Source organism: Lathyrus oleraceus, chromosome 5, assembly GCF_024323335.1.
Source record: "Lathyrus oleraceus cultivar Zhongwan6 chromosome 5, CAAS_Psat_ZW6_1.0, whole genome shotgun sequence".
Lineage (NCBI taxonomy): Eukaryota > Viridiplantae > Streptophyta > Magnoliopsida > Fabales > Fabaceae > Lathyrus > Lathyrus oleraceus.
Genome location: NC_066583.1, coordinates 30,462,594 through 30,534,682, shown reverse-complemented (window position 1 = coordinate 30,534,682; position 72,089 = coordinate 30,462,594). Strand labels below are relative to the sequence as shown.

Here is a 72,089-nt window from a genome sequence, read left to right as displayed (position 1 = left end):
ACTTCTAAAAGGATCACTTTGGATGCAATATTATCATAGTTTCAAAATAATTGGTGATTTATTATATTATGGTGTGTCCTAATTTCAATCTCCAAACAATTACAAAGGGCATTTTTTAATTTCTAAAGAGTTTTGGAGTACTACATAAGGCGTAGTGAACAACCCCCTAAATTGTTTGTATTTAATTTGATGAAACCAACCTTTGTTTTTTTTACTTTCACCCCTTAAATCTCTAAAAAAAATTGTTTTGATAAAAATAAAATTTAAATTCTATAATTTGTGAAAAAACACAATGAGCATAAACACTTCGCTAAATTAGATGAAATTCAACAATATGTTTCATGTCAAACACCAATAATAAGTGTGAATAATTTAAAAAATCAATAAGATCATAAATATGACAAACAACCTACTTTTTCATTGACTCAAACATGAATGTTGTAATTTCATCAAATGTCTTGGGACGATTCAAGCTTGAATAGAAAGTGAGGACGAATCTGACCAATGTAGCATCTAACTTAATTAGTCCCTTGGTACTATAATATTTATATAGTAATTATTAAAATATGCTTTTTTTATTTCATATCAAATGTAACACAATACATAGAGGATATTTATAGAATATGAATTACACTAGGAAGTAGGGGTATTATTCTCCCTATAAATGCTAGTCCTAAATAAGGTGAGAATAGAATAGTACAACTAATTGCTATTAATTACAATTTATATCAAGTCATAATGAGTTGTACAGTTGTTCGAATTTATGCTAATATTCAACATTCCCCCTCAAGCTGACATGAATATGTCGTTCATAGCAAGCTTACACGCCATATTATCAAACAGTCTCTTTGGAAGACTCTTTGTGAGAACATCTGCTACTTGACTTTTGGTGGGTATGGAGGACATACAAATCTTACCGCTGTCAATTTTTTCTTTGATAAAATGCTTGTCCACTTCAACATGTTTTGTCCTGTCATGTAGGACGAGATTATGGGCAATAGAAATAGCAACATTATTATCGCAGTAAACTTTAATTGGAGTTGGGCCAAAAATCTTCAATTCTTCCATGAATTTTTTGATCCATAATACTTCACAAAAACCATCACAGATCGGAATTCAGCTTCTGCACTGCTCCTGGCTACAACATTTTGTTTTTTTCTCCTCCATGTAACTAGGTTTCCACCTACAAAAGTACAATGTCCTGAGGTAGACCTTCTATCATTTATATTATCTGTCAAATCAGCATCTGTATAAGCTTCAATTTGTATATTCCCTATATTTCTGAATATCAACCCCATTCCTGGAGTACCTTTCAAGTATCTTAATATTCTGAAAATAGCTTCAAAGTGGGTTGCCCCTGGTGCATGCATAAATGGGCTTATTACACTCACTGCAAAGGTTATATCTGGCCTTGTATGTGACAAGTAAATTAGTCTTCCAGTCAATCGTTGATAGCATTCTCTATCTATTATTTCATCTTTAGCAACTGACTTTAGTTTCATATTGGGATCCATTGGTGTTTTTACTGCTTTACACCCTGTCATCCATGTTTCTGCGAGTAAATCAAGTATATACTTGTGATGGTTGAGAAAAATTCCTTCTTTAGATCTTGCGAACTCCATCCCAAGAAAGTATTTCAACTTTCCAAGATCCTTGATATCGAACTCAGCCTCAAGTCTTCTCTTTAGATCACTAATTGCTTTAACACCATCTCCTGTAATAATAATGTCATCAACATACACTAGTGTTTAAAGAACATAGTGTGATCTGCTTGACTTTGGGTGAAGCCATTTCTCTTAATAACACTTCCAAATCTCTCAAACCAGACCCTTGGCGATTATTTCAATCCATATAAGGACTTTCTCAATTTGCAGACTTTGTTTCTTGCAAGATTTGTTTCAAACCCAGGAGGTAAACTCATATATACTTCTTCATGTAATTCACCATATAAGAAGGCATTTTTAACATTATATTGATATAGTGTCCAGTTGAAATTTACTGCAAGAGAGAGAAGAATTCTGATGGAATTGATCTTAGCAACCAAGGCAAAAGTCTCTTGGTAATCAATACCATAAGTTTTAGTAAATCCTTTTGCTACTAATATCGCTTTGTATCTTTCCACACTTCCATCAGCCTTGCATTTCACTATAAAGACCCACTTACACCCTACTGCCTTTTTATCTTGTGGTAGATCAATAATACTCCAAGTATTATTTTTGTTTAGAGCATCCATCTCTTCTTTCACCGCTAATTTCTGATTCGGATCACTTAATGCTTCCTGAATAGTTCTGGGCACACAAAAATTAGAAATCCTAGACACGTATGCCTTGTGGGTGTGTGATAGTTTTTCATATGACAAGTAATTAGACATAGGATGTTTAGTGCACATACGAGAACCTTTCCTCTCAGCAATTGGGACATTGAGGTCAGGAATTTTTTTATCACAGAAATTGGAAGATTAATATCAGGAAAAGACAAATCAGGTAAATCATTGAATGAGTAAGAAGGATTACCAGATGAAGAACTAGAAGATAGATTATTTGTAGGACCTTCACTTGGTAAATCAGATTGGATTTCTACTGGAGAGACAATAGGTCTTGCACCACCTTTGTGGAATTTTTTTCGAACATACACTTTAAGTTCAGGATTATCATCCTTAATTAGTGTTTCTCCCCTTGTTTCAGATACTATATTACCTGGAAATTCAAGGTTAGGCTTTCTAGGTTCTATTATCTTAGCACTTGGGTGATTTGTAGTCACAATATCATCTAGAGCAGGCAAAGTTTCCCAAAAATTATCTTCTTTATTATTACATTGACTATCCCCCTGAAGAGAATTTTTAAAAAAAGGTTGGTTTTCAACAAAGTGAACATCCATGCTCTCAAAAAATTTCTTTATAACTGGGTTAAAACATTTGTATCCCTTTTTATTGGAAGCATAGCCAATAAAAACACATTTTTCGGCTTTAGGATCCAACTTAGAACGAAAAACATTGGGGATGTAAACATAACAGAGACAACCAAAAACTTTAAGGGGAAGATCCGTAATAATACGAGATGTAGGAAAATTATTTTGTAACACTTGTATTTCCCCAAAGATACTTAGGTACATTCATAGAAAATTGTTGATGATGTGACTAGCAGTTAATAAAGCATTTCCCCAAAGATACTTAGGTACATTCATAGAAAACATAATAGCTCTAGTAACTTCAAGGAGATGTCTATTTTTTATTTCAGCAATACCATTTTGTTGTGGAGTATCGCGACAATTGGATTGATGAATTATCCCTTTAGTTACTAGGAATGTACTTAAATATTTGTTGAAATATTCAGTGTCATTGTCAGACCTTAGAATTTCAATCTTGGTTTGAAATTGATTGTTAATCATGTTAAAAAAGTATTGAAATCTTTGTTCAACTTCTAATTTTTTCTCCATGAGATAAACCCAACACAGCCGTGTATGATCATTAATAAATGTCACAAACCATTTTTTTTCTAGACATAGGTTTAATTTTTGAAGGACCCCAAACATCACTATGAATTAAATAAAAAGGTTTAGAAGCAGAATAGGCTTTTGAATTAAAAGACACACAATGATCTTTAGCTAAGTGACAAGCTTCACAATGAAATTGTGAGGAATTAATTTCTTTGGAAAATGCAGGAAATAAATGCTTAAGATACGAAAACCTAGGGTGGCTTAATCGTTTATGTCATAACATAACTTGATTTGAAACAAGAGATTATGTTGTACTATTTGAACCGAAAAATGATGTATTACCAAACTAAATTCCATCAAGGTAGTACAGTCCATTCATCTCTCTAGCAGTTCTAATCGTCTTCCCCAAGTTTTGGTCATGAAAAACACAAGTAGAAGGACAAAAAAGAACAAAACAATTAGTATCCTTAGACAATTTATGAACAGATTGAAGATTACAAGCGAATTTAGGAACATGTAAAACAATTGCAAAGTGATTTGCTCTGAAATTTTTATGTTGCCTTTGCCTGCAATACTTGAATAACTACCATCAGCTATCCTAAATTTTTCAAAACCTGAACTAGGAAAATAGGAACTGAATAGATGAGAGCAATTAGTCATGTGTTCAAATGCCCGTGAATCTATTATCCAAGGGTTAGAGTGGTTGTGGGCAGATAGTGCCCAAGAATCCTTACATGTTTGTACCACAGTTCCAGTAGGAATATTAAGGGATGAATTGAACTTTAGAAACTTAAGAAGGTTATCCATTTTCTCCTTCGTACATGGAGACTATTGTACCCCAAAATCCCCCCCCCCCCCCCCACACCTTTTCGCTTCTCATCTGACTTATGATTTAAGACTCATTCATGTGCATCATCCATTCATGATTAACACTTTCTAATAGGCATCGTAGATTCAGGGTTTGTGGCTAATGAAAATAAGGGTTTTGGCGTGAAGATTATGGTATTGGTCATCATGGGGGTGACACCCCAATTGCTTGATCCTTCGGGACCTCAACTCCTAAGGCCCACACCTTGACATTCATTTGTACATCCCAACCCTAACTTTTGACTTTGCTCTTATGGGATTTTGTTTGCTTGACCTCCTGTGCATGGACTTGACCTCTAAACCTTAATTTATGGGCCCATAGTTCGAGATGTTGCTTGTGGAGCTCTATGCTTGCTTTGAAAACCTGTTGGTTGACTTTTGGATTGGGTAGTCACCCAAACCCTAGCCATTAATCTTGGAAAGTCGTAATCATGTGGTTTGTGTTGAGGGAGTGGAAACCCTAGATAATGGTTAGGGCACTATCATCCATGGTGTGTGTATTTCATTCATCTGATCCATTATGGATGATTCGTTTGCTTGATTAAGCTTCGTGGTCCTAATTGCTGGATTAAAAACTCATTCAGGGCATTGTGACCCACATCGAATTTCAATTACCCACTCAAAAATACACATTTTCACCTAAGTTACTTCTTGTCAACTATTGGCTTTTCGGTCAGTTAGTGGACCAAAGTCAACCATCTAACCAAAGTCATTTTTCAAGTCATAAACCATACATTCATTTTCAAAATTCATTCACCAATCAATTCTATACACCAATTTCCAACATTTACAATTTCGATTCCAAACTTTCATTACAAATTACCATTCCAAGCTACATACAAATTCCATACATAATACATTGAATCAATTCTTTTCAATACATTTCATTCATAAATTCCCAATTCCAATTACATTCATTCCAACTATAAAACCAAGCACAAGTCATTACTATTTCCAAATGACAAAAATCAGTACACAATTCAAAACCCCACGATCCAAAAACTACAAATCTTCTTAGGTTTCCTTTTGACATTTACATTTTGCATACTATGGATTCTGAACAGTTTTTTTTATCAAATCAGCTATTGATATGGCTGCAAAAGGAATCAAAACATATCCAATATTTAACCATGCTAGCTGGCACGATACCTTTCTAGCACTTCAAATTTCAGCCTTTTGACTTGTGCAGTGAGAGTATGGTCCTCTTAAAGGTATTGTTCCCCATCTTGAGTTCCTTTGTAATCAGAATTCAAGCATGAAACAAAGAGAAATGGTTCAATAGAACTTAGGCTGACTTCATCTATTCAAGTCCTTGGGCAGTTTTCTGGCTTTCTCTGGCCTCTTGTATTAGTTGTTGATGCAACCAATTAGGTGGGAACTTGAGGCATCTCATAGGGGGAGCTTGTGTAGCAAGGAAGTTAATGGACACATCAATGTACTTTTGGCTTGGTTTTGTGTCTACATCTGTTATGTCTTTCAGATTCATCGCCACTAGAAAAATCCCAATGGTTAAAATTCATGACACCAAAGCCATTCCGCAACATACACAAACCAGCTGCAACATAAGCAACACCAACGACGGTGTTCAACACAGCAAAAGGCATCACAAAACTGAAGTGGAAATGCAACACGAAATACAATGAGACGATAACTACAATCCAAAAGCTACACCAAAGCCGCGATAAAACGATAACGCACCTGCAACAATAATCCATCAACACCAACAACGAACCTTGCCATCCTGTTTCGATTCTGCAGCCCATGGTACATCACAACTCAACTGTAACAAACTCTCCTTGAGTCACAACTATCCTTTTCCCTTTGAAGTCTATTGCACAGATCTTTGAAGACATCAAATGCATCTGATTTTTCTGTGATGAAGCTTATCCATGTGTATCTAGAATGGTCATCAACAACTACATAGGCATATCTCTTTCCACCCAGACTTTCAACTTGCATAGGTCCCATTAAGTCCATGTGCAAAAGTTCCAGAGTTTTGGATGTTGTAGGATGTCCCAGCTTAGGATGTGACATCTTGGTTTGCTTGCCAACCTGGCATTCTCCATAGACTCTTCCTTCATCAATAAGCAGCTTTGGGATTCCTCTAACTGCTTCGTTTGATATGATCTTTTTCATTCCCCTTAAATGAAGATGAACAAGACGTCTATGCCACAGCTTCACCTCCTGTTCTTCCTTGGCTGAGGAGCAAATTGAGGAGTAGTTTGAGACTTTAGGTTCCCATAGATAGCAGTTATCTTTGGATCTGGATCCTCTCATAACTTCCTGATTATCTCCATTCGTCAAAACACATAATTCCTTAGTGAACTGAACATAGAAACCTTGATCACACAGCTGGCTTATGCTGATGAGATTAGCAGTTAGTCCTTTTACTAACAGCACATTATTCAGTTCTGGAACTCCAGAACTGTCCAGCTTACCAACACCTTTGATTTTTCCTTTAGCACCATCACCAAAGGTCACATAACTGGTAGTGTGAGGTTGTATATCCACCAATAAATTCTCCATATCAGTCATATGTCTTGAGCAGCCACTATCAAAGTACCAGTCTTCTCTGGTAGACGCCCTTAGAGCTGTGTGAGCTAACCTAGCAACCCATTGTCGTTTCTTGATGGGGGCATTATGCTTAGATGCCTTATGCTTAGGTCTGACATTAGGGGTTTGGTTAGGATAACCATGCAACCTGTAGCAGAAGGCTTTTATATGACCAAATCTACCACAATAGTGACATCTCCATCTCTGAAATATCTTCTTCTGATGGTTACTCATCTTGGTTCCCTGATGTTGAGACATTGGTTGTGACTTCTGCTTGAGTTTCTGAACTTCAGCCTTTGAGCGTTTGAGTTCAGCTGAGGATTTCTTAACAAAGCCTAAACCAGACATGGTTCCTGACTTTTGTCCCACCTTTAGAGTCTCTTCCAACGTGTCAGTTCCTTTATTCAGCATTCTGATGGATTTTGTCATTTGATCTAGCTTGGAGGTCAGCAAGGTTATCTCACCATTTAGACCATTTATGACTGTCAGATGCTTCTTTTTCTCATCCTCCAGCTCCTTGATGAGTTTCTTCTGCTTTTCTCCTTATATACACACTTCTGCACTTTTGACACATAGCTCTTTATATGAAGCAGCAAGTTCATCAAAAGCCAGTTCATCTCCACTTGAGTCATCATCAGAGGCACAGACACTTGTTAGTGCAGTGACATGTTTAGCAGATTCTCCTTCTGATTCACTCTCAGAGTCTCCTTCAGACCAGGTGACAAATAGTCCCTTCTTTTGCATCTTGAGGTAAGTAGGACATTCAACTCTAACGTGTCCAAACCTTCACATCCATGACACTGGATTCCCTTGCCTTGGTTGAACTTTTCTTTAGATGTTGATCTTTTCCTGATGTCAGACGAAATGTTCTTGACATTTGGTCTGCCTTTTTGATCAATCTTCTTTATGAACTTGTTGAACTGTCTCCCAAGCATGGCTATGGCTTCTGATATGCTTTCATCACCTCCAGTACTTCCTTCTTCTGAATCTTCTTCAGTATTAGATACAAAAGCTATGCTTTTGTTCTTCTTTTCAACATTCTCACACAAGCCCATTTCAAAAGTTTGGAGAGAACCAATAAGCTCATCAACCTTCATATTGCAGATATCTTGAGCCTCTTCTATAGCGGTGACCTTCATGGCAAATCTCTTTGGCAATGACCTGAGAATCTTTCTTACAAGTTTTTCTTCAGCCATTTTCTCTCCTAAGCCACCAGAGGTGTTGGCAATTTCAAGAATATTCATGTGAAAGTCATGAATCGTCTCATCCTCTTTCATCCTCAGATTTTCAAACTTGGTGGTCAGCATCTGAAGTTTAGACATCCTCACCTTGGAGGTACCTTCATGAGTTGTTTTGAGAGTATCCCAAACTTCTTTAGCCAGTTCACAGTGATGCACCAGTCTGAAAATGTTCTTATTTATTCCATTGAACAGTGCATTCAAGGCCTTAGAGTTTCCAAGGGCTAGTGCCTCTTGCTCCTTGTCCCACTCTTCTTCAGGAATTTGCAAAATGATTCCATCTTTACCTGTCTTCGTTGGATGTTCCCATCCTTTGTTGATAGCTCTCCAGACCTTGCTATCTAGAGACCTCAAGAAGGCTATCATACGAGGTTTCCAGTCATCATAGTTAGAACCATCCAGAATGGGTGGTCTATTTGAGTATCCTACATCCTTGTCCATGGTACTAGAAAGTAACGTCCCTAGATCTCACCCAGAAATTAACAGGCAGGGTGCCTGCTCTGATGCCAATTGAAATTCTAGTTAACAGACTATCGATGTCACATAGGATGTTATGACATCCGATTCTGCGTAGACAGGAATGTAAACAGCAGGTAAATGTAAGTGCAGTAAATAACACAAGGAATTGTTTACCCAGTTCGGTGTCACACACACCTACGTCTGGGGGCTACCAAGCCAGGGAGGAAATCCACTATTAGCAGTTTAATTCAGGCCTTAAACCACTTGTTTAATCCTATCACTTAATACCTACCCAATGTAATTTCAATCTTAAACTAAGACCAGAGTTCCTACTCACTCCCCCTCAATCACCACAGTGATTACAACCTTTAATTAGTTTAAAGTTAATGACGAAGTAATACTTCAAACAACTCTTGATTGTGCTTAACAGCTTTAATCAAGATACACAACACTTACGCTTAAAAGCTTAGAGTGACACAACACTTACAACTCAATGAACACCCTAGTCCAATGCAATCATCTAGGTGATAATTGCTTGGCTCACAAATACAACCTAATACAAAACACACTAAAAATACAGCTATGAAATACAATGATGTATTTAAAGCTTCACACTTCGAAATCCCTAAGTTCTGAAATCAGGATTACCATCCTTTTATATTGCAGCACTTGGGCCTTGTACTTGTATTTCCTAAAAATAAGGTTAAGCAAGTTAACCTAATTTCCACATATTAGGGTGCTAACAAATAGGCTATTTGTTATGTTCATTAATTGTAGCTCAGTTGTTAGTTTCCTGGATTTTAGCTCAGCTGTTGGATTCCTGAAAAATAGCCTGAGAAAAATACTGAAACAGAAAAACTAACTAGCCTACACTTTAGCATATGCTGTCAGGAATGAATGTCATAACATTCAGTTTGACGTCCAGAACATAGACCATATGCTAGGTCTGTTATTCTCCTGAAAACAGATTGTACTAAATGTTGAACTGTAAATGACCAACCAGTCTATACTTCAGTATCAGCTGTCAGAGATAAATGTCATAATATCCAGTTTGACATTTAGACAATGGGCCATATGTCAGGTTTGTTATTCTCCTGAAAAACAGACTGAAATAAATACTGAACTGTAGTAGAAAACCAACCTGCCTATTATTCAGTATATGCTGTAAATGATGAATGTCATAACATTCAGTTTGACATTCAGACAGTAGGCTATGTGCCAGGTCTGCTACTCTCCTGAAAAAACAGACTGAACTCAATACTGAGCTATAACAGAAAAACCAACTATTCTATAGTTCAGTATCTGCTGTCATGGATGAATGTCATAACATCCAATTTGACATTCAGTAAATCTTGTATTAGCTAATCCTGCAGCATGCTACTCAAGCATGTCATGACATCAGTCAAGACATCAGAGTACAGTAAGTGTTTTAACATAAAATGCAGCCAATCAAACATCTACATGGTGTGCCTGTTATATTTTTCAGCGACTGTTTCGGTTGCATTTTGACCCGCCTGAGCTTTTTAACCGGTGAAAATTTATTTCGGAATTAAAAGAAACGTTGTATTTTTTCAATAAGTATATTTTGTGCTGATCATTTTAGTACATCCGATTTAATTTTTCAAGCAAATTTTTGCCTGACTTTTATTCATTGTTAGTCATTTTAATTTTATTCTTTCGCCAAAATATTCGGTTTGAATAAATAGGAATTTCCACGTTTTCATTTCACTTTTATCATACTTATTCAGGAAGTTGTGATTTTTTTATTTGAATTGATTGATTTAATCGATTTTAATAAGTGAACCATTTTTCTTATCCAAACTCCATCCATATCCATAAAAGCAATAATCCACTTTTTAACCAAAACCCATTTGGTCCATTCGCAAAACAATTATCCATGACCAAAATCCAAATTTTAAGATCCATATTAATATCCAAATTAACCATTCAATCATCCATTTTAATAAAAATCCAATTTTAACCCATATCCATCTTTTTAATCCATTTAGTAAATTCATAATCAATTATCCGAATATCTCAAAACCACCACCATTTTTATCAAATTTAATAAGGTACATTTGCATTTACAATAAGGAATGAAGAGAAAAAATGAAAAGAACAAAAGCTACATAGGCTAGTACACCAAGCCAATAGTGAAAGCAAATAAACTAAGTTGATGCCAAACTAAGTTACAATCGCCGCCATCTATCCCCTCACCCACTCATAATTCTCACGTTTTCCTCTCCCTACACACTACCCTCTCCAGACGTCTCTCTCTCACGATTCCCACACACTCACTTGACAGCTCACTATGCTACCTCTCACACTTCCCACTCCTTCTTTTCTCTCTCACCTCACGTTTCCCTCACTCTACACACCACCTACCACCATTAAATGACACAACCCACTCACATATGCCTCCTCTCTCCACCATCTCTCTGCGGAAAAAAGAAAACAAAAAAAAAGAAATTAAAAAGATTACTGTTTCCTTTTCTTCATTTCCCGTCTCCACCGCACCTTCCGCTCTTCACCTTGTAAAACCCTCCCAATTTCATCTCCAACCTTTGACCTTCCAACATGCAGATCCACAAATCACTGCCGTCGCACAACCGTCATCCGTCATTCCCCCCTTTACCAACAATCGCTGACAACCTTCCCACAACAAAAGCTCCATCGCTGACGGCTATTACCCAAAACCAACTCCAAACAAATTTTCCTTTCACGCACAAAATCGTTCATCGCGTTCTTCTTCTCCATAAAATCTCAACCACTTTTCTTTCTGTCGCCGACTTAACGCCGTGAATCCATCACCGACAACCGTAACAAAGCTCAACAATCGACATCAACATCTCAACCCAGTTAGAATCCAAACAAAACAAATCAGAAGAAAAAAGGGAGAAGTAATCTAAAACGGAGCCACCACCTAGTCGCTACACACAAACCAGGGGGTTTTGATCTCCACGACGACCTTTCCGTCATTCTTATTTTCGTCGTGGTTCTTTTTTCAAGTCACCCAATCACCGCCGCCGGCCTCCGCATCATGTTGCACCTTTGCTTAAAACTGCGACTTGTGTTCTTCCGATCGGGACCCTTCATCCTTTACGTCGTACTCCATTGATATATAAGGTTGATGTTTGAATTCTCTATCTGAAGTTGATTTAATTTGAAAATTTTGGTTTGGAATAAGTGTTTTGTTTTGAGAGAGAGAGAGAGAGAGAGAGAGAACAATTCATGAGGCGAGGAAGTGATGGTGAGGAAATCATTTCGCTGAAGATAATCTGTTTTCTTTCTTCTTTCTTCTTTTTCACTGTGTGGCTTGGATTCCATTTTAATTATTTTTTCTATACATTGGTCTTGTTTTATGATTGGAAAAAGTTAACACATGTTGTTTATTGTTTTTATGGAAGAATATGTATCAAGTGACAGGGAGACGTCTCCTCCCCAATATGTTTATGTATGTGTGACTCACTTAATTAAATTCTAGCTAGTGCATTTTAACATAAATTAGGATTAGAATTGGTTTAGGCATGGTCCTTCTATTATTATTACACATGTCCTATTTCCCGTATTTGCACCCTCTTGTGTTAGTTTAATTTGATTATTTAATTCGGTATTCCTTTAATCAACTAAAATATAATTTAGATAGTTGATTAAACTTTAAATAGTTATTATCTTTCATATATAGTTGATTTTTTTAGATTATTCATTTGTAGATCATAGCTTGACTTTGTTATTGACTTCTGAACAGTGTAGATTATGATGATTATGCCATTAACCTTTCAATACATCAATTTTGTATTTTCACCGCGTTTCGATCTTCACATACGACATTCTAATTTCATTGTCGCATTGTACAAACCGGTTTATGAACATATGGTGGCCGATTCAATTCGATTATTTCATATTTTTTATATTATCATTTATTTCTCTTTTTAAAAAAATCAATTAATTAAAGTTTTGATCAAATTGGATGACTTTGTTAAGTAATTTTAATTAACTTAATTATTTGATTGTACTAATTTTTTTAAATCAAGTAATTTTGATAATTAATTGTAATTACCTTAGTTAGACGATTTAATTAAATTTTAGTCAAATGACTTTGTTAATTAATTTTAATTAACTTAATTATTTGATTGTACTATTTTTTTTTAAATCAAGTAATTTTGATAATTAATTGTAATTACCTTAGTTAGACGATTTAATTAAATTTTAGTCAAATAACTTTGTTAATAAAAAATGGACCAATGTATCCCATCATCAATTCAATAATTCTTTCAAACCAATTCAATTTCATCGTTAATCCAAACCAATTTCAAAAATTCTTGATTTAACATCAATCCCACTTTCAAAATAAACCCTTTGTAAGTCGATTGCTTTCTAGCATCGCCATCAACCTCATATGGCTTACTCTTGGGACTTTTTACAATGAGACCTATTCGATTTTAATTAATCGATTAGATGAACTACTCACTAAATAAATTCAATTCATTCACAAAATACAAATTTGAAACCTCGATCCAACATCGAGTATTCTTTTTTTAAAATTAAATTGAAATACTTAATCACAATTAAATACTATTTCATTTAGGAATAAAAAAGGAGATGGTTTTGAGTTTTCAACTCCTCTCCTCGATTATTTGAACACGAATTCTTTTACTCGGTTAGTCGAATAATCGTCATTTCTAATCCACTCAAGCACAAATAAATCAAATCCTTTTATAATAAGAAACGAAAAGGGAGATGATTTTGAGTCTTCAATTTTTTCTCCTCGACTATTTGAATACAAGTTCTCTTACTTGGTTAGTCAAATAATTGTTGTTCCTCTACAAACCTCCAAACCCCGATAAAATCAAATTATTTTCACAGTAAGCTAAATGAAAAGGGAGTTGACTTTGAGTTTTCAACTTCTCTCCTCAATTGGTTGAATACGAGTTCTCTTACTCGGTCAGTCTAACAATTGTCATTTTTCCACAAACATACAACTTAATCAAATCATTTTCTTAACAAACTATATGAAAAAGGAGATGGTTTTGAGCTTTCAACTCCTTTTCTCAAATGTTTGGATATGAGTTGTTTTACTCAGTCATCCAAGTACTTGTCGTTCATTCTAAAATACGTCGACCATGTACAACCTTATTTTCATAAATACTCAGATGAAACAGAAAGTAGTCTAGAGTCTTCTATTCCCTTTCCCGATTATTAGGATACGAGTTGTCTTACTCGATTATCCGAGTATTCGTCATCCATTCAAAACACCTTAATTATTATCAAATCCTTTCTATAATTAAGGATGAAAAAGAAAGTGGTCTAGAGTCTCCTATTCCCTTTCCCGACTGTTAGGATACGAGTTGTCTTACTCAACTATCCGAGTAATCGTCATCCAACTGAAAACATCTCAACCAATCAAACACATCCAACATATTAATCCAACTTGTCACCCCCGTGTGACCAAAACTATTTTCAGAAAGAACACCATTGAGTCCTTTCTAATGCGCACAACAAACTAGTGCTTAAGCCTCCACCGAGAGTAGACAAGCCAACGTTTAGCCTTTCGGATGCGATCTAAACAGTTGTTCATTAAAAACACCAACCAACTGTAGTTCCCCGAACTACGAATGCTCTGATTTCCTTATTATACCACAAGGATACGTAGGCAGAAGATTGTTGTATCTTCGCGAGCACACTAATAAAAAACCTCCCCTTTCCCTTTCTGAGGTTCTCATCCATTTCTATTTTCAATATATTTATAACCCAAAGATAACAAACAAATATAAATTAACACTCAAATTCGCAAATTAGAACTAAAAGGTTCCCGTTGAGTACAACGGACGTGATGGGTGCTAATACCTTCCCCTTGCGTGATCAACTCCCGAACCCGAATATGGTTGCGACGACCATTATTCCATTTCCTAAAGGTTTTATCGATATTTTCCTATCCCTTTATTGGGATAAATAAAGTTCGGTGGCGACTCTGTTCGAACTAATTTTTTCCGCGACCATCGCGAGGGATCGCATTTTTTTGAAGTGCGACATTCTTTTCCTAACGGAAAGAGAAGAAACAAAAAGTTGTGGCATTTGGAGGAGGGGTTTCACCTTCGTCACTCGGGATTCAACGGGAATGTTTGAAGAAGATTCTCTTCACTCTTCATCATCGACAAGGCGACAATTTAAAGAACTCAATAATCATCTTCACTTTTCATCACAGCGACGTAAAGCACGAACTTGGTGCATCCTCAACCTTCAATCTATTCCATTCTTTCAATCATTCAATCACTCTTCTTTTGCCTCAATCACCTTGTTTTCAGCCCTAGTGGGTTGAACTACGAAATCTTTGACTTCCTTATTACACTATAAGGATATGTAGGCAGGAGAACCTAGTTTCTTCGCAAGCTACCCTATTTATCAATCAATCATTCTCCATTCATTTAATCAATACCATATTTTTGAGATCAACCATACTTCTCCTTGGACTCCGTGTACATCCTTTTAGGATGATTTAGCGACATTCCGCCTCATCAATCGAGAGTTGTTTGGATCGTACCCAAACATTTAATTCATTCTCTTCTGGATAGGATGTCAGTTTTCTCTTCGATTCATAGTCTATCTCTTTCTCGGATCCAAGATATCATTCTTCTTTGATCTCGAACTATTTGTTCCCTATCCAGTGATATATTGTTCCTTGTACACAACAATACTTTCTCTTAGGCCCCGCTTATACCCTCTTAGGACGATATAGTGTTAGTCCATCTTGTGAACCAAGAGTTGTTTGGACCGTACCCAGACAGTTAACTCATCTTGTTTTTGGCTAAGACGCATGTTTACTCTTTGATTCCAAGTTCCATCCATTTGTGGGTTCCCTTGATACCATTTTGTTGGTGCAAGTCATACTTTTCATCAGTGTATATCTCTCTCTATTCTCGTGGTTCCACGAACTACGATTGCTCTGATTTTCTCATTGCACAATGAGAATACGTAGGCATGAGGATGCGAATCCTTGGCGAGCATACTTATAATTATTCCTCCTTCCGCCTTAGGGCACCATTCATGTCTTTCACGGCCCATTACCTACCTTCGACCATAAATTGTTCACCCAGTGACATATTAATTCTTTGACATCGAAACACACTTCTTTTGGAATTCCATATATACCCTTTTAGGACGCCTAGCGAATAGTCTGCATTTCTACCTAGAGTTGTTTGGCTCTTACCCTGGCATTTAATTCCTTCTTTTTAGGATAAGACATCATTTTCCTCTATGGTGCAAATCCCATTTCTCCTGTGGATTCCAATATACTTCCACCATTCGGTTTCAAATTACACTTCTTCAGTCACTTGTCACCAAACATTCAATTTTGTGACTTTGGTCACTTCATTCCGTTCATCTCCATGATATATTCATAATCTACCTTTGTTCACTCCATGTGATATACCAGTTACCTTTGAGCCAAATACACTACCTCGTTGTGCTCCTTCTTGCGCCACTTTGTGAATCGAGAGCTGTTTGGACCGTCCCTAAACACTTAGTTCTTCACCTTACTCTTGGGTTCATCTTTCCCCCCTTTGCTGGAGTTCAAATAACATAATTCTTTAGTTTAGACGATACTTTGTTTATAATTCTTTTCATCTCCCACCACTAGTTCTTCAAACTACGGAGCTCTGAATTCCTCATTGCATTATGAGGATACGTAGGCATGAGGGCCCTAATCTTCACTGAGCACTCTATCTATTCTTTTTCCTTTTCCCACATCCTTTTGTGAGTAATCTTTAGATATCACACCCATTCAAGTGAGAATAATCAAAACAGTTCCCATGGAGTACCATGGATGCTTAGGGTGCTAATACATCCCCCTTGCATAACTGACTTCCTTACCCAACATATCTCTTTCCCTCGGGTTTTATCGATGTTTTCCTTTTCCTTCGGGAATAAATAAAGTTCGATGGCAACTCTGTTGTATGTTCGAGCGTGCGATATGTTCGAGTATATTTCCGCTAGCTTCACAAACGAAATAGCCTCATTGGTCGTGGGCATAGGACAATTACCAAACTTACCAGCCTTGCCATGGTTTAGTCGTCCATGTAGTTTGTAGCAAGTTTCCCGAGTGTGGTAATTGTGATCATAATAGTCGCAAAATAAATGAGTCTTCTCTCCACCTCGTTGATTAGGAAGTGGTTTACAATTGACATGGGGAATTGCCAAGGCAGATCCTTCAACTGGTGGAGTGTCAACTGTTGTATTTTTATCAAGCATCACTTACCGAAGACTCTATCCCCGACGCTCTTCTGAAAAAACTTCACCAATTGGAGGGATAGGATTTCTGCCTAGAATACGGCCACAAACCTCATCAAAATCAACATTTAGACCTGCAAGGAACTTGAAAACACGACTAACATCCACCATCTTCTTGTAATGCATGTTGTCGGTAGGTGATTTCCACTTATACTCATTGAAAAGGTCCAAATCCTGCCAAATACGTTTGAGACAATTGAAGTATTTGGTGACTAAATCTTCACCTTGACGAATTTCTCCCAGTTTGAGAGTTAATTCGTAGATTTGGGATTGATTTTCTAAATCAGAGTACATTCGGGAGACACCTTCCCAAAGTTATTTTGCAGTACCATAATAGAGATAATTTGCACCTATCTCTTTATCCATGGAGTTGACTAACCATGTCATGACCATGGAGTTTTTAGCACCCATCCCATGTATCATAGTTTGCACCTCCATTGTTTGGTCGTTTTTTGTCTCCATTGATGTAATCAATCTTTCCTCTCTCCCTGAGATACATGTGAATAAATTATGACCATAAAAGATAATTAGAACTGTTCAGTCGAATTGTTGTGATCTGAACAGGGTGGTTTGCATGGCACGTCCAGACTAATTGAGGTGTTTCAGGTCCGGGTGAGGAATGTTTGGGTGAATATGGGGACACAGTTTCAAACATGGCGTCAGATATTATGTGGGATGGAAAAAAAGGACAAACAGAGCAGAAGCAAAAAAAAACCTAAAGAATTCTTTTTGCGATTGATACCATATTGAAATATGCTTTTTTATTTCACATGAACTGTAACACAATAAATAAGGGTATTTATGGAATATGAATTACACTAGGAAGTAGGGATAATTATTCTCCCTATAAATGCTAGTCTTAAATAAGGTAAGAATAGAATAATACAACTAATTACTATTAATTACAATTTATATCCAGTCATAATGAGTTGTACATGGCAGAATCTGTTTGAATTTGTGCTAATATTCAACATTAATAATATGGCTTTCACGTCACCATTATTTTGAAGTTGCATGTTAGAGAACTTAACATGTCCATCATCATTGACTATTGACAAACAACAATACTCAATATTCACCATCATTCTTATGTCGTGGTGGTTGAGACAATGATTCATTTAATTAAGTTGGTCGTTCATATCAGATAGCGTAACATCAACATTGATCCTAAACAAATGGGAATGAGTCCCCTTGTTGTAGTAAACTACATCTAGGTTGAGTTCATTACAACTAAGTATATGTAAGAAGAGTTTATTATTTTTATGTAAATTGCAAATGAACCATTTCAAATTTTACAAGTTCATGTGCATCTAGCCCATTAAAAGTGTCAATCCAATCTAAACCACACAATAGAATCCAATAACTTGACAACTTTTAGATTATAGAATCTTAAACATGCAAAAAAAATTAGTTTGAGTTCATATTATTGAATATGAATCCAAATGACACATTTCATAATGATTTTGAATTCTATAATTTAAAATTGTCTTTGACAAGATTATAGTTCATGTTCTTTATAATAACACCTTTAAATTACACCAACATAAACAATAACAGAAAATGTCGTTAAAGTAGTAATTTAGCTAAAAGTATCCAAAATAACATATAATTTAACATATTAAGCTTAACAAGTAACAATCTATAGCCAAATTATCATAAAAAGAATATACACTACTTGGAAAGTGAACTACTGACCCTCATCATCATCATTATTTTCATCTTCATTTGCAAGGTAGTATTGGCTTCCTTTAAAATTTCATAAACAATGGTCTGGAAACCATTGTCTTTATATATAGTTTCACCAGATATTAACGAATGACTAAGTCTCAAATATGAAATTTTGTTCCTCAGAGGACAAATGTCAAACTTGATGCTTTGACAACAGGTTCAACAAGTTACACCAAAACCACTTATGCTAACAAGTAATAGATGATGGATAAGAAAACCAAGAAAGAACATAATTAAATTGTTTACCCAGTTTGGTGAAACTACACCTATTTTCGAGGGTCGAGTCCACAACCCAAGAAAAGAAATTCATTATTAGTAGTTTAGTACATTTAGACTTACAATAAACAACAAAACATATGTTGTTTAATGCATCATCCTAACACTATCCAATGACTTTCTATTTAGAGTCTCCCCCTAAATATGAGAACCTACTCACTTTCTTCTCTGCCACAATCATAGTGACAGGGGCAAACAACTACTAAACCCTGGTGATCAACTTTAATCTTTACAAGATAACGACTGTTGAATATTACAACTCAACTAGACAAACCTTATATTCCAAGTTACTTAAATATATAGATGTACATAAACAATGTTGATTACAACTCAACTAGACAAACCATATATGCCAAGTACTGAAACATAGAGGTGTACATAAATATCCTACACTAATCCTATTAGGGCATTGGCGTGGATACACATCACAAAACCTAACACTTTAAGATCTTCAATGGGGGTGTTTGTTTTACAATGTAAGTTTGAACTCCTTATATAGCAATGTAACTCTGGGTTTTTCTCCTTAGATATTATCTTTGAATTCGTCAAGAATTAATGCGGAATCTGTTGGATATTTATTTGCTCCTTCAATATCTCCAACAATATATGATTTCTTTTAATTCAAATTCAAATTTAAAATCTTCATTTAAATCTGAATTAAACTTCATTCAACTGTCAAATAAATCATCTAATCATATTGTTGAATCAATAACAATAAAATCTTTAACAAATCTTCTGTAGAACACACTCCAAAATGAAGCAATTTGACACTTGTTGCACAAGGCTCAAATGTCATACCAACATGCTAGAGCATCGCACACATCATGTGTTCCTTCTGCAACTTCATACATCTTTAGCAAGGTAGACCAATCTTGAATATTTGGACAATTTCCAAATTGTTGTTTTGCTAAAATGTAGTCAATTCCAAGGGCCAATCGAATAGGAACAACAAAATATGCACACATACAAGGACCAAACCACACGCAGTCCCACCTTCCTCTAATCATGTCCCTTCTGCCTCCTGCAAGGGCTTCATTCTTAGTTGGTATGGGTGGTTTTCCTTTCCATGTGGGAATCATGTATGGATGTGATCTAAAAATATCACCTCATGTATCCCTGTAGAGTTTCCCAACCATGCAGGATTTGGGCACCTCTCATTTGGGGTGAAGTGGTCATAAATGGAATAGAGATAATGGGATGTTTGGGAATATCCTTCATGTACCCGAATTGGTGGAGAACTCGTTCAAGTAGGTATCAGGCCTTACGTCATATGCATTTGATCCAACTTGAATATAACCAAGTGTCATTCAGTGGATATTAATACTAATATAAATAATTATATTAATATGTTACCGGAATAAGTATCATATATATCCTACTAGTTGTTTCATCTCGATCTCCTTTGTAGAATTCATCTCTTATACAAGTAAATAAATGCAAAATAAATTTCCAGGCATATTCATTAACCATATCTAGATTTATGAAATACTCAAGTATACAGAGTCAAAATATGTGGTGTTCTCTGTGAAAATGGACGAGTCGAGCAGAAACAAGAGATACGCTTTGATGGAAAAAAAGCTATGCATGTGTCGCTCTACCTTGACGCCCTTCTCGTGAATTTGAAGAATTTGAATCGTTAATGACCTATTGGTCTTTTCAACTTTTTAAGGGCCTCAGTTCGAGCAACTCAACCAACATATTCAATCATTAATCTTTAGTAACAATTACATGGCCAAGGAGACGTGGGTGAGAAGAGAGTGAAGAAAAGACACGTCATGAAGTGTCATTATCATCTCCCTAATTATAAGGTGCTTGTTTTGTCGTGTCACCTCTCTGAAAAAATGATGTTGACAGATCGTGACCAACTATGTTGAAATCTCTAGAAAATATGTCATCTAGTCTATTTTCTTGAATGACATCGATAAAATATTCTTCATTTGAAGTCTACATAGTGATAATCTTCTTGTCACTATTTATAAATTTCATTAGCCCATCATGATAAAGAAAACAAAATAACTAAAAATTAAAAGCAATATAAAACAAGAATATAAAATAAATTGTAACATATGTAGCATACTCCTTCTTTTAAGATATTCGTGGCCATATGTTTTCCATAAAATCCCAAGGTATATATGTCTTACTAACCTCCTAGATGTACATTGGCCATCAGAAAACTCCAACCATTTAACTTGACACCCCTCCAATTAATAATGACATCCCCCCTCTTGTTTGGAGTGAAATAATCTTGGTATCCTTGTAAATTTTTTTGACAATTTTGAAATTTCTAGTTTCGTATCGGAAATTTTGTGAATTTACATGTTTTTACCGCTGTTGTAAGACATGGACTAGAAATTTCAAATTTCAGGAAAGCATCTTCCAGAAATTTCAAATTTTCTGAAAGAGTTATACCGAAAATCATGATTTTTGCGTAAAATGTTAAAAATCCCAAAAAATTTGAATTTCCGGTAATACCGAAAATTACAAACTATGCCAAATTTCCGATATACTCCCAGAATTCTCAAAAACATGAAATTTCAATTTTTTTGGTGCAACGGCCTACATAAATGATTCGATTAAAAAGTCATCACATATAATAGAGACATATTTATCACAAAAGTTGTTCTACGTACGAGATTGCAACACTACTTAGGATAATTTCCCAACTTCATCTTCTCAATGTCTAATATGTCCTACATATGATGGTTTTGATGCTTTTGCATCTTCATTACAATTCTGTCTCCAACGGTCAGTGACGGGTGGCAATGGATTATCAGGTTTGAGTTTTACCTGAACCCAATGATTGTCATTGACAAAACCAACAACAATGATTTTATGGCTGCTCGTATACATAGGTGGAGCCAATGTAAGAGGGAGAAAGGTAATATTAAGTCTCTTTGACAGAGAGACAAATACGACATTATACCTACTAATAATAGGGTAACCCATATCAGGAATCGTCATCCATTTTTCTCAACCTTGCACACTCAAGTGTTCTACTTTTAAGGCATTTCTAACTTTAGAGACTGTGTCATAGAACAAATTGAAAAACAATTTAGGGTGTTGATGAACTTGAGTATCTAACTACATCCGAACCAACGACCATGACTCTTTTCCCCATCCAAATAAAGTTGCAATAGCCCGAAAACCACAATTTCCATCGTCACACACATCAACAATGTCATCAATGTATGGATGCAAGACACCAGAAAATTGAGACAAGTAAAGATGCCTCGAAGATGCAGTGGCCGGTTGACTTTGAACTGACAGACTTGAAGGTTGACTTTGACCTAGCATACTTGAAGGTTAACTTTCTATTGGTTTCGTGCATGATCTCTTTGTAGTTTGACTCCCCTACCAGCCATCACCATACTTCCATTATAAAGGATCATAATGCGCATCACTCTTTTCACCTTTTCTACTCTTCTTAACTCCCTTATTTGCTTTGTACTTCATCGGCGGTAGACACATCGAAGTTATGGATGGATGTGTTAGTTTTCTAACCTTTTTCTTCAACACCTTATGGCCCAAATATCCAAAGAATTGAAATATGTCTTCAACTCTTCACACTCTACTTCTAAATCCAGCTTTGTACAAGTATCTTTATGATTGACATCATGCTCTTTAATGTGTAATTTCTTCCAAAAAACATGAATTGGATCTAAAGGAACAAATTTGTCTTGTATTTGGAAACCGACAAGTTGACACGCACAAGGTAACCCATGTGTTATTCTAATTAAGCAACCACAAGCGTCTTTGCTTGTACCAACAAATTTTACCCTTTCTAGTTCCTTCCCTATATGTTGTATACACTACCTTGAAACAAAACCGTGCAAGTTGGTATAGAATGAAGTGTTATACCGATGCTTAATGTTGGCAATATTTTTTTGGAATGAGATCCTGATTGAACCAAGCTGCAACTTCAACATGGTGTTCACAGTATCCCAACTTCGGCACAAATCTCCCCGACTTGTAATCAACATATTTTTTAGTCTCCAATGAGCAGACTCCACCCTGTTCGTTGTTGTGTTACCTAAATGAGTGACTATGTTAGTCCAAGCCGCAACAAACCTTTCTTTATAAGGTGTCAACCATGTTTCAATTATCTTTTCTACCTCCTTGACCATTTGTAGTATCGAACAATCACAATTATAATACCATGTTGTTGTCAATATTTATGCTCATACTATACTTCAGATTGGGACTCAAATATTTGTCATTTACATCACATAAAAAGTATACTATCAATATCATATAAGGGCAAAAAAATATTTAATTTAAATTTATTACATAACAAAACATACTTTGTCTGTGGTGAAGAACTGCGTACAATCACTACATAAATCTGTAGATGACTCTGCCGGCTCTAGACCAAACAATTAAAGTATTTATTGAAATTTCTGCTCTGTTATTAGAATTTTCAAATATACTCAAAATTTCTGGTATACCGAAAATTTGGAAATTTCTAGTACTTCTTGTTTGTTCACGGAAACTTTAAGAATTTTCGGTATTATATATACCGGATTTTTTTTGAATTTTCTGGTATTTTTTACCGAAATTTTCAAATATCTTGTATGAATACGTGAATTCTAAAAAATACGAAAAAATGAGTATCGAAAATTTCAAATTAACTATAAAATTTTTTGTTTCAGTAAGTTTAAAAAAGTAAAAATTATGAAAGAAAAATAAAATTTAAAATATAAATATTAGAAAGGATGTTTTGGAAATATTGAAAATTGAAGAGTGTCATAAAACTCCACATCATCCTCCAACACAAAGGCTCTTGAAGTTAAAGTTATGGCCCAATGGTTCCATCTATTTCCTTTTGTGTCTTACGTGCACACTCCTGCTTGGCAAATGCAATAGCTAAGTCTCTTTTCCCTAGAACGGGTTCTTAACATATACTAGTAGTTTGTATCCATTATTACGCTCACAAAAGTTAATTAATTAGTCAATTTGACAACTTAGAAGAAGAAAAAAAAATAAGAATCCATTGCTAACATATACTTTATATCCATTACTAAACACACAAAAGTTAACTAATCCGTCTCTTTTCCTGAAGTGTATTGTATAGTTTAAACTATATCAACAACTTAGAAGAAGAAAAAATATATATACATATACATCTAATCGAATAATCAGGTACATGTGTACTAATTTGTTTTAAAATAAATATATATGTGATAGAAAAGATTTGGTTCAAATGAAAAGATGGAAAAAAAAATCGGATTTGAAGATTTAAAGGTCAAAATATTTGGCTAAGAGAAAGAATAAAATTCATACATAAAGGGAGATTTTTTATTCAAGAATCCATAACTTTAAAAAACTAAAAGTATAATGGAAAAAATATCTTTGATTGTTTGTGTCATATTTTGTAGGTTTAAATTGTTACATTGCATTTAAGAAATTCATTAGCAATTTTAACTAATTTTTTACTCTAATGATTATTATAAATAAGCAATCTAAAACTGACACTACCAATTTATATTACTTTAATTATATTTATTTTTAATTGAATTTTAATTAAATTTTAAATATTAATTCTATAAAAAAAATGATAACTTTACATGTTATTGTAAAGAAACAAAGTCCATTCTTCTATGAAAAATAATATTTTAATGATAAGTAGTAATATGTTATTCCTATTTGGGTAATATTCCTTAATTTCAAACAATTTAAAGTTTCAAGTAAGCAAACTCCAATAATAAATTAAAACAAGCAATATATCTTATACTCTTATAAGATAAGCAATCACAAAGCAATCATGCTTTGGAAATGTCCTAAATCGAAGAGTTTTTTTATAGAATAAAAATATATTCCAAAATAAATGATTTATTTCAATTTTTAATATATATTTTTTAATTTTACTATCTAAAATGATTTCTAAAATATGTTTCATGGCTAGAAAAAAGAAATATATGTCATTGAAAATGTCATATTGGCTTTTGCTCTAACGAGTGTGGTTGAATTTTGGGATGAGATTGAGTGATTTGTGGTACCAAAGACACGGTAACTTTGTGTCTATCTCTCTCCTAAACAGTTTCTCTCTCATTTTCTCTGTATATTCTTTTCAATTTTCTCTTTCATAAAATGGTAATGTTACCCAAAATCATGAATGCAAAGTCACTTAATTCATACATATGCAAAAGACACAGTACATCATCAAGGTAATAGTCAACTCACTACCGATCGAAAGATAAAATGACTAACGTATCCTCGTGCCATAGATGATAGACCATAGTCAATATAATGACTTAAAATCGTAATTTGATTTTATTACTCGTTAATAGCAACCCAATTGTTAAAACGGACAATACTATACTGTTTAAAGTGTCAAATTTAACCACATTGCTTGGTCTATAATCTTCCATTTCAACCAGCCTGACTCTCTTCCCTTTACATTCTCTACATGTCTCAACAAAAGTCCTTCAATCTCCATAAATCCACTTGAGGGATGGTCATAAATCATATCTAGAAACAGATTGAAAATGGGATAGTATGCAGAGTCATGTAAGAACAATGTTTCCATCCAAACCCAGCCCCCATAAACTCTGTAGCAGCTTGTGATTGGCTTAAATGACCTTTCCACATCCTACTAACAAGTCATTCAGAGTAACATCTTTTAATTAAAAAAAATAATCAGAACAGAACTAAATAATTAACTTTAGTTTTCCAAGATCCTAAAACACAATTATCCCAACAGAAACAAAGCATAACAGTCATCATGAATGAAAACAAACTGTAGAGATTTCCATTTTGTAAATGACTATAGGAGGTCTTCCATGTAGAAAATGAAAATTTCATCTTTTCAAAGGGAAATGCTAATGGAACTTCTTCAGAATGGAAATACAAGCAAATAAACAGATCTTATTTGCAACAGGTAGGGTGAGAAAAGACAATCTTATCAAAAATCATCGTCATCCTCCTCTGCAATATGCTTGGCCAGTTCTTGCTCTTGCTGTTGTCTCTCTCTTCTCTTTTCAGCACTTTCTTTTTCTTTGTGTGTGTTTGGTGGAAAACGAAGTGCTCTAACAGCTTCATTGTGCATGTTAAGACAGAAGGCAATCCGAGAATTAAAAGCCTGCTGAGGCTCATTTGTGGAGTAAATATCTCCAGTTTCCTTGGATACCATCCACCCACTTGAATGATCCAATGTAGCATCAATTGCACCATCACGAATAGCCTTTGATACAATGCTCTCAGCATCAGCAACAGGATTTGGCGAGTCCAACCTCAATTTTTTAGCAACATCAGCTAGTGAGATGCGAGAATATGAGATGCTGATGTTACGCAAACCTGTCCTGATGACATTATGCCGCAGGCGAACAATCAAATTGTGGGTTCCGTCTGCACTGAAGGTGGTTGCAAACTTATCTGCAATGTTCTTAAACAGCTCCAAGTCTCCAATACGGACAGCCTGGAATTCGACAACATAAGCTAAACTAACACAGTATTATAGCATATGAAACAAGGAAAATGCTAATGAGTGCCCTTAGGACATCGTTTAAGGAAAATTTTGTGTTGGAAATGGTGTATTTAACTTTTTAGAAGATACAAATTGTTGTTTCTAATATAAAATTTCTATTTTTGGCTTCCTTAACTAGTGCCTGTTTAGGGTTTAGGGCATTTGTTAGCATAACCCATATGACAAATATGGATATCAAATTTGAGAATTAACAAACAACTGACAATGCATAAAAAAAGAAGTAAATAATTTTCAAGAAAGCACCATAGGTTGAAAAAAGACCCAACAACCGCATAAAATATTCTTTTGGCACGGTTGATAACTAACTCAGGGTCTAAATTGTGCAAGAGGGCCTTGAGAAAACATTAAAACCCATAGTTATAGATTCAACTGGTATTAAGAGAAAGAATAGTAGACTATCCCTCTTAATACCTTCTCAGACTATCCCTCTTAATTCCTTCTCAGACTATGCCTCTTAATATGTAACCTGTTATCAGGAAATTACAGGGTAATATCTAGAAAACATTGTTAATGTTTAGAGCTGTGGTATTACTAAGAGAGATGTTGTGTAACAAAAAAATGACTAGTCAAGGTTAAGATGTACAGCAAAATGAGTCAATTTACTAGTGAAATCCCCAAAAAAGGAGGAAATTAAATTGTCAAACTACTCCATATTCCAAGCAATGGCCCAATTCCATATTCCAAGCAATGGAGTAATTTTCCGAATTAGAAAAATAAAACAGCAATGGCCCAATTCCAAGCCAAAAAAGAAAGTAGATGAAAGAAGACCTAATCTCAAATTCAAATACCAGGGGCTATCAGAAGCTTACATATAGTGGTTAAAGGATATAGGAGACAAATCAATCATAATGATATTAGAACTAGCTTCGAGAGATATTTTTATGACCAACACGGCTGGATGATAATTCATAATGTGGACTTACATTTGTAAGCTCAAAGTAAGGCCTTAGCGCTTTCTCCATTCCCTTCTGCATAAAGACAGTCCGTTCAGGTATTTCTCCCAACAGCAAACGCACTATGATAGCCCACTTGTTACATTGAATTCGAAAACCCCGGGCTGCAACTGGAGCCTTACGAGCAGCCTGCAGGAGAGACTCTTTTGCATCTGTATACTCCAATTGAATTGTCCGGATTTTCCCGAGGTAGAAGAGATAACGGCAAAACTGATAGAAATATACAACAACACAAATGTGCACATATGAATGAAACAAGAGTCAATGAAAATAATTTTAACAAAATCATTAAGCTTCATCACAGGCGCTTTATCACCACAGCTGTGAGCACTGGAATAAAATGTAGAAATTTTAAGCGAATTTCTTTTGGTGCTCAGGATGATATAACTAACATACCTGCTGGTTTGAATGTGCTTCAAATCGTGGAGCCTTTGACCTCAACTTCTCTGCTTGGTCAAATAGGTTGTAGTGAAGATAGTTGCGAAGTAATAAATTCAAAAGGGTTTCCTGCAATGCATCAACAGGTAAGTACAAGATCATAAGCCTTAACGTAAAAAAATCTTCTACATAAGTACAAAACAAACCTGGCCCAACTCATCATGGCGCAGAGTGGCAATCCGGTGCAATGCAAGGAGGTTGCTGAAAGGAAAAATAGCACATTGTGATTAAAACAAGTTACTGGAAAATAATCAGTTGTGCACCTCCTTGATTTATTCATTATGTAGATAAGCACACAACTCACCCCCTAATTTCAGCTAGATCTCCAGTAAGTTCATGGCTATATGAATAGTAAAAAAATAGTCTAGATGCAATAACATCCACAGTTCTTCTGTTCACATTCTTCAGCCAAGCAACGCTAGCTGAGGAACAAGCTTTGGCCTATAAAAAGAAAAACCAAAGAACCATAAGCATTCTACTATTTGTCAGATCGCATAGTTGAAAACATATAAGAAATACGGAAACTGACCTCATTGTATTTTTTCTGATCAATCAGAAAAAGTAGTACAAGCAGATAACAGTAAATTTCTAGCTCGGGCAACAAATGTTTAGTTGCAGGGGTTTGAATCGCAGACGTTGCAGCGTCCACTTCCATCTCATGATCATCCTCCTAAACAATCATTGACAAGATTATTAATGAAAATACCATTGCCATTTCACCACAAAAAAAAAACATAGGAACACAACAGCCTAATATTTTCCAAAAGACAGAGAGAAAGAGTAATTGATCAAACTCAGAAAGCATTCAAACATATATCTCACGAGATAACTTCTAGAAAATAAGTTTGTGACAACGACATTCAATAACAGAACTAAGTTAGAAAGTTGCAAGTAGTCAAAGGATACTTTTAAAATAAATAAATAAATATTCATCGCCTCCTAATTAGGTTGACAATTAGGGCCCTGTTTGGATATATAGTAAGCAAGGTTGTCAAGATCGAGATCTTACATAAGATCGAGAGAGAATAGCAAGATCGTAAAACATAAAATCGTAGCTAAGATCGGAAGGTCTTACCCAATTATTTTTGAAAGATCAAGAGGGGATAACAAGATCGTAAAACATAAGGTCGCAACAAAAATGAAAAAATAATAGTATATATTTAGAGTATTTTTACATGATATATATTTGTAGTAGGCAAGTGTATTTGTGAGAAAATGACTCTTCCATATTGTCTAGACATGTATGATTGAGTTTTTATACTTTATTAATACCACATGGAACATTTGTTAGACATTAGACATTTCTGATCAATTGCTAGGATTATCATAAGTCGACCAGTTAAAACAAACCCTACAAGTGAGATGTTTATTCTCTAAACCCTAAATCTAAAACTTCATTTCAAAGGGCAGGCATCTGTGCCTGTCAAACCGTAATTATTGGGCCTTTGCATCTTGTCATCCTTCTCACGTTTTAATGGTGGTGGCCGGAAAACGGCCAATCATGGCCAAAACTGGCAAAGATCTCACAAAATCAACGAATTTACGAATTTTTTTTTCACAATTTGGCTACAACAAAGATTCTACTTAAGATCGGTACTGTTGGGGTGAGTGAGATCGTAAAATCTTAAGATTTGAAGTTCTAGATCAAGATCTCGACAGCCATGTAATTAAGTACCTATGGATAAGCTATTTCTATTCCGAAAGAATAAATAAAGTCAAATTACTTTCATGAGCTATAATCTATTTTCAGAAGCTATCTAGCTTATGGAAATGTCACAATGAGTTCTCGCTATCGGTCTCATAAGTTTTTACGCCATCCGATAAGCTCAAATAAATCAATTTGAATTGCCCCTAAATGGCCCCAAAACAACTAACATCTTCATCCCTAAATTCAATTCTTTGTAGATTTAAATCAAGATAAGCATATGAAAAATGAAAATACAAAATGTTTATAAATAGGAACATTCACTAAATGATAAATCTAACATATAAGTTACCTTGGGAAGATAAGCAGACAATTTGGCATGAGATTCAGAACCAGGAGTAAGCACATGATCAAGAAAAGACGTGATAACAGAAGCTGTCAATTTCCGTCTCAATGCAATTGTAAGACGAACAGCACGAGCAATTCTACGAACTTCCTTAGAGTACGAACCGGTCTCGATGAGCGTTGCTATCTCCTTCAAATCTACGAAACACAATTCCAAAATCCACAAATTTAAACAAGATAAATGTTGAAGTGATTTAACAGAGATTTGAAATCGGTACAGTGGAAGTTAGACGGAGATTCTTACGCTGCAAAGTAGATGGAATCGGTGGAGAAACGGAGTTGGAAGGAGATGAACGATCTTTCATCTCAAGATCTTGAGTCATTTTGAACGAAATTGAGCGAAATTGGGAGAATCTGATAAAAAACCCTAACAAGTGAAGAAATACCAAAGATGAAGCAACGTGGTCACAGACTCGCGAAGCTTTTTCTGAAGCTTAAACGCATCGTCGCACGCTTCTTTTTTCTTTTTTTCCTTTTCTTTTGATTTTTTTTAGTGTATTTTTACTTTTTGATGCTGGGATTTTCTTTTACTAATAGTCTTTTTTAAGGCTAGCAAATAAATTATGCGGTTTTCTAAATACAATCTCTTATATTATTAATAATATTCTTGGTCTATGAATGGCCCAATACATACATGTGAGATCCATGTATTTAGCTCAACCATGCAAAATCTAATAAAAGTTATTTTTTCACTTCACTCATCTTAGATTTTATACGTAATTCAGACGTTAGAGTGATAATTTTGCAGGTTTATCTTACGCCATCGCATCGGAGATCAACATCGTTGCTTCAAGAATTCAACATCGTCAATCAACATCAACTTTGGTTATCGCATGGAACAGTGTTTGTGGGAATCAACTTCTAATTCCCGTGAAACTTCATGATCAGGTCATTCTCAATCCAGAAGCTCGAGATCTACTAGATATGTTGTAAGGTGGAGAGGATAACATTTTGCATCTCACCGAAGAACTCTGCAGAATTCCCCGATCTTGCATCATCTCGATTCTTCATCGTCGACGAGATCCACATCAAAATGTTGTGTGATGGAGATCCTTCATTAGAAAACCTCCCTCAAGTGACGATTGGCATTATATCTCAAAGTAAAAACAAATCGATTCTAGGATTTCAAGATCATGAGAAGGTAGATAGGACCCTAAACGCAAAACTACCGCTAGTTATAAAAGTTAATGTGGCAAATCACGTGGTGGTCGGTTTCCTCGTGGACGATAGGAGTTTGTGTAACGTTCTCTACATCGATACACTTAAGCAACTAGGATTCCACCAACCGGTTATGAGTTTGTGCGGTGATGGAATTCTCCTAATATTCAATGATTTCATAACTCACTCCTATGGAATGAAAAATTTATCGTTATTGCTCAAAGAAGGAGAAGACAAAATGGATATAATCTTTTGTTTCCTGATAGTTTCGTGTAAGAGTGCTTTCAGTGACATCCCTAGCATGTCCTTTTTGGAAATGTTGTATGTTGTGGCTTCCTTGGTCCACCTTAAAGTGACATATCACAACAACGCCATGAAGTTGTTAATATAAAACCTCCTTAACTCCGACCTAAAAGCATCAAGATGTTTTCGCGAAGTTATACTATAAAACCTCCTTACCACCACAACAGTGTTAGAGGAGGGTCTGAGAAGAGTTCATATGGTTGACCTTAACGTGCGTGAAAACGAGGTCAGACCCAAACCAGGCAGTGATTTCGAAGTCGTTCAGCTTGTTGATAATCCCATCTGATCCATAAAGATAGGGCACAGACTCCCCTTTAAGGTAAGAAAACACATTAATTGAATGTCTTCATGCTAATGCAAATCTCTTTTCCATTTCCCTACCTAAGATGCCCCGCATTGACCCCCAATGTGGCTTACCATAAGTTGAATGTCGATTCTAATGCCCGATATATATCTCAATGAAGAAGAAGATGGTCTCCATAGAAGCTCGAGGCTATTGCTAGCATAATCGAAGGAATTTTAGACGCCAACTTTGTTTCTGAAGTAAAGTACAATGAATGACTATCCAATGTGGTGCCAGTTATGAAAGCTTTTAGGAAGGGAAGAATGTGTGTCGGCTATACATACCCCCGATTGAGCGTGTCTAAATGACTCTTATCCGCTGTCTAACATAGACAAGCTGGTAGACAACTCAGTCATATATAAGTTGCTCTCATTCATGGACGTTTATTCCAGGTATAACCAGATACCTATTTTCGGGCCATGTAGGAATAAAATTGCATTCATGACTGAGCAAACCAACCACCAATACAATGTAATGTCATTTGGGTTGAAGAACATGGGTGTGACGTGCCAAAGGATGATGAATAAGGTCTTTCAAAAGGAGATAGGTGGGACGCGAGTATATATGGATTGTGAAGTCCAAGAAGAATTTCATGACCAACACCTCTTATGGGTATTCATAAAATTAGATAATATAACATGAGGCTTAATCCATAGAAATGCACATTCGGAGTGAAAGTCGGTAAATTTATAGGGTTCTACCTTATAGATAGGGAGATTGAAGCCAACCCTTATAAATATGAAGTTGTTCAGATGAGCGCACCAAATTTGAAGAAGTTAATCTGAACATGATGTTCACCACCATAAACAGGTATGTTTCAAAATTCTTCCAACATATATTGCCTTTTTTATAGGTTGATAAGGAGAGGGTCGAAGTTTGAATAGACACTAGAATGCGAAAGAGCATTTGAATTGCTAGAAAAGGCGTTAGTCATACCACTCATGCTTACTCACCCACTCATAAGCGAAGTTCTCTATTTATACTTGGTCGTCTCTGAGGAAGTTGTTAGCGTTGTTCTGATCAAGAAGTCATATTCCAACAAGAACCCAATATACTTTATATCAAAGGCTCTAGTCGAACAAAAAAGACGTTGTTAGAAGATAGATTAGGCAAATCTAGCATAGGTGACTGCTTCGAGAAAACTCTGAAAGTATTTCCTTTCATACTCCATATTAGTCTAAACCGACTTACCTTTGAAGCGAGTACTTCACTTACTAGACTTGGTTGGACGGTTGACAGGGTCGACCCAATCATATCGGAGGCCCCGTTCTAATTACAAAAATGGATCTTTTTTTTTAAATACAATTATAATAATTTAAAAAAATATATCAAAAATACAATTATGTATTAATTAAAAATAAATTTAATTATAGTTATTTTGAATTTTGATCAATCTTGATTTTTGTATGTATTGAGTTTTTATAATAACATTTCTTTCAATTATTAATTTTTTTAATAATATTTTATTTATTTTTATTAATATTTATGAAAAAAATAAAAAATTTAAAATTTGAGACCCTCTAATATTTGGGACTCTGTACTACAACACATGCTACACTTGCACAGGCCCGACCCTGACGGTTGACAAACCGCATATTGAATTATCAGAGTTCGGAGTGTCATACAATAGAAATGATCATCCCGTAATAAATAATATTTATGATATTATGCATACATAAGAATCCAATGCAAAAGCAAGAAGGATAACACAAGTTTTTGGTTGGATGAAGGATCATGTTAGTGGTGAAGGTCGATCAGAGGAGAAATTTGAGCTCAATATAATTTTAGTTCTTATGAATACCCTATCAATTTTTAAGAAGTCGTGAAGAGTTTGAAGTGGAAATTAACGATGGACTTTGAAATTAATCCTATCGAGAAAAATTAGAATTGAAGTCTTACTAATTTAGCAGTTTGAGCTAAAATCATTGGAAATAAAAGGATTTTAAAAACAAAATTAAATGAATTTAGAGAAGTTGACAAATATAAAGCTTGGTTAGTGACCAAATGTTATTATCTACAGGACGGGGTAGTGATTGCTCTAACAACTCGAATGGATACTATGAAGATGATATTAGCACTTGCAATACAAAATAGATGGAAGATTTACTAATTGGATGTTAAATTATCATTTATCCATCATGAACTCAATGAGTATGTATATGTGGAACGACCAAAGGGCTATGAGAATAAAGAAAGTGAGCACAAGGTGCATAAAGTTTTATATGGTCTAAAATAAACTCCATGAGCTTGGTTTACTTGTATTGAAACTCATTTAATTAATTTAATTAATGATGATTTCTAAAAATGTTCTAATGAATCGACCCTATTAACCAAAAGGAGGAACAAAGGCAAAATGTTAATAATAAGAATTTATGTTTAAAAGGAGTAAGGACATTGACGTGTGATTCCATTTTTGAGAGATCTAACAAAGGATGGTGAATTAAATTAATTGAATCTGATTCACATAATTAAGTATGTGATTTCATGACTAAGCCAGTTAAACATTTTAAATTTCAAAAATATGATAAGAATGTGTAAACTTATAAATGTAGGCTAATTTTTTAGTTTATGAGAAAAAATAAAAAAGTTTAATGAGTAAAATTATGATATTTTTGTTAAAATTTCAAATTAGTGATATTGTATCGTAGTCTTAGGATTTTTAATTTGACTTAATATAAGTGTTTGTTTTTTCAATTTTAACTTTTAATTATCATTTGATTAAATTATAATTTTAGTCCTCCGATATTTATGAAATTAATTTTCCTATTTTAAAATCAAGTAATTATGATCCTCTTATTTTAAATTTAAACAGTTTTAGTCTTCCTCTCATATTTTTTCATAAAAAAATCAATGAAATTTATATTTTTTTTACTTATATTTTTATCTACAAAGTTCAATATCAAATTTATATACGATGATTTGTCATGTTTTAGAGATAGCTTATCATCTAAAAAATAAAAATATTATTAATTTTAAGTGCAAAAGTATGAGAAAAGAATCAAATACTGTTTAAATTTAAAATAAGGGGAGCAAAACTGTTTAAATTTAAAATAAAATAAAAACAATTTCGTGAATCACATAAAATAACCTGATCAAAACTATAATTAAACCTTATTATTTTTTTACACTATTTTCAACATATAAATAAAATTAATTTAATAAAGGTATAATATTTTATAATAAATTATTATATTTTTTTAATTTATGTGCAAAAATCTTAAAAAATACTCATTCTATGTAGTAATGTATTTATAAAGTCAAACTTTCAAGAGACAAGTAATTCTTTTCATTTGATTAATCTCTTGTTTAGTTTTATTCGTATTTATCTAACAAAAACAAAAATATTATTATACTAGTATTTCTAAAATAAAATAAGAATTTTCTTAATCAAACTATTCCATCGTGATAAAAAAATTCAAGAGCATGTTGACAAAAAAATTTGGTTTAATACATATTTTAATCCCTTAATTTAATTTAATGTTTCGCTTTAGTGTCTTAATTATAAAATATTGTAAGTTAGTCCCTTAACTTCATTTATGTTATCTTATTTGGTCCTTCCGTCAATTTTATGAAAAAAAACGTTAAGTTCTGGTCACGTGTGTTGAAACAAAAAATTTCAAGAAAGATGATAGACAAAGAAAAAGAACAGAGAAAAGAAAGAAAACTAAAAACTGAATTAGGATTGAGTGAAGTTATGTGTTTATATCATATAAAGCCCTTTATATAGGCAACTAAAGGCAATGCCCAAACTATATAAACTGAATCAAGCCTAGAATGTAAAATACAAAAACTTAAGATATATTTCGACACTACTATGTGTTGTATTCAACTCCTTCGAATACAACTAACTTCTAAACTTCGACTAGCTGCTTCGACACAGTCGAATGCTAGCTTTAAATCAGAACATCAAATTACAACTTCTAACACACCCCTTAATTTATGTTCTCAACACTTCTCATTCTTATGTTTCTCTTCAACTTGTCGAACTTGACTTTCTTCAGGGGTTTGGTGAGTATGTCAGCTAGTTGCACTTTTGTCTTGCATTGTTCAAGTTCAAGCTTTCCTTTGTTGACTTGATCCATCATAAAACGATATCTTCTCTCTATATGCTTACTTCGACCATGACACATGGATGGCTCTCCGGGTCAATAGCTGACTTATTATCGACAAACAATATCATTTTTCTATGTTCCATTATCTTGAGTTCTTCAAGCAGCATCTCTATCCATGTTGCTTGGCATGTTGCATATGATGCAGCCACACACTCAACTTCGCGATGATAAAGCCATAATGCTTTGCTTCCTTGAGCTCCATGAGATTGAAGCGCCTTCGATCATGAATATGTATCATGCAATACTCTTCTTTTCGTCTTGATCTCCAATGAAATTTGAATTAGTGTAGCCATATACTTATGCATCTATGATGATATCTGTTTGTCTTGGCATCAAGACACCATGATCAATCGTACTCTTTATGTATTGTTATCAGTAGTATTATTATTTTTATTAAAAAATTAATGATAATATAATAAGTTAATAAAATAATAAGAATTATAATAAAAATAGAGAAGGCAATTATGGGATAGAAACTCAGAGAACGTATCATTTGGGAGAAAGGGAGAATAAGAGGCTAGGGCTCAAGGGGAGAATTCAACATTGTTGAAGGTCAAAGAATCTATTGCTAGAAACTCCAAGGTAAGGATGAGGTTCTGATTATCTAAGGGTTAACATGATGATGATGAGTAGATTATGCCATGCAGGTTTTATGCTCTTCTTCTTTACATTCATAATCATTGTGATAATTCGTAATTATTGAATTGATCAATTACTTATTGAATTATGTGTGTGTGGTATGATGATGTTATGACTGATGTTGGAATGGCGAATTGTTGCAATTGTTGCTGTTAAAATTATAAAATTTGATTGGATTGTATGATGTCAACATTGTTGATTGATGTTGTTTCGGGTCAGAGTCAGAATCGAGTTATGAATGTTTTCGATGTAAATAAGTTGGGGTTTTGAAATTTTGAAAAGTGTTTTTTCGTGTTAAAATATGGTATGAACGATTTGTAAGAAATATGGGGTCTTAGGATGAATTTTAAGTGATTTCCGTTTTGAAAAAGTTGCAAAAAAGTGCTTTTGCAACATTGTAATTGTTTATTGGAATTGGACTAACTGGTTTCACTACTTAAAACACGTTTTGGGGTAAAAGTTAGAGGGTGTAACCAGTTACATGTTTTTGGGTAACCGGTTACCCTATAAAACAGAGGCCGCGCGGGGTGGTAAATGGGGTGTAACCGGTTACCAATGTTTGGGTAACCGGTTACCATGTATGTGGCAGTGTGAGTTGCGCTACTGGATATAGTGTAATCGGTTACTGGTTTTGGGGTAACCGGTTACATTGAGAGCATTTTCTTAAAAACTTTAAAAATTCATAACTTTTGTTTCGAGTGTCCGATTTGAGTGTCGTTCGAAGCATCAGAAAGCTGAGAGTGTGTACTTTCATTTTAAAATTGGTTTCAGTATCTGAAAATGAATATTTTTCTATGAGATGGGGTTGAAATGCATTGTAATGTTTATGAGGTGGTTTCATATAACCTTAAATGCATTATTGTTGCTGGTTATGTTGTATGTTGAAGTTGTTGAGTTGTATAACATGTATTTGATGCATGATGGCCAATATTGGCAATGTACATTGACTATGGCGGTGGGTCATTGTGAATGATGTTGTTATTGCATGTATAATATGTTGCATGCATTCATGTTGTTGGACAAATGGTTTGTTGTCGGTGAGCCTCAAATTCCATTGTGTGGATTAGGCTGGTAGTTGATTTTGGAGGTGACAGAATTAGTGAGACGTTATCAGAGGTGATGGTAACGAATTGGTGGATTTGATCCTAGGAGGTGAGAATCAAACGGTGAACTTGAGTGTTCACGTATTGGTACCACATGCATTGAGTCGAGTTGTGAGTCTCATTGCATTGTTTATTAGTTGCATTTGATATTGTATGGATGATTGATTATGTTGTTCTTATGTTGGGTGGTTGTTATGTTGTTATTATATTATGAATAGTTGTTGTATGGATTTATGTGAAATTGTGTTGCGGAATGGGTGATATGCATGTGATAATCTGATGCTTACTTATTATCATGCTTTCTTTTATATAATTATGATATCTCACCCCTTCTATTTGAATGTTGCCTCCACATGGATAACGTGCAGATAATCCGTAGTAGAAGCTCATATATTAGTGGAAAATGAAGTCTTCTGTTTTATTTTAGTGTCGACGTCTGCTTTGATGTGTAACACCGAGGAATTGGAACGTTGTGTTATTCATTATGTTTTGACATTTTTTATAATGACATGTTATGTTGTTGTTGAACATGTTGAGTTAACTGTTTGTTATTATTGTTTTGTTGCTATCTAATAAAAGTTAATATTCAGACAAGTAGTTATTACCACTATTTTTATAAATGTCAAGTGTTACACATCTTTTCGATTGAGCGGGATGATTGTATGCTGTAGTGTATTATCCTAAATTGCATGTTGAATTATTTTACTCTGTTAAATGTTTTAAATTACATGGGGTAAATTTAGGGTGTTACATAGTGGTATCAGAGCAGGTCGGTCTGTCCGGCCAAGTTGTTGAGTCGGTGTGGTGTGACACTTGAATATTGTTGATATTGTCTCTTTACCCATTGTTGTTGGTGGTGGTGTGAAACAGAAAATGGCTGGAAGAAACGAAGTTGTTATTGTTGCTGCTTTGTAAGTTATTGCTCTGGCTGTGTAGAATCAACCTAATGTTGGTGGGAACGATGAGTTCCGACATTTTGGGAAGTTCCAGAGGAACAATCCGCCTACTTTCAAGGGTAGGTACGATCCTGATGGAGCGCGGACTTGGATCAGGGAGATTGAGAGGATTTTCAGAGTGATAGATTGCTATGAAGTGCAAAAAGTGTGGTTCGGCACACATATGTTTGCTGAGGAAGTCGATGACTGGTGGATCAACACTCGTCAGGCGTTAGATGTTGCAGCTGAAGTTGTAACTTGGGTTGTATTCAGAAGACAATTTTTGAGAAAGTACTTTCGTGAGTATATTCGTAGGAAGAAGGAGATTGAGTTTCTTGAGCTGAAACAGGGTAACTTGTCAGTTACTGAGTATGCTGCCAGATTTGTGGAACTTGCTAAGTTCTACCCTAATTACAGTGAGGCATCTGCCGAGTTCTCGAAGTGTATCAAATTCGAGAATGGTTGAAGGAAGTCTTATAAGGATTAATTGGTACTACATATACCAACAAGATGCATCTTCTTTTCGGTAGTCTATTTCATAAGAACTCCACAGTTAAGCGTGCTTGACTTGGAGCAATTTTGGGATGGGTGACCTTTTGGGAAGTTTCTTATAAAGCGTATGAGTAAGGATAAAACATGATGAAAAGACCTGTCTTGGTTTGTAGGATTAGTCGGTAATTCTAAAAGTAGTATGAGATGTTACAAATGGTATTAAAGCATACCCCTCCCAGTATAATGTAGTTCTTGGACAAACCAAGCGTAAGTTGGTGGGCATGTAACACTTGAGGGAGACATAGTGGTTATTGGTGCGCGAGGCATGATAATGAGACACTCCTAGCAAGTTCTAGGGAAAAATCAAATTCACATCGGAATGAAAGGGATCCTGAGGTTATGCAAGGATAAGATTGTATGGTTGAAGGAAGTCTTATAAGGATTAATTGGTACTACCTATACCAACAAGATGCATCTTCTTTTTGGTAGCCAAACAAATAAGAACTCAATAGTTAAGCGTGCTTGACTTGGAGTAGTATTTGGATGAGTGGTCTTCTTGGAAGTTTCCCAGAAAACGTGTGAGTGAGAATAAAGCATGCTAAAAAGATCCGTGTTGGTTTATGGGATGAGTTGATAATCTTGAAAGTAGTATGAGACGTTATAAATGGTAATATAGCATACCTCTCCCAATACGATGTGGTTCAGGGACGATCCAAGCAAAAGCTGGTGGGCATGTACACCCGAGCCCGAAGAGGGTGGATGGTGGTTACACGTAACACCCTAGGGCGAATGAGTGATTGTCGGTGCACGGGGCATGACAATGAGACACTCCTAACAACTTATAGGGAAAAACTAAATTCACATCGAAATGAGAGGGATCCTGAGGCTATGCATGGATGAGTCAACATGGTTGAATGAAGTCTTATAAGGATTAATTGGTTCTACCTGTACCAAGCAGATGCATATTCTTTTCGGTAGCCCATTTCATAAGATATCCACAATTAAGCATGCTTGACTTGGAGCAATTTTGAGTTGGGTAACCTTTTGAGAAGTTTCTCAAAAAGCATATGAGTGAGGATAAAACATACTAAAAAGACTCGTGTTGGTTTGTGGGGTCAGTCGGTAATCTTGAAACCAGTTTGGGAGGTTATAAAAACGATCTTTGTATGTTAGATCGGAGCATCATTCTAAGGGAGATGATCTCTTTGTGTTAGATCAAAGTCTCTTTTCAGTACCAAGATCTCTTTGTGTTAGATATTAACATCATTTTCAACAAGAACGAAGATCTCTGTATGTTAGATCGACGATCTTTTTGTGTTAGATCAAAGCATAATTTTCAGGACAATGATCTCTTTGTGTTAGATCAGAGTTTCACTTTCAGTAGTGCCTAGATCTCTTTGTGGTAGATTTTGGCATCATGTTTCTTTATTGTGTAGATCTCTTCGTGTTGGATCTTAGTTTTTTATTTTTAGCAATATGAAGATCTCTTTGTGGTAGGTCTTAGCATCAAAAAATTTCAACAGTGCAAGGATCTCTTTGTGTTTAATCCAAGCAACTTTATTCAAGGGCGACGATCTCTTTGTATTAGATCAAAGTTTCTTTTCAGCATGTGATGATCTCTTTGTGTTAGGTCTAAACATCGCTCTCAACAGGACAATGGTCTTTTTGTGTTAGATCATAGTTTCTTTATCGTGTAGATCTCTTTGTGTTAGATCTAAGTATTAACCATCAACACGACTAAGATCTCTTTGTGTTATATCAGAGTTTTTTCCAGCAAGGGCGATGATCTCTTTGTGTCAGATCAATTTTTTTAAATTTTTTTATTTTAAACAATATTTTGATCTCTTTGTTTTAGATCTTAACATCTTCTTAGTGGTGTACTGATCTCTTTGTGTTAGATCATATCATCATTTTCAGGACGAAGATCTCTTTGTGTTAGATTGAAGTTTCTTTTCAGCAAGGGCGATGATCTCTTTGTGTCAGATCAGAGTTTCTTTATTTTTAGCAATATTTTAATCTCTTTGTGTTAGATCTTAACATCTTCTCAATGGTGCATTGATCTCTTTGTGTTAGATCAAATCATCATCTTTCAGGATGAAAATCTATTTGTGTTAGATCAGAGTTTCTTTTCAGTAAGGGTGATGATTCTTTGTGTTAAATCAAAATTTCTTTAGTATGTAGATCTATTTGTGTTAGATCAGAACATTCAAACCTCATCAATGTGAAGATATCTTTGTGTTAGATATTGGCTTCTCTTTTTAGTATGAAGATCTCTTTGTGTTAGATCGGAACATCATACCCAACAGTACTAAGATCTCTTTGTGTTAGATCTTACATCTTTTTCAGCAAGAACGAATATCTATGTGTGTTAGATCGAAGTTTCTAATCAACAGATCAACGATCTCCATGGGTTAGATCAAAGTTTCTTTTTACCAATGCCAATGTCTATTTATGTTAGATCTTAATATCATTTTCAGTCCTGAGGTTTCTTTGTATTAGATCTTAGTCCTATTTTCAACAATGTGAAGATCTTTGTGTGTTAGATCGAAGCTCTAAGAGTTCAAGAAGGTTGTTTAGATCTCTTTGTGTTAGGTAGGACATGCATTTCCCAATAGTACGAAAATCTCTTTGTGTTAGATCAGAGTTTTCATCTTCAACAAAAGACGGAGATCTCTTTGTGTTAGATCCAAGCGACATGAGTAGTTGAACATCTTAGACCCTGTAAGACTCTATTGTCAGCTAAGAGCAACCGAGTATGATCATTTCTTCCCTAGAAGAGTCTACCTTCAAATGAAGAAAGTCTGAAGAACAGTCGAACATGATATGTTATAATAAATCCATCCCTAGTAAAGTTGCATTCATTCATAACCATAAGCATATCATTCTATTGCATAAGAGGGCAAATTTTGGGTTTGTTTGATATTTAAACTATCTTTCACCATGATGATTTGAAGACATGAATTCTTCATACCCTCCAGTTAAAGATGTTTAAATAGAGGCAATTGTCATACCCTAAATTTTACTGTGAGTTCTTTCACCTACATCAACATAGCATAATTGTTTTATTTTAGCATGCATTACATCAACCAAAGGCATCCATCAGGTATAAATGAAAAATCAGGAGTTCTGACATTTTACCTGGCGTGCTTGTTTTAGTTTTTTGACTACATTTTTAGTCGCATTTTTATCAGCCTGAGCCTTTTAACCGACAAACTTTTATTTCAAAGTTTGATCAAAATATATATGTTTATGAGAAGTTTATTTCACGTTCATCTTTTGGTACATCCGGTTTAATTTTTCATGCATTTTTTCATCCGATTTTTATTTATTTTAAATTCTTTTATTTTTGTTTTTTTAGTCAAAATAATCAATTGAATTAGATAAAATTATTTGAATATTATATTTAAGATCGTGTTATTTATTTTGTTTTCCATCTAACTACTAAATATTTTTTAATTAAGTGTTGAAGAAAAAAATGATATTGAAAATCAAGAGAGTTAATGTTGAGTGTTTTTTTTAGGAAGTCCTTGCTCATCAGGAGATTGGTCATGCCGATCTCGCCCGCCATGCGAATCCCGCCCATAGGCTGACTCTCTTTCAAAATCAATTATTTTAAAAAAGAAAAAGAAACGGGGATCCAAGGAGATACACACGACGCATAATGGATTGGTGGTATGGATATCATTTTCAAAAGTAAATAAGAATAGAAATAGGTGACTTTCTCTAAAAAAGGAAAACTCAGAAAACCTTTTTTTTTCTTTTCGATTTTCACCTTCCCATTTCATCTTCATTTAGCTAGTTGTTCCCACATACCCCTTCTCCTTCTGAAAAACACACCCCACCGTTTAACTTGTAACATGGCCAAGACCACACTCCCTCCTACGGTGGTTCCTCCACCACCAAATCCATAATCCTCATTATCAACCAAAATATCACGTAAACCTCTCTTCCTTATCCTTGCCCTCATTATTTTTTTATACAAAAAAGAAACAAACAACAAAACATAAACATCATCGACCACATAAATACCACCGCATCACCTTCATCCTTCACCACCGATGTGAAACCAATATAATACACCCTCTCTAAAGTTTTGCATCCACGTCCCACCCTTGACCACCATCCAACTACACAAATTTCATCCACCTCCAACAAGCATCAACACAATCCCACAACAATCAAACACTCATTTCCACCGTTACTGCCACCACTGTTATTCATACTTGTACTATTGTGCTTGCCACTATCAATAGTATGTAAATTATTGTTGTTGCTCAGATCAAGCTTTGATTGTCGGAATTGGAAAAACCATTTGATTTGAGTGTTATTGTTGTTTTATTTGAAGAGAGAGGGTGAAGGTTAGCAGTTTGTTTGAGTTTCAAATGAGCTTTAATTTGTTTCTTTTTTCTGAAAAACAAGAGAAATAGAGGTGAGTAGCGAGAGAGATGAGGAGAGAAGTTTTGTTTTTTTCCCAATCCCTTGCCATGTGTCAGTATGTGGGCAGGGACTTTGAATTTTAAGAAATTTCATGCTCTCAGCTTTTAGTAAACGGCCCCTCCCTCTTTCATTTTGTATTTTTCTTCTTCTTTATTTTATTTTCTTATTTTCTCATTTTGTTATATATATAAGTATTATGTTAATAACGACCCGTGAGATGGAGTTGTGTCATGACTATACAATATGATCCAATTTTATACGGTATAAAATGTATTTAATTATGTATATAAATTTGAAATGAGTTACATAATTGTAAACTGAAAATGATCATATAAACTCAATTGTATTGAATATCTATACAAAAATACAAATAGAAACGTATGAGATGGAGAAAGAAAATATAAAAAAAAATTACATTTGAAAATAAAGATTTTATCTCTCAAATAAAAGTGATTTTTTTATTAAAATAAAATAGGTATTGTTCTGGTTGTGACCTATGTGATGAGAAGAATTTTTTTTAAAAATAATCAGGTTTTTAAAAAAAAAACGAAAATAACCATAAATAACGGCGCACCCCCAAAAAATTAAAGAAGGGCCTGATGCACTTGCGCACATGCATTGAGCCTCATGAAGAGGCGCCTGTGTGTGTTGCTTCTGAAAAAAAACGAAAATAACCATAAATAACGGCGCACCCCCAAAAAATTAAAGGAGGGCCCGATGCACTTGCGCACATGCATTAGGCCTCATGAAGAGGCGCCTGTGTGTGTTGCTTCTGAAAAGAAAATTTAATTTTGCAGACAACAAGAATTAAACACACAACCTTTTGATTAAAAGTCAAACACATTACCACTGCACTATAAACCCTTCATATTAATTTGTTTAATCATATATTTAATATACCGTGTATAATTACAGTAGAATAATAAATTACTAAACCTTAGTTGAATTTTTTTCCACTTAATTTTAAAATAATATATAATTACAATAGATTAATTTTTTTCATCTCTATATATTTGTCTTAATTATTTTCACTTAGAACTTTTATACATATTTTAAAATTTTAAATTAACTAAATATATATTTAATTTTATTTTATCATTGTTTTAAAATATATAAGTTAAAAATATTATTTAATATTTGCATTTTAATTTCTTAAGAGTACGCAATTTTATATTATAACATTAAATATAAAATATAGATAATATCCATTCGACATATTAAATATGAACGTAGATAGTTAAAATATTTATGTTTATTTAAAATTCATTATAATAAAATTAAATAAAATATATATTTTTTATTTTATAAAAAAAATTGTTTAATGAAAAATTGTATAAAAGAATATATTAATTTTATAAAAATAAATATTAAATAAAATAATGGATGAAACATAGTGTAAAATAAAATTAAATATTTTAATTAATTATGTTTCATCCATTATTTTATTTTAACTAATTAACTAATCATTCTCTTCAAAATAAATATTTAATTATGAAGAGAATGATTAGTTAATTAACTAATTATGTTTCATCCATTATTTTATTTTATTTAATGTTTATGTTTCATAATTAAATATTTATTTTGAAGAGAATGATTAGTTAATTAGTTAAAATAAAATAATGGATGAAACATAATTAGTTAAAATATTTAATTTTATTTTACACTATGTTTCATCCATTATTTTATTTAATGTTTATTTTTATAAAATTAAAATATTCTTTTATACAATACTCTTTTTCATTAAACAATTCTTTTTATAAAATAAAAAATATATATTTTATTTAATTTTATTATAATGAATTTTAAATAAACATAAATATTTTAACTATCTACGTTCATATTTAATATGTCGAAGGGAAATTATCTATATTTTATATTTAATGTTATAATATAAAATTGTGATTGTACTCTTAAGAAATTCAAATGCAAATATTAAGTAATATTCTTAACTTATATATTTTAAAACAATGATAAAATAAAATTAAATATATATTTAGTTAATTTAAAATTTTAAAATAGGTATAAAAGTTCTAAGTGAAAATAATTAAGACAAATATATAGAGATGAAAAAAATTAATCTATTGTAATTACACATAGACGCCAGATAATTTTTTGGGGGTGCGCCAACTCCCCCGGCGTATCCTCTCCCAAAGTTGGTTATTTTGGATTTTTGTTTGAAAAGATGGTTATTTTCGTATTTTTTTTGAAAAACCTGGTTATTTTACAAAAATAATCTGATGAGAAGTTAGTTGTTTACACCACTATTGAATATTATCCAATTTGATAAGGTATAAAATATATTTAGATACACATGTAAATTTGAAATGAGTTATTTAGTTGTAAAATAAATAACTATTATATAAAATTGTATTAAATAACTCAGTTGTACTAAATAATAATAAAAAAAGAAGTTGATATTTGAAAATAAGAATTTTATCTCTCAAATAAAGATAATAACTGATTAAGAATAAAATAGGTTTCGTTTTGATAATGACTTGTTAATTGCTTGAACAATTTTATAAAATAAGTTGTTAATTTTATAACTATAAATTATTTTTAATATCTATGAATTTTAATAACCATAAAATAATCATATTTTGTTGAGACTATAAATTATAAATTATTTGGTTTGAGACCATAAAATAATTCTATAATTATAAGTTATTTTTAATATCTAAGAATAAAAATTTTAAATAAAAATTTGATTTGAATAATTAATTTTAAAAATGTTATTTTAAATATTTCATCAATTGAAACTTTTTTTATATCAAAATTTAATAAAAAAATCACTTAATTTTGAAGTCATTTCAAATAGCTTTTCATAAAAATCATTTTTAAGATGCTACTTTCTGAAAATTTGTGATTTCGACTATGTTTTGATTAATAATTTAGAAACCGGACCGAAGATTGAAGCAATGAAATTTGCGGTTTAGGGTTTAATTGGTTCAACTGATTAAACCTATGGTCAAACCGTTTATTAAATAAACTAATAACATGAAACTAAATTTCATAGATATGACACACATAATCATAAGTTCAAACTTAATAAAATAAATATTTTAAAAATCTATTACAAAGTTAATACAACAATATCGATAATACATATAATAACATAACATAGTTCTACACTTCATTTCAACCTTCATTTAAGAATAATTTGACCAAATTAAATAATTACAATAAAAAAAGTTAAACTAATTCAAAACAAAATTAAAATAATAGAATATAATAACTAAAATAAAATTCAAGTAATTAAGAATAACAAAATTAAATAAAATAATATACAAAAAATAAATAATATAATATACTTCATTAAAAAAAAACGAATTTGAGGTGAACTGCGACAAACAAGTCTTAATTGATAACAAACAATATTGACTTGAACGACAATCAAAGTTGAATATCGTGACTATGTTTAAAAGAGATGGTGTGACGATGATGTAGTGTGGTTGAAAGAAAAATCATAATGGAGTGACAAAACTGAGAAGTTTGTAGGGTTGTACAAAAAATATTTTTTTTTTGTGATCGAAGAATGTATATTAAGTTTTGATATTGAGATATTAAAATTTAAAAAATAAATAAAAAATGGTTAATTTTATACATTTTTTAATCGGACAATTTTATAAAATCGACTCCGATTCTTTGGTTCGAATGGTTTTGAACGGTTCAATCCGGTTTTACTTTAGTTTTGACTCACTAACAGTTTTGAAAGATTGACCAAATCGGATTCATCTCCGATTTCCGGTCTAACCGGTTGAACCGACTGATTTGGTCCAATTTTTAAAATATTGGTTTTAATTTTCAATAATATATATTTATGTTATTGATTCTCAAATTTAGTTTTTCAATTAAAAAAACGAATATAATTTTTTTAATATTTTAAAAAAGATTTACAAAATTTATTTCTAAAAATAAATAAAAAAACATATTTTTTTAAAATTGAAACAAACATGTTGTAGTGTAGTGTCATTGGGTTAGTAAGAACATAATACAATAAGAGATGTAGAAGTGTTTTAAAGGAAATATTTGCTGTTTACATTAGCCTTTTTGATACTATAGAATTCCTCCTTAATCTCAAATTAAAAAAAAACACTTATACTTAAAGTCCATATCCGCGTGAGCGGTTACTGTGTTCGTATTTCGTGGATATTTAAATACACATATTTATATATCCGAGTTTTTAATAAAAAAAAATCGATCAATCATAAAATATCAAATATTTTAAAATTATCTTTTAAAAAACTTAAATATCTAATTGTTGAATTATAAAATAAACAACTATTTATATTAAAATGTGTGATAATTTATAATAATATTTTCTAAAACAAATTGATAGACATATATTTTATATAATAATATAAATATAAAATTTAATTGATATGTATCGACAGTATAAAGATTTCTTTACATTGTCAATTAATTAAAATTATTAATTTATTTTGAAAATTTTAACTTTTTTTTAAACACTTAAAAAATAATACAAATATTAACCGTTCAAATTTTTTTATATTAATAATGTATATTGTATGAATATAAGACGTATTAAATATTGAAGTATTTATATTGGTACTTATATTTGCTTATTTTAGTGAATATTTATCGTGAAGATGCAAATCCATTTTACGAGGTTTTATGTAACATATATATTTTTCCGGATATTTAGTGGGTATGGACCAAATTCTGATGAGTAGGTGTCACAATAATAAGGAAAGAAGGAATAGTCGCTACATACAATACTACATAGTACGGCATGGGGCTAGCTTGACAGCAATGAAAGCTTTGGCAGAAAAGAAAATAAAGGAGTAACCAGGTGTCGATCAATTGAGCCTTTACCGTATCAAGCACAATCTTCAATCATTCAAAGATCTTTTATGACAGCACGAACCTTCCTTTCGAGAATCACAACTATACACGTGGCACATTCTAGTAGCTGATCTTCATGTGGATGCGTTGTATACTAGTATTATCTCTAGGGTATGCTACGTGTGAAGGTGTTGTTTGTGGCCGCATAACGATGTGGAAAGAATATGATTCTAATGAATACTCCCATATGTGTCGTTCTGTGAGTGACTCAATCAATCAATACTGTACTAGTACTTATTATACTATCACAGACTCTTCTTGCGTTTTGCTTCTTTCATTTCTTCACTCTTAAATATAATAATAACAATAATCTCTTTTCATGAAGATGGAGATGAAGAAAGGAGTTGAAACTGTGGTGATTAATAATGGAAACTTTGTGGAAGAAGAAGAACTCTCGAGCTGTAAATTCTCGCATCTTCTTGCTTCCAAGGATCGTGATTTTCTTCTATCTTCAACTGGAGCTCAGGTTTTTTCTCCTCTTTTTCTTTCTAGTGCAGCTACTTGTTAATGCTTCTGATTTTTGTTTTGGTTAGGATCTCTTGCAATTTTAAAATTTTTTTTTTAGAAATTCCACAAGTTCTAGGGCTTTTAGAAATTAAGTATCACTTAAACTATAATTTTAAATTGTAATCTGCTACAATATTGTGACGTAGAGTTATGGTATCATGTTAACAAATATAAATTGATCTTAAATTATTTTTATAAAATACTTTATAAAATCGATTTGCAAGATGATAGTTATTTTTATTTATAGACACATATTCAAATTTTTGAGAGTGACCATAGAAAACTAAAATTAACTTCAAGTTGAATAGTAAAACTTTTTTAAAAGGCTCTACTTCCCAGTAAATTAACTAAATTGACCAACAGTAAATATATATATATTCTTGTTAGCTTAGATACATTCTTATTCTTGTTAGCTTAGGAGTTAGTTAGTTAGTTAGAAGATTTTTTGAATTCATATGCTAGATGGCAAGCATTCACGAGCTACACATACACATGTGCCAAATGTTGGCAGTCACTTTCATTGTTAAGCAGTCGTGAAGAATCAAACTTCTCAAACGAAGGACAAGTGTCCTATCAAATACCTTTAGTTCTATACACGTGTCCCATTACCCCCTAAAAAGTGGGTCATTTTGGTGGCATGTCCCTCTCATAATTCTATTCTCTTCTTACTAGTATCTTCTTATGTAATTTTAGAACTCTAATTTCATTTATATTTGATTCCAAAGGTTAAAGTTTCAGAACTTGAAGGAAAAGTAGTGGGATTATTATTCGCTGCCAACTGGTACCCACCATGTCGTGGATTCACCCAGTTGCTCATTGGAATATACCAACAACTGAAAACAAATATCCCTTCCTTTGAAATAGTTTATGTATCTTCTGATGAAGATTTAGATGCTTTTAATGGATTCTACCAAAACATGCCATGGCTTGCAGTTCCTTTCTCTGATTTAGAAACAAAGAAAGCATTGAACAGAAAGTACGAAGTCGAAGGTATTCCGTGTTTGGTTATGTTGCAACCTGATGATAGTAAAGGTGAAGCTACACTTCGCGATGGTGTTGAGCTTATTTATCGATACGGCGTTCAAGCTTTTCCGTTTAGTAAAGAGAGGTTGGAGGAATTGCATGATGCTGAGAGGGAGAAGCTTGAGAATCAAACTCTAGCTAATTTGCTAGGAAACAATAATAGAGATTATGTTTTCAGTCACACAAATGGATTACTCACACAGGTAGAATGTTTCGTTCATCTTACTCATTTGCATGCTACTGTTTTCCACTATTCAACTTATTATATTATGTAAGCATTCAACTTCTTTTATGCTATATTAATTTGTTAAGAATGGCTCATAGCCACACAAGAGTGGTGCGGAGGAGCGGAGGAGACGAGATAGCGTTGCGACGCGAGGCCTCCTCCGCTCCTTGCCCTTGCGTTTGGCCTAAATGCGCGTTAGACTCGTTGCATTATATATATGACCAGTAATATTGAAACCCTAATTCATGGAACTACAAATGGTATGCTATGTAGTCGTAGACATAAACGCATTTAACCAATGTTTGTGTTTTGCATTTTGTCTCTTTTTGTTACTAGTTATTGTTCTAACCTAATTTATTTATTTAGACAAAGACGTATATTGTTGGGTTTTTTTTTCAGGTACCTGTTACTTCTTTAGTAGGCAAAACTATTGGACTATACTTTTCAGCTGGATGGTGTGTCCCATGCACCAAATTCACTCCCAAATTGATATCTGTTTATCAGAAAATCAAGCAAGAGATAGCTGAAAAAGAAGATAATGAAGAAGGTTTTGAAATTGTGCTTGTTTCTAATGACCGCGACCAAGAATCTTTCGACTCTTACTACAACACCATGCCTTGGTTAGCATTACCTTTTGGTGACCCGGAGATAAAGAACCTTGCAAGACATTTTGATATACAAGGGATACCTTGTTTGGTAATTATAGGTCCTAATGGTAAAACAATAACAATACATGGAAGAAACTTGATAAATTTGTACCAAGAAAATGCTTACCCTTTCACTGCTACAAAAGTGGAGCAGCTAGAGAAACAACTTGAAGAAGAGGCTAAGGATCTTCCAAATTTGGTGCATCATGAGGGGCACCATCATGGACTTAATTTAGTGTCTGATGGAAATGGTGGAGGACCCTTTATTTGTTGTGTTTGTGATGAGCAAGGGTCTAATTGGGCTTATCAGTGTCTTCAATGTGGCTATGAAGTGCATCCAAAGTGTGTCACAACTGTGCATGGATCGTGACAAATTAAAGAAAACTGATTAATTGTGTGTCAATGTGTCTTTTGCATATCCTAATCTAGACAAGGGATTGGAATTCCCTTTACATTGAATTAGGGGGTTGCATATTATTTAATGGCTTTCTACTTCTTGTTATATGACTAAAAGAAAATGTGTGTGACAAATTATTGAAGGGCAAAGGGCAAAGGAAACTGAAAAATTACATGTATGTCAGCTCTCCAATAGAATATTTCTAATGAATGTAAATTTGATCAACCTATTAAAGAATGTTTTAAATTTAATTAGATTTTTTTAAAGAATGTGAATCACAACAACACGTACACTTATAGCTATAACATATTTACTTGATTTGCATCTTGAATCAAAGAGGTGAATAAATGGATTAGAAAATTTATTTAAATTTGTGATAGTTTTTTTTTTTCTTTCATAAAGTTTGTTCTTCTATGATAGAAGACAAACTTGGTTTAAGATATATCAGCTACACAAATGAAGCATTTATTTGGGTTAGAATTATGAGAAGACACAATTATACACTTGGATACTCGGACTTAGTGATCTCCCATCTTTAATATGCTGATGACACGATTATTCTGCTATTATTGATAACCTCTGGACCATTAAGGCTATTCTCCGTGGATTCGAACTTGTCTTTGGTCTTCGAGTGAACTTTGCAAAGAGCCCCCTTATTAGGGTGAATTCTAATCAGGGTTTCTTAGATCTTGCTTGTGAGTTTCTCCACTATAGAAAGAAGTCTTTCCCTTTCAAGTATCTTGGGTTCCCGGTTGGAGTTAATCCTCGCCTAACTTCTACTTGGGAACCTTTTGTTAACATTGTTTCTAGGAGACTCCTTTCGTGGAAGCGTAAGTATGTCTTCCTGTGTGGTAGATCCATCCTCCTTAGCTCCGTCCTTAATGTTATTCCTATCTTTTACTTATCTTTTCTTAAGATGCATGTTAAAGTTTGGAAGAAGATAATGAAGATCCAGAGGAAGTTTCTTTGGAAAGAAGTGAAAGGTCAGCCTAAGATTGTCCGGGTCAAGTGGGCGGATGTGTGCAAGTCTAAGAAGTTAGGGGGCCTTGGAGTTCTTGACCTTCAGTTAGTCAACTTGGCCTTCCTACGTAAGTGGAGGTGGTGCCTGCTTTCGGGGGCTTCAGGTATTTGGTGAGACATCATTGTGGTTAGATAAGGTGCATCCCATACGACCTCTATTTTAGGTGGGAAAGTTGGTCGTCTTAGATTGGCTTCGTCTTGGTGGAGAGGATTTCCCTCCTAGGCTCTAGAGTAACCAATTCTACTGTCTGGTTTTGGAATGGTCTCTCCTTGAAAGTTGGTTCTGGTCTCCTTACTTCCTTTTTGGAGGATATCTGGGTTGGGGACTCCACCCTGCGTCATAGATTCCCTCGCATTTTTCTGATTTCGGACCAAATCTCTAAATTTGTTAGGGAGGTTGGAAGTTGAGAGAAGGGTATTTAGGTCTGGGATCTCAGGTGGATAAGGCCTCTTCTTTTTTATTTTGAGTTGGCTATTTTTAGCGATCTTTGATCTTTAATCTTTGATTAGAGGTTTCACCCCTCCTGTTATGAGTGTGAGTGAAGGTGGCTTAACTCGAGAGATGGGGTGTAGATATGTAGCTTCCGTCTACTATTGCCTTTTGGCCCGTGCTTTTCCCCCAGGGCATCAGGCCACCCCTTCTGACTTAGTTCTTCTGGATATTTGGTGTAGTTGGCCCCCTCTAAAGTAATTGTTTTCTCTTGGCAACTTCTTCAGGATCGTATCCCTACAAGAGAAAACTTACTTAAGAGGGATGTCTCCTTAACCGCTGGGATCTTTTCTTGTCCCTTCTGCTCACTGTATATCGAGTCTTCCTCTCACCTCTTTGTGACCTGCGATGTTGCTTCCTCTATTTGGTATAGGATTTTCAGGTGGATGGGGTGGTGTGCTATTTTGTCTAGTGATATTTTGACTCGTTTTTAGTTGTTTATCCATTCACCGAGGGATGCTAGGTCTATAGGGGGTGCGGATGATTTGACATATCGTTGTTTGGTCGATTTGGAAAACTCGAAAAGATATAGTTTTTGTGGGTCTTCGGTGACATCAAAGAATGTGGGAGATATGAGAATTTTCTTGGCTTAGAAATGGTATCTTGGTAGGTTCGCTGATAACTCTTGTGGTTTCTCGGACTGGCGTGAGAACCTTATCCTACTTCTTAGCCGATAGAGGAGTGAGCGTATTCGACCTCTATTAGATGTGTTTTTGTTTCGTCTTTTGTGGTTGTGGTACTCTTTTCAGGTGTCTTCAAATTGGAGAGCTCTAGCTTTGCCTGATGTTGATTTGCTATGTGTTTTTGTGGCTATGCTCTATTTGTTTTTTCTTTCTATGGTGGTGCATTTTGTAATTTTCTTAATTGTTGCAATTTTTGTTGTTGTTTTGTTTTGTGTTTTTTTTCTTCTTTGGTCCTGACCCCGAAGTTGTTACTTCTTGTGTCATCCTCGAGTTTTTTGTATTTTGATCGTTGAACCTCTTATTTATTCTTTATATATATATATATATATATATATATATATATATATATATATATATATATATATATATATATATAGGATTTAATTGAAATACACTGACATTGTAAAAGAATTTTACACCATCAATTAATCATAGCCGTTGGATATTGAAACAAGTTTGACTTTTCTTTTAAAAATCTATAAAATAATGCAAACGGGTGATGGTGATGAATCAATTGTGTAAAACTTTTTACACTGACAGGGCATAGTAATTAATCTCATATATATTATATATTATATATATATATATATATATATATTATATATATTATATATATATATATATATATTATAATATATATATATATATAAGATTAATTGAAATATACTGTCAGTGTAAAAGGGTTTTACACCATCAGTTAATTATAGACGTTGGATTTAAAAGAAGTTTGAGTTTTATTTTAAAAATCTATAAAGTAATACAAGCGGGTGATGGTGATGAACCGACGGTGTAAAACTTTTTACACTGATCGTGTATAGTAATTAATCTCTCTCTCTCTCTCTCTCTCTCTCTCCCTCTCTCTCTCTCTCTCTCACTCTCCTCTCTCTCTCTCCTCGCTCTCTCTCTCTCTCCTCTCTCTCTCTCTCTCCTCTCTCTCTCCTCTCTCTCTCTCTCTCTCTCTCTCTCTATATATATATATATATAATATATATATATATATATATAATATATATATATATATGTTTGCCTTTAAAAAAATGAGATTTCATATTAACTCTTCTATTTGATTAATTATCAAATAATTAACTTTAAATTTCACTTTATTGATGAGCATAATAGATGACAACTAGGTGATAGGTTGATAATTAGTTAGAGAAACTTTTGATTCATATGTTGCAGATTAATTCTATGAGACATGGGACCCGTTTGTTTTGCCTCTTTTTAAAAATGATTTTTATATTGTTATATATTTTATTGTAAAAAAAAATTACAAAGTAACTTTTCATAAAAGCTTCAAATGAAAATTTTGTTTGAATAGTTATTCTTAAAATGTTATTTTAGGTATTTTATCATTTTATCAAAAAATAATTTGGATATCAAAATTACAAAAAATCACTTAATTTTGAAGCTATTTCAAATAGTTTTTTCTAAAAATCATTTTTGAGATACAATTTTTTTAAAAAATTATGATTTTGACTATGTTTTAATCTTCAATAATGTATATTTATGTTATACAATGAACAATTCAATCTTTTAATTTATAAAAAATAAATTTAGAAAAACTTGTAATATTTTGAAAAACATTTTTGTAAAATCCATTTTCAAAAATACAAAGAAAAAATCTATTTTTTTAAAGTTAAAAAAAACTGGCCCATGGTTAGGGTTAATCACTTTATTCATAATGACAGTTGAAGAATCTCATACTCTTTTGCTCAAATCTATTCCAATTTGAATAACTTAATGAACATGGTTTTCATTCTTATGTTTGATAGTTCTAATCAATTTATTTAGAATCCCTCATCTTTTTAAAATCTTAGTTTTAAAGATCATTATGTGTTCTACAACCATAATGGTCCTCATGTGCCATGGGCTAAATCCATTTGTCATGCTTACATTTTCTCCTTCAAATATCTTTTGTTTTGGAGACGTGTCATCAACAAGCTGCTTATGGGTGCGAACATTAGAACTAAAGGATGTCATATGATCTCTAAGTGTGATTATGCCATCAAGAGATTGATTAGAATGCTCTTCTTATTTCATCTTGCAGACTTGCTCAACATATTTTGTATTATCTTAGTTACCTGGTGAAGTTTAACCTAACTCCTAACTCCATTAATCAAACTCTTAGTTGTTGTGATAAAGGATATAGTTCAAACAATGTAAATATAAGGTTCTTGCTTGCATTATTAGTATCATTGACATTCTTTAATTTTGTATTGATTGAATGCAAATAATATTACATTAAATGATACAATGAGACAAATTTAGTTAAGGACTACAACATGTAAGTGAGTCAAATGTGAGTAAAAAAATTTAGGTGGATGAAAAAAATGATGTTAAACATCATACAAGTGAGATGAAACATGTACATAACATCTTAAATTTTTAAGTTAAGAAATAGTAATATGGATCCTCTAATTCTCTTTCTCTCAGGCTTCCATCATGCTCAAATTCTAGCCATTCATCACTTTATTTATTTGTCCTTAATACACCATTGCTTTTTGTGTGAATATGTCAACCATTGGATTACGAAAATGAGGGAGGGTTAAACCATAAAAATTAGAGAGGATCCAAATCCATCTAACCTACTTGTGTATTTTCTCTAATCCTACTACGATGGTTCCTAAGTCTCTTCATGGTCTAATAATGGTATCAATATAGATGGTTCAACATATCCATTGGATCAAAAATATTCATGACAATGTGATGGTCAGATGATGTGTCCCATTTTTAGAACATCAACGACAACATAAGTGTATGTAGAAGAAAAAATCTCAAATGAGAGGAGAATACCTAGATAAATAGGACACACCGTCTAACCGTCACATTGTCAAGAAGACTTATTATTTTTCTTCATTAGCTTTACAAAAAGATCATGAGTTTTTTATAATTTTGAAAATGCACTATGAAAGTATACATCTTTGTTGAAAAAGTAATCTTATACGTTTGTTGGATGGGAAAACCTTATTTCTATATAATAAATAGGTCAAATACATCATACAATCCTTTATGTTTGGTGTTTGTATCGATTTGTTCCTTTTAGTTATATTAATTCCAAATAGTCATATAAATGTCTAACCATATACAACATTGTTCAAAATGTCACATCTCGTTACAAAAACGTCGACCTCTTAGTTAAATGTGTAACTTGACATTTAACTAAGTGACATGGATCGAAATATGATCGGTTGAATTCGCAAGTGCACGAATCGCGTCAAAGTAATATAAAAGAATATCGATCCCACAGAGACCAAATCGTCAATCTATCGATTACTATCGTTACGGTGTTTATCTAAGACGGTATAAAAGAGATATTGGGTTTGCAAAATAATGGTAAATAATAAATGCAGTGCAGATAAAGACAGGTTTGAATGTATATCACGTCGGTTAAGTGATGTTTCAATTGTCTAAATAGAACTACTTATGAGGCAATATTTTCGACTCTTGAAAAGAATCCATTTAACAGGAACTGTCGCTTTCGCGTATTCAGAACCGAGTTTACCCTTAAATTAAGGCCTTTTATTGTCACTTATAAAAGGTGCGCAGGACGCTAAAGTAGTAAACTTATTTTTAAGAAATAAGACTCATAAACTTAGTTGAAAAGTGATTTTGATTTGGAAAGTTTTACTCAAGGGGTTTCCTGATTTTAAATCTATCAACGCGTTCGAAAACAGTTTCAAAAATAGTTTTTCTTTAAAGTGATAAAAATTCCTAGTTAACTAAGTCAAGGTGCTTTCGCACTCCTTGAATAGTTAAAACTAACTAAGTTTGTTTCAAAAAACTCAAGTTAAAAATCAAAACAACCTTTAAAGTATTTCTATAGATTCAACATGTGAAACATCTCTTTAACCGCGATCCTTACATTCTAACCTTTAAAAGATTTAGTCAGACATGGTAATTCCAACAAACACAACGATATTGATCATGATGAAAAGTTATTTTAGAATGTGAGGCGTAAGGGACGAGTAAAGCGTATAAAAGTAAAGTGTAGACAGAAAGTAAATAAAATAAAGTGTAGACAGAAAGTAAATAAAGTAAAGCATAGACAGAAAGTAAATAAAGTAAAGCATAGACAGAAAGTAAATAAAATAAAGGGTAGACAGAAAGTAAATAAAGTAAAGCGTAGACAGAAAGTAAATAAAATAAAGCGAGACAAGTAAATAAATAAAATAAAAGCGATAAATAAGAACCTGCTCCAAACGGAGGGCTTTAAATTTGGTGCAAGGAAAATAAACCTCCGACTCTGAAGATAAAGACGACAACAACTCGAAGTGACCCAACTCAATCTCACTAAGGTGCGATAACCCCCCGATGTGACGGATTACCGCTTTTACAAATGATAAATATAGGCTTAGTGTTGTAAACTAAGTTGGATGATTTGAAAATGAAATGGAACGAACTATTTATAGAGGATTTCAGCAGCTTGCAAAGACCATGGTGCCTTCCAACTTCTCCTTAGTGGGAACGTGATTTCCAAAGGTGGCGCCCGCCATGTGTGTAAATGGGAAAGATCATGGGAACGTGGCAGTTACCTCCTGGTTGAGGACTGATGAGTCATGGCTTCCCCTATAGCGGCCGCCATGTGTACAATATTCGCCGAAAAACCCTAATTTTAGGTCTTTTTGCTTCGTTTCTTCTCAAAGGGTCCCGAAAGAGGTAAATATCTGAAAACAACATAAAAGAGAGCATAATACAAACAAAATGATAATAAAGTCCTAATAAACATGTGAAATCCGAGTCAAAAACACAGTGTGATTCAGTGTGATCAAATTCTCCCACACTTAAACCTTTGATTGTCCTCAAGCAAAATTCTTTATAGTTTATGCAAGAGAAACAGTATCAACTAGAGTTAATTCAAGGCAAAAAGACTTATAAGTTCATTCAAGGAATGTATTGATAGGTACTAACGAATCGAACTAAGGATATTGTAGTGACACTTCCCGCAAATGCAGTCGCATGCTTCGTTCCTATACAAATCAATCCACATTATCCCACCATACCTAGGCCTTCTTTTCGTTTTCTTAAAGTCCTTTTCATTCAGATGCAATCATATTAAGCCCGTTATCCGTACATACTCATAGTAAAGTGACCGTTAGTGATTATGATCTTAAGCATGGGGCTCTGGTACATAAGTTGGTGTAACCCCTTTATTTAACCCAATTTGCAGTTGTGGGGGATTGGATCGTAATCCACCCTACCAAGTTCAGCACCAAATACCTCTGAACCAACCAACAAATAGGCTCTTTATTTTTTTATTTTTCTTCTGCATGTTCCGCATATGTCTTTATTTTGCTAGGTTAATTGACCGTGTAAGAGTCACCTAGCCCAGATTTTCATACGATTTGAGAACAAAGCAGGAATTTTTGTGATCATTCACTTATTTTCATCGATCCCCTACGTAGAGCATGCTTAAGCCGGAGCTGACTGCAAGGATAAACTACTTAAGGACTTATTTGGAACAAAAATTGGGGCCACAACATATGGGGTATCAGGATCGACTCTTATAATCATGAAGCCTAAGGTGTTAAGACAATACCGATTTTTAGAAAAAAAAAATCCCAAGTCTTTTACATCCCATCATAAATCTATCTTATAGCCTGAATATTCAAGATGTAATGTTTTCTTTGCTCACAATTTTTTTGGTAAGGTTAAAGAAATGGGAGAAATACGGATACACTACACAGATGACTCGTCAGACACATGTTATTTTATTGAAAGGAAAAGCAAACAACTAAAACACATAAAACATACTAAAAATAAAGGAAAATGATAAAAAGTGATAAAAATAAAGGAAAGAGATAAAGAGCGATAAAAATATCCTCCCACACTTAAACTGAACATTGTCCTCAATGTTTCGATATGAGATAGGGTAGGAGTAACCTGGAAGAGAGAGAGAGAGAGAGAGAGAGAGAGAGAGAGAGAGAGAGAGAGAGAGAGAACTATGGGTGATCACCGGTACCGTCATCGTCACCGCCCTGGTCAGGATGCCTGGGTCGACGACGCCTGCTACGAGTACTAAGTCCTTCCTGCAGCTGCTGAGAGCGACCTAAGAGTGATCCTTGGGTGGCCTCGATAAGAGCGAAGTGAAGCTCATTAGTGTCGCATCCGCGAAAAAACAACCGACGGGCTGAAACAAAAACAACACAGAGCCGCCACTGCGCGTTATTTATCCCAAGATAGGGAAAGGAAACGCTCAGAGAAACCTGGAAAAAGCATGGTCTCGCGACCAAAGAGAAAGGGTAAGGGAGTCGGTTACGCAAGGGGAAGGTATTAGCACCCCTCACGTCCGTCGTACTCGACGGGATCCACGCTCTAAGAAAAGAAAAGGTTGCTAAAACACCACACACACACACGCACCAAAGACAACACAAATGGGGTTAAGAGAAAGAGAGCTCGATAGGACGTCGCATCCTATGCCTACGTATCTCGTCTGGAACGAGAATCAGAGCTGCCGTAGTTCGGCTCACGCACGCCAAACAAGCAAACAAAAACACAGGCAAACTGGGAGCCTGAATGCCAATCACTGGACTTACATCAGCTTCCAAGCACACAACAACCAACAAGTTAATAGGGAGTCGGGAACTCGAGCCTATAACTGTCAAGCACACACACAAAAAGAAAGAAAAGTGCCCGGAGAGACCTCGCACGGTCTCCTGCCTACATACCTCGTCTGGAACGAGGATCAGGGCGATGTAGTTCCCCTGAAAGGGAAAGAAATTCTAGCCAGAAACCAAGGGGAGACACACTACCAGGGAGCTGTACTCGAGCCTAGTGTTATCATGCATCATTGCCCTATGTTATGGTTTCTACCTATTTGCACAACAGCAAGTTAATCTTATCCAGGAAGAAAGCAAGCATGCAAGCATCAATCACAATAAAACAAACATTTCACATAGCACACACTATATCCAGTCAAGTGAGGCTCAAACAAGGGTGGACTGCTGAGGCAAGTCATCTGTACAAGGGTAGTATTAGCTCTTAACCTTGCCATTGAGAGGCTAAGGTGAAGCTGATGAGAGGTGAGTGAAGATTAGACTTCACAGCTCTTATCCCTGATCAGGGAGAGCTTCAGACAAAGGAGCGTGGGTCCAGAATGGAGGGACCCTTCTACGCTCAAGACTCTGACACAACTGTACAAAGTACAAGATCTTGGGTTTGTGTCCCAATGCGTCAACACAGTGGTGTGAGCAGGGGGACGACTCAACAGAATAACGGGGGATAGATTGCATATCCCTTGGGTTCCGCCAATTTCCTCATAGAGGTCTTTACCTGCTTGGCACAAAAGTAAACAATCACAGACATCGCCTCTTAAGGAGGACTTCAGACAGTCGCCTGGCTAAATAACAAGCCAGGTCTTCCAGACTACATGAAGTATAGAGATTCTACCTCAACTGGTTTTAAAAAAACCCAAGCAGCAGCAAGCAAGTTCTTAAAGAACTGTAAGCAACTTAATGTACCTGAAATCAATCAAGTATCATCAGTACTCAGACAGACAAACAGTAAACAGCAAATGGTCAATCTATACAGACAACACAAGTTAATGCACATAAGTGCAAGCCATGAGCTCAAGCTCAAGCATCAAACCTACAACACAAAGCCAATGTTAGTTCACAACGTCAAACAAACTCAATTTATAACTTGCATTGTTCTCCTTATGCCTTTTGCATTTCAACTTGAAAATCCAAACCAAATGTGAGAAACTAGACCACTAGGCCAAGCCTAGGGTCCAAAGGGGATAAAAAATCCAAAACAGCAAGTACAAACCAACCAAAATCACATTCAAACAAATTAAAAGCAACTGCAATTGGTCCCATGCTCATATCAATCACCATTATCATTTCATGCACAATTTAACATCAATCATGCAATTTGCAACTTCAAATGACCAAACAGAACTATCTCACTCAAAAGCATATCAAAACAGTTCAATTAATTCCACAAAAATTCACACCTAAACAGGACACATTCAAGGTATGGCATGTCAATTTTCAGCTCAATTGGACAAAAGAAAGTAGGTCAATGAAAATCAAGAAGTCCAGACACATTTATACAAGCCAATTCAAGGTATCAACACAAGCATCTACTTCAATAAATCATAAAACAGTGACAACAATCAAGAAATGAATGGGATCAAAACCACAATGTCCTATAATGTGTCTAGCATGCTCATATCAAATTTCATCTTCATCCAATACCATATGAGAATTTCACAAACAAAATGCCAACATGTGTCACACAAGGTTACCAAATGAGCACACAGATAAGAAAATTATCAATCAATTAGAAAATGCAACCAAAAATTCCAGAAAAAATCACATGTTATCTTGACATATCAATGATCATTCATGCAAAATTTCAGCTCAAATCAACATCCCTAAGTATTTTAAATAAAATCATGAAATTGACCTAGCTTGGTGTGACACAAATTGTCACACCTTAATTCAAAAAATCATATCTAATCAACCAAGTATCTAAAAATCACAAACTCTACATGAAAATAACCATCAATGAGTCCAGAATAAGCACAAAAAATTTCATCCATTTCTTTAAAGGTATGAGCATTTTATGAAGGATTTGGCAAAACATACAAAAATGTGACACATTCTACAAACCCCAGGCTCATTATTTTTCTACACATGCAAAAAATCCATAAAAATCATAATCAAATTCTACACATCACCATGAACATGGCACAAAAATTTCACAAAAATTGGATGAAAAACGAAGCCTCTAGGATTTATTGAAGTTCTTGTAACAAAATGAAATAAGAAAAGAAAAAAGAAAAGGAAATAATAATTAAATAAATGAAGCAATGGCAGTTTTGTAATTTTGAGGTCCAGGCGCAAAACGGCGCCGTTTTGTTAAGTGACAATGGAGCCTTCTGATTGGCTCTTGGTGGCGCCAAACACATAATTTGAATGGCAAGGCAAATATTTGGATCAAACAACCACTATTCATGTGTTCTTCACAAGAAAATTTCCAGATTGTGCAGAAAATCAAGAACATCGAACATCAACCAAAATCGACAAGAGTATAATCAAAAGAACCGCATGAGCATGTAGATTCAAGATATGTAACCTATGTAACCTAATTCCTACCACAACTCACGGATCGATCAAAAAAAGAAGTGACATCAAACTTTCAAATCGATATATCTCTCTCTACAGTCAATCATTCCAAAAACTACACATATCATGATGATCTACAATGCATGATCTTCAAAAAGCATATCTCAATTCAAAGAATAGTGAGATTCGATTTTTGGTACCTTGGAGATGGCAGCAACGATTCTTGATGATTCTGGATGTATTTTGCCAAAACAGATGAACATCAAGGTTGAGGAAGATGATTGGAGAAGTTAGGCTAGCTCGAGGTCGATCCAAGTGGAAGAAATCTCAAAACTCCATTGTTGAGCCTCCTTTGAACAGTCACGAATTTGAAGCTTCCTTGCATGGATTCACCAAAACAGTTGGAGTTTATGCTTGTAGAAGATCAACCAAAGAAAAATCGTGCTAAATGATGAAGAATTGATGAAGTTTTGATGAATTTTGTTTGATGAAGTTCTTGATGAGTTTGGGAGAAAATGGAGGGAAAGTTAGTTAGATTCTTGTGAATTGTGATTGTGATTTGCAATTCAGTTACAATTAGAACTTTATACTTCAGCTTAATCATCCTCTTAATCACCAATTAACAAAAAATGAAATTGATTAACATAATGTGAAATTTCAATGAAAGCTCCAAAATGCCCTTGCCAACTATTGAACCATGACAGCTCATGACAACTCAAACATCTTCTAAATGGCATTTGTGATGTGTTGCAAAAACCCTCATTCCAAAATTCCAATTATTTTGCAAGTTGGACCATTTTGCCCTTGGATTTTAATTAGTGCACTTGAAAATTGACCTTTTGCATTGACCATTTTTGATGAATTTTGATTATGCACCATGAAAGTACATGTGAAATGGAGTTTGCTCATAAAAAGATCATCCATTTTGGACACTCCATGTGAAAGTTATGCCACTTTGATTATAGGCATTTTTGGAAAATGAATGGACCATAACTTGCTAACCATACATGGGAATTTCAAGTTCTTGGACTTTTTGGAAAGGTGAGACCAAGATCTACAACTTTCATGTTGAACAAATTTTCATTTGAAGCTTTTTTGGACATGTAATTTTATGGTCAAAAACTTTCCATTTTTGGAAACTTCCATTACAAGTCACTTTCTATTTTTGGCAATTTTTGTCCTGACTTTATTTTCTTCATTCTTGAGCTTTGACATGTCAAATGACACTTGTTTCAACATGAATTAAGTGTATCCAACTCTCTTCCACCTCTAAATCCATAAAATCAAGCACAGTTGACCACAATTGACTTTTCAACTGATAGATGAATTTGGCAATGCACGGATCAATCTGAGCCCCAATTCTCTGATGAAATGGCTCAATGGTGAAACCCTAGCCTCCATAAACTCCATATAATCATGAAATGATCCCCATATCCATCATAGACCCCATCTCCTTGCTATGCCCTGATTGGCCCAATGCAACTGATTAGGGTTGACCAACCAGTTTTAGAATGTGAGGCGTAAGGGACGAGTAAAACGTGTAAAAATAAAGCGTAGACAGAAAGTAAATAAAATAAAGCGTAGACAGAAAGTAAATAAAGTAAAGCGTAGACAGAAAGTAAATAAAGTAAAGCGTAGACAGAAAGTAAATAAAATAAAGCGTAGACAGAAAGTAAATAAAGTAAAGCGTAGACAGAAAGTAAATAAAATAAAGCGAGACAAGTAAATAAATAAAATAAAAGCGATAAATAAGAACCTGCTCCAAACAGAGGGCTTTAAATCTGGTACAAGGAAAATAAACCTCCGACTCTGAAGATAAAGACGACGGCAACTCGAAGTGACCCAACTCAATCTCACTAAGGTGCGATAACCCCCCGATGTGACAGTTTACCGCTTTTACAAATGATAAATATAGGCTTAGTGTTGTAAACTAAGTTGGATGATTTGAAGATGAAATGGAACGAACTATTTATAGAGGATTTCAGCAGCTTGCAAAGACCATGGTGCCCTCCAACTTCTCCTTATATATATATATATATATATATATATATATATATAATATATATATATATATATATATATATATATATATATATATATATATATATATATAATATATATTATATATATATCACTTATCACATGTCAACATATGCTTCTTGTTATATATATATGATGAAGTTAATGAAATTATCTTATACATTTTTAGAGATTGCCCTAAGGTCATGCAAGTTTGGAATAATTTCAGTCTTTTATCCCACGTTCATTTTTATTAGGATGATATATATAATTGGATGAAAAATAATATGGTCGCCAATCATGGTCTTTTATTTCTCATTTGTCGTTGGATGATTTAGAAATCTCGTAACGAAGAATCCTTGAAAGACAATAGCCGTTCTCTCTAGAATATTCTTAGACAAATAACTAATCTTTTACACTTTACCAAGCAACCTTTTGGTAATTCTAATAAGATATAAACTCTTAGACTTGTGTCTTGTAGATAGTAGTTCCATTGGTAATCGAGTTTTTTGAAAAATTCTTCTAGAGATTGGATCACAAGTTTTGTAGGAAGTTGTGGTTTCACCCCTAATATTAATGTCGAGATTTAAGCCATTTCTCATGGTCTTGATATTGCTTATAATCATGATTTCAGAAATGTGATTTGTGAGTCTCACTCTCAAATGATTTTGTAGTTATTCAAGAGAGTGTGTCTTCCACTCATCCTTATGCGCCTCTGATGAATTATATCCAATATCTTATTCATAAAGAGTTGCAACTTATCCTTATTTACACCTTACACGAAGGGAATGCTAGTGCGGATTGACTTGCTAAATTGAGAGTTTCGTTTGTTCAAGAACTAATAGTGTTTTCTATTTGTCTATTTTCTTTAACTGATTCTCCTTCCGTTTCAAAATGACCGTCGTTTTAGCAAATAAAATTTATTTTTAAAATGATTGTCATTCTCATTTTTGAATGTAGCAATGATTACTATTTTCCAATTGTGTCCTTTAATTATTACTCTGTATACTACTTCTAATACATTAGATCAATTTAGTAAAAATATAATGTCTTATAACAATATTGTTGCATTCTTTAATCTGTGTGTAAAAATCTTAAACTACTGTCATTTTGAAACGGATGAAGTATCTATTTAACAAACTCTATGCGAATTCAATTCCCAAAAACTTAGTTTTATGTTATTTCCTTTTTTTTCATTGATAAAAAAATATAATCTACTTTTAATATATAAAAGTTAACTACTACCAAAATTACCGTTTACCCTGAATTAAACCAGTTTAGAGAGTTAATGTCATAACCCTAATTGTAATTTTCCATCCATAATTATTGCATTCCTATTAATTAATGTTGACAGCCCCAAGTGTTTCTTCCAACATTAATCATCCTTATAGTAATCACTCGTCTATATCTTCCATTCGTTGGCTCTTCGTTCCCTCTTCCCCCATTCTACATATCCTCTGCAAATCCAGGTTCTTAGCATTTTCACTGCTTTGGTATTCATTTAGTGTTTTCAGTTAGTAATATTATTCGTTCCCATTGTTGTTTGGATCGTTTATCTCATACTAATATTATCAAAGATGGTTTTTATTAGATTTAATTATTAGATTTAATTCATATTTAAGTTTGTTAGATATTAGATTTAAATATTAGATTTGATTCATATTTAAGTTTGTTAGATATTAGATTTAAATATTAGATTTGATTCATATTTAAGTTTGTTAGAGGCTTATAAATAGGGTGTCAATCATTGTAACTTTTAATCCTTTTGTAGCCGTCATTCTCTGAATAAGAATATTTCCATTCATCATATATTCTACCTTTGCACCAACAATTGGTATCCAGAGCTCCGGTTCAGATTCATTGGGAAACACGGGAAACACGAGTGAACGTGAGGTCTTGTGTGTTTGATTTTGATTCTTAGATTCGTGTTGAATCTTGAACAAAATCTGATCAGAATTTTAATTCTGTGGGTTGGGAAACACTGTGTGAGAAATCTGAGTGTACTGTGCAAGGTAGAAAGATGAACGGAAACGGCAACATGAACACCAAACTTCCAGTATTTAACGGTAAAAACTGGAATCGTTGGATGATCCAAATGCGTGTACTGTTCGGTGCTCAAGATGTTCTAGATCTTGTCACTGATGGTTATGTTCCGGTAGCAGCAGATGCGACGGATGAACAGAAAACGCGCAGAAGGAAGTAAGGAAGAAGGATCAGAAAGCATCGTTCTTCATTCATCAATGTGTTGATGTAAATGTGTTTGAGAAGATTGCAGATTCAACGACAGCAAAGGCTGCGTGGGACACACTGGTTAGATGTTATGGTGGTGACGCATCAGTGAAGAAGGTGAAGCTTCAGTCCTTGAGAAAGCAATATGAGAATCTCAACATGAAGAATAATGAGAAAGTTTCTGAATACATCTCCAGAGTGATTCTGATCACTAATGAGATGAAAGCGTGTGGAGAAACTCTTTCTGAAGAAACAATCATGGAGAAGGTATTGAGATCCCTTACCTCTCAATTTGATTACATTGTGGTAGCAATAGAACATTCCAAAGATCTGAGCACCATGAGAATTGAAGAGCTGGAGAGCAGTCTAGAAGCGCAAGAGTTGCGTTTGATTGAGAGAACTTCTGAAAGGGAAGTAGAGCAGCAGGCTCTGAAAGTAACTTCTGATAGGAGGTATCAGAAGCAGTCAGAAGCCAGGAGAAGATCTGATGGTGGTCAGAAGTCAGAAAGCTCAACCTCTGATAGACAAAAGAATGCTCAGAAGGGAAAAGAGAAGTATGACAAGAAGAAAATCCAATGTTTCTGCTGTAAGAAGTTTGGTCACTTTGCTAGAGACTGTTGGTCAAATAAGGAGAGAAAATCAGAAGAAGCAAATATAGCCAGAAGTTCTGATGACGAATCTGTGCTATTGATGGCCTCTGAATCTGGTGATATGGATCTGATAGACTGGTGGTATATGGACACTGGCTGTTCAAATCATCTTACTGGAAACAAGAAATGGCTGGTTGACTTTGACTCTGAAAAGAGGATAAAGATCAGATGTGCTGATGACAAATATCTTAATGCAGAAGGTATGGGAAATGTCAGAGTGACTCTGAACAATGGGAAAACAGCATTGATTCAGAACGTGTGGTATGTACCTGGCATCAGAAGCAATCTGATGAGTGTGGGACAATTAATTGAGAAAGGTTTCTCAGTTACCATGAAGGACAATCTTCTGAAGCTGTACGACTGTAATCAGAAGTTGATTATGGAGTCAGAACAGGGAAGGAATAGAACATTCAAGGTGAATGTCAGAACTGCAGACTCAGAATGTCTTAGTGCAACAAGTGCTAAGAAGGAGAGTGAGCTGTGGCACAGAAGATTTGGTCATTTGAATTTCAGAAGCTTAAAACATCTGAATTCAAAGAAGTTGGTACATGGAATTCCTGCAATTAAGAAGCCTGAAAAGTCATGCAAAGTTTGTATGGAAGGAAAACAACCACGATTGCCATTTGCGTCAGAAACTGCTCCAAGAGCAAAACATGCCTTGGGAGTTGTACATTCTGATGTGTGTGGTCCATTTCCAGTAGCATCGATTGGAGGGAATAAATACTTTGTGTTATTTGTTGATGAATTCACAAGAATGACATGGGTATCCCTTATTAAGTTTAAACACGAGGTGTTTGATGAATTCAAGAAGTTCAGAATGAAGGCTGAGAATCAGAGTGGTCAGAAGTTGAAGATTCTTAGAACTGACGGTGGAGGTGAGTATAACTCCAAAGAGTTCCAGAAGTTCTGTGAGGAGAATGGAATTGAGCATGAGGTTACTGCTCCTTATACCCCTCAACACAATGGTCTTGCTGAAAGAAGAAACCGCACTTTGCTTGATATGGTGAGAAGCATGCTAAAGGAGAAGAAGCTTCCTCAGAAGCTCTGGGGAGAAGCTGTTGCCACCGCAACGTATGTACTCAACCGATGTCCTACGAAGAAGTTGAAGGAAATAGTTCCAATACAGAAGTGGACTGGAGATAAGCAAAGTGTTAGTCATCTGAAGGTGTTTGGTTCTGTTTGCTATAAACATGTTCCAGAAGCCAGAAGACAGAAGCTGGATGATAGAAGCAAAGTGATGATTCTGATAGGGTACCACAGTACAGGTGCATATAAGCTCTATTGTCCAGAAACCAATAAAATTGAATTCAGCAGAGATGTGATTGTGAAGGAATCAGAAGTTTGGAATTGGGATAAGTCTCAATCTGATTCTGATGTTAGAACTTCTGAAGAAAGGTCAGAGTTAAGAATTTCTGAAGTTGGAATAAACTCTGACGTTGATTCTGATTCTGATAGTGATTCTGACTCTGGAGAAGACTCAGAAGATGAAGGTGACTCTGATGATCCAGATGACCCAGACTCTGATGGTAATCCAGATTCTGGTGGCAATTCAGACTCTGGAAATATGCCAGACCCTGAAGATGGTCAAAGCTCTGGAGGAAGTCAACCATCTGAAGCTAGAAACTCTGAAGCTCAAGACTCTGAACAAGTTCAGAGACCACAAAGAATCAGAAACATCCCCAGAAGATATGCAGAATTTGACATGCTGCAAGACACTGAAGTAGACTCTGAAGGAGAAGTTATTCAGTGTGCCATGTTAGTAGACTCTGAACCCATAAGTACAGAAGAGGCTCTTAAGCAGAAGCTCTGGCTGAAGGCCATGAAAGAAGAACTTGATGCTATAGAGAGAAACAAGACATGGAAGCTGACAGAACTTCCAACAGACAAGAAAGCCATCAGCGTCAGATGGGTTTTCAAGCAGAAGTTAAAGCCAGATGGTTCAATTGGCAAACATAAAGCAAGGTTGGTAGCCAGAGGATTTCTACAGAAACCTGGGCTAGATTACTCTGAAGTGTTTGCACCTGTAGCAAGACATGAAACAATCAGAATGGTGATTGCAATAACTGCTAACAGGAATTGGCCTCTGATGCATTTAGATGTAAAATCTGCATTTCTGAACGGTCCATTAAAAGAAGAAGTTTACGTGTCACAACCTCCTGGATTTGTGAAAAAGAATCAGGAAGGGATGGTGTACAGATTATACAAAGCTCTATATGGATTGAAACAAGCGCCCAGAGCTTGGAATAAGAAGATTGATTCATTTTTCAAGAAGCAAGGCTTTCAGAAATGTGAGATGGAGTACGGTGTCTATGTTCAGCATACTTCTGAAGGAAATATGACTCTGGTATGTTTATATGTTGATGATATACTGCTGACTGGAAGTTCTGAACAGGAGATAGCCAAGTTCAAGAAAGTTCTGATGAATGAATTCGAAATGACTGATCTAGGCAAAAATGACATACTTTCTAGGGATGGAGTTCAGATACTCTGAGAAAGGTATTATTTTGCATCAGCTCAAGTATGAATTAGAACTTCTGAAGAGATTTGATCTGAAGAATTGTAAGATTGCTGTTACTGCATGCCAAGCTGTGTGGATTCTGAATCTATTGCAGGATCTGAAGATTAAAGTAAACAAACCTCTGAAGCTGATGATTGACAACAAGTCTGCAAACAATCTTGCCAGAAACCCAGTGTTGCATGGGAGAAGCAAGCACATTGAGACCAAGTATCATTTTCTGAGACATCAAGTTCAGAGGGGAGTGTTAGAAGTTGTACACTGCAGCACTCAGAAGCAGTTGGCAGATGTTCTGACGAAAGCTATCAAGACTGATCAATTTCTCAGATTAAGGGATGGAATTGGTGTTACAAGTTTTGATGGAATATGAATTAAGGGATGGTATTAGATTTAATTATTAGATTTAATTCATATTTAAGTTTGTTAGATATTAGATTTAAATATTAGATTTGATTCATATTTAAGTTTGTTAGATATTAGATTTAAATATTAGATTTGATTCATATTTAAGTTTGTTAGAGGCTTATAAATAGGGTGTCAATCATTGTAACTTTTAATCCTTTTGTAGCCGTCATTCTCTGAATAAGAATATTTCCATTCATCATATATTCTACCTTTGCACCAACAGTTTTCACGTATTCAAAACATAGTTTTTTTAAAAGTACATCTTCTTCAGTTTTCATTATTTGTCCATGTGTTTTGGTTTTTTGAACACTGCAATTTGCTAAATGGGTTATCCATTTTGATTAAATTATTTTTACGTTTTCATTATAATCTATAGATGTTCAACATAATTAATATTCCCTAACTGTATTTTTGTTGCAGTAACAATGAGTCAAAAATTTGATTGCATAAAAGACATTAACAACTCAAAAGAAACACGACGGCTCCGGTTTAAATCATTGATGCATGGAGCATAATCAACAGTGAGGGAATTGAGCATATGGAGATGCTTTTAATGGATGCAGCGGTATAGAATTTCAATATTATCTTTTCATTTATATTTTTGCAGTAAGTAAATAGTTGATAATATTACACTAATTCGAATATTTATTTAGGGTGATATGATACAAGTTTTGATCTGTCATGAACATCCACCTAAAATGGAAAGAAAGGATTAAGGAGAATATGACTTGCATAATCAATAACTGTATTATTTATGAGAATTATTTCCAGTGGAAGCTCTGTGATCATTCAAAAAAATTCGTGTTCCTTAGTGGTATGACTTTTAAAGCTATTGATATAATACAGTTATTGATTAATGTTGACAGCCCCAAGTGTTTCTTCCAACATTAATCTTCCTTATAGTAAGCACTCGTCTATATCTTCCATTCGTTGGCTCTTCGTTCCCTCTTCCCCCATTCTACATATCCTCTGCAAATCCAGGTTCTTAGCATTTTCACTGCTTTGGTATTCATTTAGTGTTTTCAGTTAGTAATATTATTCGTTCCCATTGTTGTTTGGATCGTTTATCCCATACTAATATTATCAAAGATGGTTTTCACGTATTCAAAACATAGTTTTTTTGAAAGTACATCTTCTTCAGTTTTCATTATTTGTCCATGTGTTTTGGTTTTTTGAACACTGCAATTTGCTTAATGGGTTATCCATTTTGATTAAATTATTTTTACGTTTTCATTATAATCTATTGATGTTCAACATAATTAATATTCCCTAACTGCATTTTTGTTGCAGTAACAATGAGTCAAAAATTGATTGCATAAAAGACATTAACAACTCAAAAGAAACACGACGGCTCCGGTTTAAATCATTGATGCATGGAGCATAATCAACAGTGAGGGAATTGAGCATATGGAGATGCTTTTAATGGATGCAGCGGTATAGAATTTCAATATTATCTTTTCATTTATATTTTTGCAGTAAGTAAATAGTTGATAATATTACACTAATTCGAATATTTATTTAGGGTGATATGATACAAGTTTTGATCTGTCATGAACATACACCTAAAATGGAAAGAAAGGATTAAGGAGAATATGACTTGCATAATCAATAACTGTATTATTTATGAGAATTATTTCCAGTGGAAGCTCTGTGATCATTCAAAAAAATTCGTGTTCCTTAGTGGTATGACTTTTAAAGCTATTGATATAATACAGTTATTGATTAATGTTGACAGCCCCAAGTGTTTCTTCCAACATTAATCTTCCTTATAGTAAGCACTCGTCTATATCTTCCATTCGTTGGCTCTTCGTTCCCTCTTCCCCCATTCTACATATCCTCTGCAAATCCAGGTTCTTAGCATTTTCACTGCTTTGGTATTCATTTAGTGTTTTCAGTTAGTAATATTATTCGTTCCCATTGTTGTTTGGATCGTTTATCCCATACTAATATTATCAAAGATGGTTTTCACGTATTCAAAACATAGTTTTTTTGAAAGTACATCTTCTTCAGTTTTCATTATTTGTCCATGTGTTTTGGTTTTTTGAACACTGCAATTTGC

At 34.1% G+C, this 72,089-nt stretch overlaps 3 protein-coding genes across 4 annotated transcripts; 2 read left to right on the top strand and 1 right to left on the bottom strand.

Annotated features, from left to right (window-relative positions):
- Positions 1–25,445: 25,445 nt before the first annotated feature.
- Positions 25,446–30,265, bottom strand: LOC127078727 (probable 26S proteasome non-ATPase regulatory subunit 3). The gene is made up of 8 exons (XM_051019160.1): positions 30,011–30,265; positions 29,714–29,904; positions 28,246–28,386; positions 28,021–28,157; positions 27,863–27,917; positions 27,675–27,785; positions 27,249–27,488; positions 25,446–26,256 (listed from the first exon to the last, which is right to left on the bottom strand). Exons 1-8 carry the CDS (start codon positions 30,087–30,089, stop codon positions 25,744–25,746), a joined length of 1,467 nt encoding a protein of 488 aa, XP_050875117.1. The 5' UTR covers positions 30,090–30,265; the 3' UTR covers positions 25,446–25,743.
- An 8,032-nt stretch (positions 30,266–38,297) lies between these two features.
- Positions 38,298–38,825, top strand: LOC127078558 (uncharacterized). The gene is made up of 2 exons (XM_051019004.1): positions 38,298–38,315; positions 38,361–38,825. The coding sequence occupies exons 1-2, from the start codon at positions 38,298–38,300 to the stop codon at positions 38,823–38,825; spliced, it is 483 nt and encodes a 160-aa protein (XP_050874961.1).
- A 9,356-nt stretch (positions 38,826–48,181) lies between these two features.
- LOC127083836 (probable nucleoredoxin 2) lies at positions 48,182–51,202 on the top strand. 2 transcript variants are annotated; one of them, XM_051024173.1, is made up of 4 exons: positions 48,182–48,350; positions 48,477–48,617; positions 49,384–49,884; positions 50,307–51,202. In XM_051024173.1, exons 1-4 carry the CDS (start codon positions 48,228–48,230, stop codon positions 50,922–50,924), a joined length of 1,383 nt encoding a protein of 460 aa, XP_050880130.1. In that variant the 5' UTR covers positions 48,182–48,227; the 3' UTR covers positions 50,925–51,202. The 2 variants fall into 2 exon arrangements, with proteins under 2 accessions (XP_050880130.1, XP_050880131.1); XM_051024174.1 differs by having other exon boundaries at positions 48,258–48,375.
- Positions 51,203–72,089: the final 20,887 nt, after the last annotated feature.

Coding starts and splice junctions, on each gene's coding strand:
- LOC127078727 (XM_051019160.1), bottom strand. CDS start 30,089: ATGACTCAAGATCTTGAGATGAAAGATCGTTCATCTCCTTCCAACTCC. Junction 27,786..27,862: donor GCCATGATGAGTTGGGCCAG/GTTTGTTTTGTA, acceptor GATGCATTGCAG/GAAACCCTTTTGAATTTATT. Junction 26,257..27,248: donor CTTACTTTGAGCTTACAAAT/GTAAGTCCACAT, acceptor GTCGAATTCCAG/GCTGTCCGTATTGGAGACTT.
- LOC127083836 (XM_051024173.1), top strand. CDS start 48,228: ATGTGGATGCGTTGTATACTAGTATTATCTCTAGGGTATGCTACGTGT. Junction 48,351..48,476: donor ACTCCCATATGTGTCGTTCT/GTGAGTGACTCA, acceptor CTTTTCATGAAG/ATGGAGATGAAGAAAGGAGT. Junction 49,885..50,306: donor CAAATGGATTACTCACACAG/GTAGAATGTTTC, acceptor TTTTTTTTTCAG/GTACCTGTTACTTCTTTAGT.